The sequence below is a fragment of the Halichoeres trimaculatus genome, unplaced genomic scaffold, assembly GCF_033239565.1.
Source record: "Halichoeres trimaculatus isolate MK-OKI-2021-1 unplaced genomic scaffold, fHalTri1.1 fHalTri1_scaffold_2, whole genome shotgun sequence".
NCBI lineage: Eukaryota > Metazoa > Chordata > Actinopteri > Labriformes > Labridae > Halichoeres > Halichoeres trimaculatus.
The window spans coordinates 17,704,115-17,774,078 of NW_027437180.1; the positions used below are offsets into that span (position 1 = coordinate 17,704,115).

At 40.8% G+C, this 69,964-nt stretch overlaps 6 protein-coding genes across 9 annotated transcripts; 3 read left to right on the forward strand and 3 right to left on the reverse strand.

Moving 5' to 3' along the window:
* Positions 1-6,110: 6,110 nt before the first annotated feature.
* Positions 6,111-17,334, forward strand: LOC141808853 (MORC family CW-type zinc finger protein 3-like). Its single transcript, XM_074695603.1, has 16 exons — positions 6,111-6,412; positions 7,285-7,357; positions 8,078-8,210; positions 8,507-8,733; positions 8,841-8,997; positions 9,982-10,129; positions 10,379-10,507; positions 10,661-10,780; positions 10,857-10,957; positions 12,685-12,792; positions 12,888-13,013; positions 14,645-14,719; positions 15,028-15,055; positions 15,533-15,635; positions 15,731-15,803; positions 15,889-17,334. The coding sequence occupies exons 1-16, from the start codon at positions 6,374-6,376 to the stop codon at positions 17,027-17,029; spliced, it is 2,781 nt and encodes a 926-aa protein (XP_074551704.1). The 5' UTR covers positions 6,111-6,373; the 3' UTR covers positions 17,030-17,334.
* A 1,850-nt stretch (positions 17,335-19,184) lies between these two features.
* slx4 (SLX4 structure-specific endonuclease subunit homolog (S. cerevisiae)) lies at positions 19,185-31,640 on the forward strand. Of its 4 annotated transcripts, XM_074688092.1 has the most exons (15): positions 19,185-19,496; positions 19,649-20,191; positions 20,868-21,075; positions 21,201-21,440; positions 21,580-21,818; positions 22,141-22,442; positions 23,024-23,270; positions 23,651-23,678; positions 23,720-23,864; positions 24,025-24,171; positions 25,660-25,829; positions 26,012-28,326; positions 29,903-30,005; positions 30,251-30,571; positions 30,913-31,640. In XM_074688092.1, the coding sequence occupies exons 2-15, from the start codon at positions 19,744-19,746 to the stop codon at positions 31,283-31,285; spliced, it is 5,286 nt and encodes a 1,761-aa protein (XP_074544193.1). In that variant the 5' UTR covers positions 19,185-19,496; positions 19,649-19,743; the 3' UTR covers positions 31,286-31,640. The 4 variants fall into 4 exon arrangements, with proteins under 4 accessions (XP_074544193.1, XP_074544183.1, XP_074544215.1 ...); XM_074688082.1 differs by lacking the exon at positions 23,651-23,678 and having other exon boundaries at positions 23,692-23,864; XM_074688114.1 differs by lacking the exon at positions 23,651-23,678 and having other exon boundaries at positions 23,692-23,864; positions 29,906-30,005.
* Positions 31,641-31,698: 58 nt separating this feature from the next.
* mcrip2 (MAPK regulated corepressor interacting protein 2) lies at positions 31,699-37,064 on the reverse strand. The gene is made up of 5 exons (XM_074688125.1): positions 36,430-37,064; positions 36,187-36,256; positions 34,988-35,121; positions 33,142-33,249; positions 31,699-32,157 (listed from the first exon to the last, which is right to left on the reverse strand). The coding sequence occupies exons 1-5, from the start codon at positions 36,482-36,484 to the stop codon at positions 32,087-32,089; spliced, it is 438 nt and encodes a 145-aa protein (XP_074544226.1). The 5' UTR covers positions 36,485-37,064; the 3' UTR covers positions 31,699-32,086.
* A 1,139-nt stretch (positions 37,065-38,203) lies between these two features.
* On the reverse strand, positions 38,204-43,353 carry gde1 (glycerophosphodiester phosphodiesterase 1). The gene is made up of 6 exons (XM_074698692.1): positions 43,084-43,353; positions 42,263-42,438; positions 41,565-41,670; positions 40,755-40,847; positions 40,289-40,500; positions 38,204-40,149 (listed from the first exon to the last, which is right to left on the reverse strand). Exons 1-6 carry the CDS (start codon positions 43,351-43,353, stop codon positions 40,002-40,004), a joined length of 1,005 nt encoding a protein of 334 aa, XP_074554793.1. The 3' UTR covers positions 38,204-40,001.
* Positions 43,354-43,757: 404 nt separating this feature from the next.
* On the forward strand, positions 43,758-45,953 carry tmem186 (transmembrane protein 186). Its single transcript, XM_074698702.1, has 2 exons — positions 43,758-43,904; positions 44,913-45,953. Exons 1-2 carry the CDS (start codon positions 43,902-43,904, stop codon positions 45,570-45,572), a joined length of 663 nt encoding a protein of 220 aa, XP_074554803.1. The 5' UTR covers positions 43,758-43,901; the 3' UTR covers positions 45,573-45,953.
* A 1,832-nt stretch (positions 45,954-47,785) lies between these two features.
* On the reverse strand, positions 47,786-50,422 carry hmox2a (heme oxygenase 2a). Its single transcript, XM_074693902.1, has 7 exons — positions 50,339-50,422; positions 49,688-49,806; positions 49,448-49,565; positions 49,090-49,257; positions 48,676-48,999; positions 48,425-48,557; positions 47,786-48,221 (listed from the first exon to the last, which is right to left on the reverse strand). The coding sequence occupies exons 2-7, from the start codon at positions 49,777-49,779 to the stop codon at positions 48,094-48,096; spliced, it is 963 nt and encodes a 320-aa protein (XP_074550003.1). The 5' UTR covers positions 49,780-49,806; positions 50,339-50,422; the 3' UTR covers positions 47,786-48,093.
* Between the last annotated feature and the right edge of the window lie 19,542 nt (positions 50,423-69,964).

Genomic DNA, 69,964 nt, shown 5'->3' on the forward strand with positions numbered 1-69,964 from the left:
GATGTAAAATCTCTAACTCCAACCTGACAATGACTCTAAAGTTGGAGTTAATTTTAGACCAGTCACTTAAAACAGAAATTAAATTCTTTAGATCTTCAGTGACACCAATACAGTATAAGACAACTGTCATTTTCTTTAGTGTGCGTGATAAGTTGAGACAAATAGCTATAATATACACCTTGTGGTGCAACCGCGACATATCGTTAGTGATGTTCCTGGGTTATTGGGTGTTTCGGGTCTTACATCAGACACCCTCACCCAGGCAACCCAGCCAGGAGTGATCAGGCCTCGGCTTGTGTCCAGGTAGCGCATTACGCCACATGTCCCCCTTCCTCAACCAGAGCCACCGTGAAGCCTTCTCTGCTGCTTCCAAGATGTTTTTGGTGGCTCTTCGTCTGTGCAGTCCACCAATGCCTAGGAGTCCCAGGGCCCAGTGCAAGGACTTGCCCACAAAGGCCCTGCAGCCCACCTTGATAGGCTTGCAGCCTTCCACCCATTCCTCCAACACTCAGCAACAAGGTCTGTGTACTTTGTCCTCTTCCTCTCCTGTGCTTCCTCCATCTGGTCCTCCCTGGGGACGGTTAGCTCAAGGAGCACCACCTGCTTACTGGCCATGGACATCAGGACCATGTCTGGCCGGAGTGTAGTGGCAATGATGTCCGGGAACCTCGACTGTCTCCCTAGGTCAACCAAGAGCTGCCAGTCTCTTGATGTTGTGAGAAGCCCCCCTTGGGTCTTCTTACAGGGTTGCAGCTTTTCTCCTGCTCGGACAAGGGCAATCAAGCTCTTGGTTGGTTGCTGCAGCTTTCTGTTTTTAGTGCCAGTGCAGATGGTGTCTGCTATTGCCCGCAAGACCTGGTCATGGCGCCAGCGCAGCGATATCTGCCATCTACTAGGACAACTAGGACCATAGCTGAGGATATGTTCCAATGATCCTCTCTTCTGGCACAGCTGGCACACAGGTGAGTCTGTCAGGTCCCAGGTAAACAGGTTGCGAGGGCTCGGGAGGACATCGTACACAGACTGTACCAGGACCTTAAAATGTTGTGACTCCGCCTTCCAGGGTTCAGTCCAGGTGATTTTCCAGCTGGCTATGTGCTCTCACTTGGTCCAGGCCCCCTGCTTGCTCATGCCAATCACTTTACTGAAGCGGGCCTCCTCCACCTCAGCACGGACCTCCTCCTGGATAAGCTTACACCTTTCCTTCCCTCTGGCTTTGCTGATGTATGGTACATTTCAGTCTCAACCAGGGCCTCTTTCTCTCTATGGGACATGTATCAGTCCTACGTTTCCACCTGTCTTGACTCTTTGGTCAGAATAATGGACTGGACCCATGATGTGTCTAAGGGGCATGAACAAAATGCAACATTGAAAAATGCTGTGTGTGTGTGTGTGTGTGTGTGTGTGTGTGTGTGTGTGTGTGTGTGTGTGCGTGTGCGTGTGCGTGTGTGCGTGTGCGTGTGCGTGTGTGTGTGTGTGTGTTAGTGCTGCACGATTTGGGGAAAAGTTGCGATTCGCTATTAGGTGGTCAATATTGCGATTGTGCTTGCAAATTAATATAAAAAGTTGTGTCATGAGTCTACAGACTTGCTTGGTTATCATGGAGAAAAAAGCAGAGATGGATTACTGAGTATTTTATTTGTGTAATAATTCTCAAAATATCCAAACTTACTGTATACAAACAACAATGTACAGCAAACCAGTACTGTTTTGTTTGTATTCAAAATAGCACATTTATGCCACTTTTGCTTTGCATGTTATGAAAATTACATCTTTTTGCTGTGTCATTCAACCGGTAACCAAAATAACACCAAATAACAGAGGTAGAGTTTCTTTTTGCCTTGAGCGCCTCACTTACTTCTTCATGCTCCATCTTGTCTGATTAAACTGCCGTATCAGGGGGGCAGGTAGTCACATGACCAGTTGAAACCGTGACTGATTAGTCATCTCACGCTCACTCTCTTACTCAGTCTCACACACACACACACACAGACACACACACATCACTCACACAAACACGCTCATTTTTTTACACTTTTTTAAAATAATTGCATAATCGCACCTCTTTTGCTATTACGTGATTGCATGTGCTGACATTGCGATTGCGATAATCGTGCAGCACTAGTGTGTGTGTGTGTGTGTGTGTGTGTGTGTGTGTGTGTGTGTGTGTGTGTGTGTGTGTGTGTGTAGGCAGGCAGACTCCTTTTTCTCTTTCTCTGTAGTAAATCTATCCTTGCCCCCTGAAAGACTTTTTAGAAACCACATAAAGTTAAGATTATAACTCACATCATAGTCTGGTGTGATAGAAATGGGAAGGGCAAAGTGCTGACTGCTTATCATATTTTTCTCATGATGAAAGTAGTTACAAACTGATTTTTTAACTGGTGTACCTCAGTGCCATTCTCTCACAAATTTAGCTATGTCTGTTTCAGAGCATTACTTCTTCACATGTTCACTAAAGGACCAAAATGTGCATACTCAGAATGACTGTCCTCTGTCCATCTTATTTTTTAAAATCTATTCCTTTTAAAACTTTTATCAATTTTTCTTGTTCTAACTTTTGTTGAAAAGCTTTTAAACCACTTTTTGTACGGCGTCCTTGGATGTCTTTAAAGGTGCCTTGGAATAAAATGTTCAGCCATCAATGATAAAATAAATTCAAGTAAATCAGGCAATTACTGACTTGTTCCTGATTGGAGCAATTGCATGTGCTACTACTGACCAGTGCCACAACTGTCCCTGTTCTCCCCTACTGTGCACTTTGTTTTAAACAGTATTAAATTATCAACGCATAAATGTTTTCCCAGTCTATCATTGGTCTAATTTTTGTTTTCCTTTGTTGAATGTTAATTTTTTGTACCCTTCTGCGTGACCAATATTCTCTAGGTATGGAGATAGATAATACTGTTTCTGTTCTGCAGAACAGAAACAGTGATGTATGGCAGTAAGAGCCCATTGAGAAAGTTTTGCTCTTCTTTCATTTCACCAAACTGGCAGATAAACCACAAGCCACGCCGGGCCCTTCAGTGCCATTGCTGAGCTCATAGGTGAGTCATCATTGCATACCAGTAAATAGCTCCTCAGAGTTCAGTTTCTGTTTTAGTGAAAGGTCTTGTGGTGAAAATACAGGGTGCCATTTTCAAATACCTTCACCATGGAGGTCATGACATTGTCCCCACTCAATCTCATGCATTAAACCTATCAACACTATTACTTTACAAAACTTTTTTTTATCATAGTTGTATTTAATTTTCATTTGACTTCATGTTATCTAATTTAACTTTTGTGTTATATTTTAATTGGTTTTACTTTAACTCAATGAAATCATAATTATTAAACGATTCATTTTAATTATTTTATAAAATATTTTTAAAATTTCTTAATTCATTTTAATATTCAATTTATTTGAAATCATTTAATTCATTTTAATCTATTTCCTTTTTCTTATTTACTTTTTATTTAAACTCATTTTAAGTAGTTACCAACTGATTTCTGAACTGGAAATTTTACATCATCATCATCATCTCAATCCCACTTAAATTGTGGATGTGTAATTAAACTAGGTGGGCCGGTTCTAGACAGGCATATGAGAGGGCAGTCAGAATTGTGAAGGGGGCATGATGTGTATACATCATGTTCCAGCACTTTTTTTCTCTCTGCTGATAATAACAATGTTATTATTATTATTATTATTATATTGAAAAGGGTCTATGTGTTAAACCCCAGCCTGGAGAAGTGGATTGCACTTTGTCAGGCCTCTACTTTCAGACCTGTCCAGCTTGGGTGTCTCACCTGAAGACTAAGCTCCTGCTGGTAAAGCTATTCTAAAGATAGAATGAAGTAGAACAAAATACTCACCCAGAAGGCTTTCCTGATCCAAGCAGTGCTTCAGGAGATATTTAGATCCAAAATTGTGCAGCGGACGTCCGTATAATGGGATCCATCGGGGCATAGACAGCGTCGCTCCTAAAACTCCATTAATCGTCCAAAAACTCATGTTTTTCACCAGTATTCCATCATGGTCTGCTCCAGGTTAGTCCTCTGTTGCAGTCTGTGGCTGTTTCCCAAAGCCCAGGTACCTTGCCTTGCCTTGGAAGGCAGTGCCTCCGAAGCCACTTCCTTCCAATCCAAGGCAAGTGTCCTGCCTCTGCTCAAAAGGAGATGCTAATGGAACAGCCTACAAAGGCATATTTTGGGAGGAGCTCAGACGGCTTCAAATATTGTCATAACTTGCCACTTTTCTACACTTTCTGCTTTTTTATTGTCACATCATTGACACTCTGCAGGTGCAGCTTCTCAGTAATTATAGTTACGTGAGTGACACACAAAAGAGTTAAGTGGTGGACATGGTATTGTAGATTCACGCGTTGCATGTTGGGTATTTATAGCCATGGCAAGGCAGCGAAGGATACACCTGTGTATCCTTGGTCAATTAGTCACATGCTAACCAAACGGAGGACATATGCCTCCAGAGGACATGAGCATTGGAACAGCACTTGGGCAGCGACTGATGATGTGGATACCTGCCCACGCCCACCCCACGCCCACATCAGACCAAGGCAAGGCAAGGTACCTTGGCTTTGGGAAACAGCCTGTGTCACTTCAGACAGCGCTGTGTGGGTGTACTGACCCCTGAACTGACGAAGACTTTGTTTACGTTTGTGCCTCAAAGAAAGGAGTCAGCGCTCCAGAAAGTACTGCGCATGTGCGCAGTACTCTCTGGAGAGCCGACTCCTTTCTTTGAGGCACAAACGTCTTCGTCAGTTCAGAGGTCATTGCAGCCACACAGCGCTGTCGGAAGTCACACCGACTGCAGAAGATCACCGATGGCTGTTTGCCAAAGCCAAGGTACCTTGCCTTGCCTTGGTCTGATGTGGGTGTGGGCATGCATCCACATCATCAGTCGCTGCCCAAGTGCTGTTCCAATTTTCATGTCCTCCGGAGGCATATGTCCTCCGTTTGGTTAGCATGTGGCTAATTGACCAAGGATACACAGGTGTATCCTTCGCTGCCTTGCCATGGCTATAAATACCCAACATGCAACGCGTGAATCTACAAAAAAGGAAAAAAATGGAAGGAAAAGACGCACCAGCAGAGGCGCGTGGTAAATTCCAATTTAAATGTAAGTAAGAAAATACACCTCTGAAAATAACAACTTATACCATGTCCACCACTTAACTCTTTTGTGTGTCACTCACGTAACTATAATTACTGAGAAGCTGCACCTGCAGAGTGTCAATGATGTGACAATAAAAAAGCAGAAAGTGTAGAAAAGTGGCAAGTTATGACAATATTTGAAGCTGTCTGAGCTCCTCCCAAAATGTGCCTTTGTAGGCTGTTCCATTAGCATCTCCTTTTGAGCAGAGGCAGGACACTTGCCTTGGATTGGAAGGAAGTGGCTTCGGAGGCACTGCCTTCCAAGGCAAGGCAATTGGCAAGGTACCTGGGCTTTGGGAAACAGCCGATATCTAACCCCGAGCAGACTATGATGGAATATTGGTGAAAAACACGAGTTTTGGACGATTAATGCAGTTTTAGGAGCGGCGCTGTCTAAGCTCCGACAGGTCCCATTATAAACAGTGTAAAAACTGTATAAACTGAACTAATCCTTAAACTGGATGGCCTAATCCTCAAATAAGTTTTGATATAAAGCAGGACTTCACACACTGTAGTCAATATTTACAAAACTGAAAGCTAGTCCTATGAATGATAATTTAAAAAATCTTCTTAAACTAATTCATAAACCACATCAGATATTTAGCAGGATATTTTTTAATTTTCATTTTGTAATTTTTAATTTTATTTTTATTTCTGTTTTTTTGGTTTTTTTTGTTTTTTCATTTTTTGGCAACTCAACAGCTAAGTTTGGTTTGTAAAAAAAAACACGCAAGAAAAACGCTGTGATTTTGTCAAAATAATAATAATACAAAAAAAAACTGTACACAATTACAGTCTGGGACGGGTCTGTCAGACACAGATCAGCCTCAGGCTGAGGCGTCGTCTTGGCTCATTTGCACACTGCGGTGTGATTGGGTGCTTAACGAGGGCTGAGAGGTGTGTGCGTACGTGTTTGTGTGTGTGTGTCTGTGCAGAGTGAATACACGCACAGCGGAGGGGCTCAGACGAGAAGGAAGTATTGTGTGTCATTTATTCGGCGGATTTTTCCGCTCCCGCAGATAATTTTAAAGCCGGCCTCGTAGGCTTTTGTCAAGTAAAACTAACAACGTTTATGTGATGGCTTGGATAAATGAGAGACATTGTTGAACCGCATCAGCAACACCCTCGCCTGCAGGCACTTTACATAGGTTAAGAAAATCTGTCCCCTGGGACGTGTTGGATCGACAGCTTATAGTGTCAAGTTCCTCAACGAGAAATGACGGCGCGACCAGAAATCGGTGTCCCGCAATGCAGGGTGAGTAAAATCGCACTGAGTGGACAATTCATGTAAAATTAAGAGACAACTTTTTGTTGTTTTTGTATTTTGAGCTTTATGAAAAAACATTTACCAAATAAATAAATAGAAAAAAAATAATGTTACATTTCGGGCTCAGCACTTTCGTAACATAATAGACCGGTTGATACATTTTGGGTCATTGTTACATCTCGGGCTCTAACACGCTCAGACGCTCAACGATGAATGGACAAAAAGCAAACTTTCATCATCTGCCCTCATGCTCCGCAGCAGCTTACAACTGTATTCAGGGGAAGTGCGCACAGTTGTACTTCAGTGCTGTTCTCTCAAAAATTTAGCTGTGTCTGTTTCAGAGCACTGCTTCTTCACATGTTCACTAAAGGACCAAAATGTGCATACTCAGAGTGACTGTCCTCTGTCCATCTTATTTTTTAAACATATTTCTTTTTAAACATTAATCCATTTTTCTTGTTCTAACTTTTGTTGAAAAGCTTTTAAACCATTTTTTGTACGGCGTCCTTGGATGTCTTTAAAGGTGCCTTGAAATAAAATGTATTATGATTATTCAAGTAAATCAGGCAATACTGACTTGTTCCTGATTGGAGCAATTGCATGTGCTACTACTGACCAGTGCCACAACTGTCCCTGTTCTCCCCTACTGTGCACTTTGTTTTAAACAGTATTAAATTATCAACGCATAAATGTTTTCCCAGTCTATCATTGGTCTAATTTTTGTTTTCCTATGTTGAATGTTAATTTTCTGTACCCTTCTGCGTGACCAATATTCTCTAGGTATGGAGATAGATAATATGTATGGCAGTAAGAGCCCATTGAGAAAGTTTTGCTCTTCTTTCATTTCACCAAACTGGCAGATAAACCCCAAGTTTCTACATTCAAATTCCACAAGCCACGCCGGGCCCTTCAGTGCCATTGCTGAGCTCATAGGTGAGTCATCATCGCATACCAGTAAACAGCTCCTCAGAGTTCAGTTTCTGTTTTAGTGAAAGGTCTTGTGGTGAAAATACAGGGTGCCATTTTCAAATACCATCACGATGGAGGTCATGACATTGTCCCCACTCAATCTCATGCATTAAACCTATCAACACTATTACTTTTCAAAAAAATTTTTTTATCATAGTTGTATTTAATTTTCATTTGACTTCATGTTATCTAATTTAACTTTTGTGTTATATTTTAATTCTTTAACTCAATGAAATCATAATTATTAAACGAATCATTTTAATTATTTTATAAAATATTTTTTAAATTTCTTAATTCATTTTAATTCTCCAATTTATTTGAAATCATTTTAATTCATTTTAATGTATTTCCTTTATCTTATTTACTTTTTATTTAAACTCATTTTATTCTTTTATTTTGCTGATGTTATGGTATTCATTAGACCTTATATAAATTTTTTAACATTGATTTCTTTTTTACTTTTTAGTATGAGACTCTTCTCACATATTGCTGTTGTCAACCTTCTGAACTTCTGTAAAACGTTTTTGGCTTCATGTGTAGATGTATGAGAGCTGCTATAAATACACATGAGTTTAAGTCAGAGTTTGAGTAAATCTGAGCCTTTTAAAACTTTTGCATAAACAAAGCATGAAAACTTAAGGAGATTCCAATTGATTTGACTGTAATTTCCATTAATCCCAACAGACAATGCCTATGATCCAGACGTCAGAGCCAAAGCCATCTGGATAGATGTCCTTATGCTCAGAGGACAACAAGTCCTGAGCTTTATGGATAATGGAAATGGACTGACATATGAAACTATGCATAAGATGCTCAGGTACAGACATCCCTGCTCGTGGAGAGATTTTGTAGAGAAACAATTAATTGAATTTGAAAATTGTCAATCTGCATTTTTTTTATTAACCCACAGTTAACTGATGCAATCATTTCTGTGACAGTGTTGTAGTACATTAAATCCAAAACTGCTTCAAATTTTGGTGGCACAAATGAAAATTCAGTCTGTGAGAAATGAACATGCAAGAGACATTCTGATTCTTTCATCATCAGTTTTGATCATTAGAACAGTACTGTGATGCATTATGGGTAATGGTTCTATGCATTTTACCCCTCCAGCTTTGGCTACAGTGACAAGGTTTCTGTGAAAGGTATCAAGCCAATCGGTATGTATGGCAATGGGTTCAAGTCTGGAGCCATGCGTCTTGGCAGAGACGCCATCGTCCTCTCCAAGTCAGAGAGCACTTCCTGTGTTGGTATGCTCTCTCAGACGTACCTGGAAGACATCAAAGCTGACAATGTAGTTGTACCTGTCATCTCCTTTGAACAGAGTGAATCAAACCAGTATATCCTTTATCTACTATCTGAGGGAACACTGTATCACTTAAGCAAAGATCTTAAGCCAGATGTGTCCTAAATTCCAATCAAAGGTTGACCTTAACTTCAGCTTCACTTAGTGTCAGAGAAGATCAACAAGCCAGTCTGGAAGCAATCCTGCAGTACTCCCCTTACAGGACACAGGACGAGCTGCTCCAAGAGATCAGTGTCATCACTTCCCTTCAATCCACCACCAAAACTGGCACACGGATCATCATATGGAATCTCCGCAGGTCTGTTTGTTGCTCATTCTCTCTCACAGACACAGACAGAATCACACACACACACACACACACACACACACACACACACACACACACACACACACACACACACACACACACACACACACACACACACACACACACACAGAATACAAGTTCCCCTCAGTCCAGTGTTAAGTTTCTGCTGGTGTTGGTCCACTGTGTTTTCTGAAGACCAGAGTCAAGCCAGCTATTTACCAGGAATTTTTAGAGTGCTTCATGCTTCCTTCTGTTCACAAGCTTTGTGGAAATGCTGATTTTATTTTCCAACAGGTCCTGGGTCCTGCCAACACTGCCAAAAGTATTAAAGCTGTTTAAATTACCATGATAATACTTTGCTTATTGACCGTCAAACCTGAACCCCAAAGATTGTCAAGAAGACGAGATTCCAGACCCAGTGACACAGACGAGCTGAATGTCACCATCAAAATAACCTGGGCTTACATAACACCTCAGCAGGGCTGCAGACTAATCACCTCCATGCCACACCACAATAATGCTTTAATTAATGTAAAAGATGCCCCAAGCAGTATTTAAGGGTTCATGAACTGTGTGCTATAATCATCACCTTAAAATTAACTAATGCTTGAAATATTTCACTCTGTTTACTAAACTTTTAGAATATATGAGATTCATTTTTTACGTTGAACTACTGAAATAAATTACCTTTACCACCATATTCTAATTTACTGAGTTGCACCTCTTTGTATAGTGTGTAATCCTGCTTAAGTACAGCATTGATTTCCATGTCACAACTTCTTTTTGGGCTTTTGCAGCAGCTTGTGTTGATCATTAACAACAAAGAAATCATAACCCTAACTCAACCATAACCCTGTCTTATTGAGAACAGATCCCAACACCTCAACATAATGTCTGCTCTGAGTTAGATGAAGTGATGCCTGAAAACTCAATAATTTATAGTATTTGTTGTCCACTCCCCCTCCTTTGAAACAGAACATCAAATGAAAAAACAGAGCTTGATTTTAAGCAAGATCCTGATGACATCCAGTTTCCCCCTGATGTTTCTGACTCATCTGATGACACTGCTCAACAGCCAGGCGAACTCCCAGCTCACATCCCTGAGAGTTCTTACTCGCTACGGGTAAGAAGAGTACCACTGATGTCTTCGAATGACTCTTACTGGTTCTGTTTTGTTGAAGGCATGGTTACTTGCTCACTCACTCTCAACATGATAACATGAGGTTTGACCTCATTGTGCAGTACATTGTGACCTTTTAGAATCTGTAGTTGTTGGTGCTTAAAAGGGTTAAGGAGAAAAACTCTTGATGCTCACTTGTGTGTAATTTGGTATTCAAATAAAGTCATTCTCTGTTTTGATTTGCTGGTGTAGGCATATTGCAGTATTCTGTACCTGAAGCCTCGGATGAAGATCATTTTACGTGGAATAAAGGTGAAAACTCAGCTCATCGCAAAGAGTCTTGCCGTCACTGTAACAGACTACTACAAGCCAGCTTTCCTGGTATCCTTTCATTGCAGCTATTCTCCTGAGTTTTGTGGCTTTTTTACTATTGTTTCTTTGAATCAAACTTTCAAGCGTCTTATTTGGGACATCTTTCCCTGTGTGTGATGTGTTTGTCCATTGCTGACATGTTCCTTAAAGATTCTATTGTAGAGCAGAAAAATTCCCATCACTTTTGGTTACAACACCAAAAGTAAACACCAGTATGGTGTGATGATGTACCATAAAAATCGTCTCATTAGAGCCTATGAGCGTGTAGGCTGCCAGCTGAGGGTGAGTTTTTCAAGAAGTTTCAAAAATGACCCAATTTTATGAATTTGTCAGTTTCTAATACAGTTTCTTTCTACAGGCCAACTATGAAGGTGTTGGGGTCATTGGGGTCATAGAGTGTGGGGACTTTCTGGAACCGACTCACAACAAACAGAGCTTCAATGAGACGGATAAGTACAGGTAAAACAACAATTCATTCAGTTTTATTTTCAGGTAGGTTTATTAAAAAGTGAAATGTCAGATTGTATTACTCCTTGGCCTGTATTAGTTGTTTAAATACATTTTGTTTGGTAAATACTAATCAATCAATCTTTTGTATGGTTAGAATACACAACAGATGTTATGACACAGAGAAGACCTAGACAGTACTCTTTAATGTATTATTTCAAGTGATCCAGCATTGTGTCAACATGAGCAAAGCACTTTGCAATATTAAGTAACAGTGGTAAGAAAAGTTTGGCCTTTTTATCAGGCAGAAACCTTGAGCAGAACCAAACTTTTGTTAAACAGCCAAGTACTGAGAGTGTGTCAGGCTGAAAAACAAGTAGAGCAGAGGGCAAAGCAGAAAGAGAGAGGCCAGTGGCAGAAAATCAAAACAACAAAAACAACAACAGCAACAAAAACACAACAATAGTATAGGTGAACGGCTTGTGCCAATAATGATGGTATGTAAGTTTGTGTACTCAATGCAGGAATAGCAAGGTAATGACGGTAGACTGATCAATCATATCTATAATCTTTAAGAGAAATTAAATCGGTCTGACAGTAAAATGTGCCATTATGATATGGATAATAACTGAGGCAGTAATGATGATATCAATCATTACAGTTAAAGCTCAGCAGTTTTAAGTTCACCAATAGAAAATGATCAGTGATATTGGGGTGATATAGATGAAGAGATGTAGAAGCTGAGGTATGGCAGATCTAAAGCAGGAATAGTCTTGAAAAGCCTGTAAGACCCAAGAACCCTCAGAAAGACTCATAGTTAGGTACATCTGTGACACTGAAAGATTTGGTTAGTAATGAGGACAAGGAGCACCTGTGGTGTCTTATATGTAGCCTATCAGCCCACTGCCTCATGACACATTCCAGTGCTTTGATGTGCTGAAGCACCTGAAGGCTTCTGGATGACAGCTGTTGGAAAACTCGGTGCTTTTCCCTCACCTTGTTTCCTGGTGTTCGTTTATGATGATAAGGGATGACGAAGATTGACTCAGTTCAGTTTGACATGTCATAGCCTAGTCTGAGACGTTGTCCTCTGGCATGCATCACACCACCGCCTCCACGCTCGTCCACACCGTTGCTCTCCCATAGGACACAGCGACATCGATAGGCCACCTAAAAAAGAATCATCTCTATACACACACAGACACCTGCAGACACACACACTCACGGCCCCTGCAAAGACAGACCTCCAAGTTCCTCCCTTCTATGTCTGCCCTCCCCATAACCACCATAACCACAGCTTCACCCACGCAGCTGAACATCCTCTTATTTATCTGCACCTGCAGATAAATAACTCACTCGTGCCAAAACTGAAAGCACATCATTTATCTGAAAAACGCCCACACACACAAGATTTCCCCTTTGGCACAGCTCCAAGCCAAATTCCTCACATTAAGACTTTTATTTCTTTTTAGTTCTGGGTGATCTGTAGTCTCTCAGGAGCTTAAAACCATCTGTAAAGAAACTTGTTAATTTATAACCGCATATTAGCACATTTTGATAATATTTTAGCAAAGCACATATAAACAAGCTAGGTATTCTAACACAGCAGTGCAACTTTTTAGTAAACAAAAGGTGAGGTTCTGTGAGGTTCTCTACTAATTTGCTTTTAAAAATGAAGTGGTCATTGGATGTTACATTGGAGACATGCTAAAGTCAAATAATTTTCTTTCTTAAAACAGGAAAACCATGTCTAATTTGGGGGGAAAATTGAACGATTACTGGAAGGAAATTCGCCACAGAAGAAAGGAAAAAGATCCAAAAAACAGCACACCAGTTGAGGACATTGTGTCAGTACATTTTATTGTGACTGTATCCTACACATATTTGTTTTAGCGTGGTGACCTCCTCTCTGCTATCAAACTTCTCTCTTAAATGTCCTCAGGGAGAGACCTGATCAAAACTGGGTACAGTGTGAAGACTGTTTGCGCTGGCGCAAAGTACCTGATGGCTTTGAAATAAGCCCATCAGAAAAATGGACCTGCAGTATGAATACTGATCCTAACTTCAGGTAAAGGGAGATAAATTTTATATAAACTTGTATTTAATCTAGTTTGTTGACTCAAGCAAAGTGAAGGATTTTTAAAAAATTTCTTTCACCGAACAGGAAAACTTTCATGGGTATGAAATATTAAAAACCACTTTGAATAAATATGCAACATTTAAACAATCCCATATATGAACAATCATTGTTCTTGGCACATTAGAATAAATATCTTCATCAGCCGTGGGTAATGAAATGACACATATGAAATAGAATAGAATAGAATAGCCTTTATTGTCATTGCACTGTGAAGTTACAACAAAACTGGCCCTAATGTCGTGTGTCCAGGGATGGTCAGCGGAGATGTGGGTGCCAAGAAACTTGAAGGTGGAGACTGTTTCCACCCATTCTCCATTTATGAGGAGGGGTGTGTGGTCCTGTCTGCTCCTTCTGAAGTCCATCATGAGTTCTTTTGTCTTCAAGGTCAGGTTGTTGTCTGAGCACCAGAGCGACGGTTCCTCCACCTCGGCCGTGTACGCTGTCTTGTCCTCATCATGGATGAGTCCAACCACGGTGGTGTCGTTGGCATATTTTGTTATATGGTTGGTTAGGTGGCTTGGAGAACAGTTGTGGGTATACAGGGCGTACAGCAGAGAGCTCAGAATGCAGCCTTGAAGGGAGCCAGTGCCGAGTGTGAGAGTGGAAGAGCAGTGGGGACCAAGTCTCACAGACTGTGGGCGACATGTCAGAAAGCTTTTAGTCCAGGTGCAGGTGGGGAAGGAGATCTGTAGCTGAAGCAGTTTGTTGAAAAAAATGTCCAGGATGATTGTATTAAACGCTGAGCTGTAGTCCATAAAGAGCATCCTCATAAAGCTCTTCTTCTCCAGGTGACTCAGCGCTGTGTGAAGTGTGAGGGCAATGGCGTCCTCTGTGGACTGGTTTGCCTTCTAAGCAAACTAGTGTGGGTCAAAGGAAGGAAGGCGGTCTCTGATGTGCTGGGAGACTGACCGCTCTAGGCACTTCATGATTATAGACGTCAGGGTGATAGGTCTGTAATTGTTCAGGCTGTCTATAGCAGGTTTTTTGGGGGATGGGGATGAGGGTGGCATGTGTCAGGGAGAGGTTGAAGAGCTTGGTGTTGGTCTTTATCTCTCTATTTCTCTCTGGTCTTAAACTCTAAATTGAAGTTAATGCTCTTATCCTAGCTTTTACGAGTGTGTTTGACTGTCTTTCAAAACACATCATTTGGGCTTGAATATCTTTCAACCAGAGGTTGTGCCAAGAGTAACAGAGCCAATTAAATAGTGGTGTTGGAGCTCTGAATGGTCTTAGGTAATACTGATTAGGTAATGGCATTCACATGAAGCTTCCTGTGTCGTGATGAATCCGTCTATGTAGCTATTGTTCTTCATATAGCTATGTAAGAGTAAAGCACAAATAGTCATGAACCAGTGAGCCAGACTTTTTGAATTGGGGTGGCTATACTTTGGTAGATTTGAAGATAACGTGAAGGGCTTACTGCAGGTTTACCCAGCAGGTTTACCTCCACTAATCACACACACTTTAACGTATAATATAAAAGAATCAAAAACACTTTTATGTATGAGGATATGAACATTTTCTTTTTACTTTTTAAAGTAACTCATTTACTCTGCCAGGAGCTGTGAGGTGGAGGAAGAACCTGAGGACTGTGATGATGGTCAAGCTGGATACGCAAAGACTCACAAACAGCTGTGAGTCTTCAGAAAAAAACTTTAGAAACTTTTCCCCTAGAAATTTCCAGGATACTGTGTGAATATATTACTGTAATATGAATCTTGAATAAGGAAAAAGTTTCTTCTTTTAAATGCAGTGTGATTTCTTTCAATGATTATATCGTTTCACTTTCAGAACTGGCAGCTTCAGATTGTTACTCATGTTTAAATTTTCTTCAGCTCCACACTGCATAGATATCATCTCCATGTGACATAATCATAAAGAATTATAATGAATAGCAAAGGATTTTCACAATTTCTTTTGCCCTCTCCCACACACACACCAGAAAAAAGCTTGGCCAAAAGAAACAAAAGGTAAGAAAATGTTGGTTGTTGAGAAAAAAGTTTTGTTTCTTTTGTTTTTTTTCTTCAATGAGTCTTCCTCAAGTTGCACCAGTCACACCTATGAAAACTTCAGGAAATGTTTATTATTATTATTATTATTATTATTATTATTATTATTGCTATTGTTATTATTATTATTATTATTATTATTATTATTATTATTATTATTATTATTATTATTATTATTATTATTATTGTTGTTGTTGTTGTTGTTGTTGTTGTTGTTGTTGTTGTTGTTTGTGGGAGGTTGTGGGGGTGGGGTGGGGTGTAAATGATTTTACTGATCTCCAGTGTGTTTACTTGTGATGTGGAGACCCTTTTTTAATTTGTTTTTTAAAACTTTTAATTTTAAGGAAAGAGACATTTGGCTGATGAGAAGGCTCTTGATAAATAAGCTTTATCTAAGAAATAACTAACATCATTTTTCTTTTCTACTGATGTCATTAGGCTCCTTCCAATACTCAATCTAGCTACACTAATGTTGCTGGACCTGAGTCACCCCAGGGATTTGAGTCTTATAAACTGAGGTCCTTCAGTCCCCAGCAAGATGGTAGAAAAAAAAACACTCCAGTGCAAATATGTGAGAGAGACTGATGTTGACAGAGTTTTGAAATGAAAATGGGATGATGTTCTTTCTCTTTCTAGATTGCAGTCCCCCAGGAAGCAGTGGTCCTCCAGCCAATGCTGATGTTAGCTCACCATCAACTACCCCCCAGAGGTTTGGTCTTTTGGTGGCTTTGTGATCTTAAATTCACATTACTTTAAATATGAAGCTCATTGTCTGTGCTTACTGTTTATTACAGGGCTAAAAGAACACAGTCTGATCCTCAACCAACGACAGCCAAAAGACAGAAAGTCCAAGGCCAAAGTCTGAGTGCCACTAATACGTCCACAATGATGGATGTTCCAAAGAATCCTGATGAAGCCAGCACAACTCAGACAGAAACCCTGGGAGTGAAGGAGGAAGAGGCCCAAAATCAAACTGAAGATGGAAACATGGCCGAGCAGAGCTCACTGAATATAAAGGTCGAGCAGAGCTCAATGAATATAAAGGTCGAGCAGAGCTCAATGAATATAAAGGTTGAAGATCAAAGTCAAGATGAGTACTCAGAGACACATCTTCAGGATGATGAGGAAAAACCTAGACCTTCTAATGTATGGCCCTGTGATACAGATATTCCACCAGGCCAGATCACAGAAGCCATACAGTCTAGCCTAGACCCCAAAGATCATCTGCCAGACCACATCCCAGAAATCACACAGTCTAGCCCAGACCCCAAAGATCAGATACCAAACCATATCAGAGAGATCACACAGTCTAGCCCAGACCCCAAAGATCAGCTACCAAACCATATCAAAGAGATCACACAGTCTAGCCCAGACCCCAAAGATCAGATACCAAACCATATCAGAGAGATCACACAGTCTAGCCCAGACCCCAAAGATCAGCTACCAAACCATATCAGAGAGATCACACAGTCTAGCCCAGACCCCAAAGATCAGCTGCCAGACCAGATCACAGAAACCATACAGTCTAGCCCAGACCCTAAAGATCAGCTGCCAGACCAGATCACAGAAAACATGCAGTCTAGCCCAGACCCCAAAGATCAGCTGCCAGACCAGGTCACAGAAACCATACAGTCTAGCCCAGACCCCAAAGATCAGCTGCCAGACCAGATCACAGAGATCATACTGTCTAGCCCAGACCCTTTCGAAGCTCAGGTTGTAAAACTTACCAACCAACTCCAAGACATGCAGCACAGACTCCAGCAGCTAGAGGAAACACAAGATGGCTGCTTCAACAGTCTGTTTGAAAAAGCCAAACAGAAATTTGATGAATTGATTGATTTACTGAAAGATATTAAGACCCAGCGCAGTACTGCCCTAACTGAAGTATGGGATATGTATGATAACAGCATGGACCACAGTCATCAGTTAGCATAATCCCCATATTTCTTACCTATTCCTCTTTTAAATGTTAATGAAACAAGTGCTTATGGCTAAAACTATTTTCTGGGCAGGCTTTCTGGCTTTTTAAAGGAACTTTTTAACTAAGTTTATGTAGCATTATCTTTACTCATAGCACCTCTGCTCTAATAACAAAGCACATTTATACCAGCCCAGTTGCAGAATGCCTTATTATGCTGTTTGTATCTTTTATCTTTCCACTTTGATGATGATCCAGGGCGTACAGAGTTGTAATCAATGTTCTGCATGGTTAAAACAATCTATGCTCAACAGACTTTGTTAAAGGATGTAAAATAAATCTAAAGTTAGAGCATGGCCCAAGTTAAGGTTGACATGTATTTTGGGTTATATTTTTTATCAATAAATATGAATTTTGTATGGTGTATGATAAATGAGTCAACTCATGCCTTTTTCACAACTGATGCTTTGTATTGTACAAATTAAATAAATAAATAAATAAATCTTCATATACCAGTTTCTTTAGCTTCTTTATGGACTCAGTCCTTCTTGTAGTTTGATCCTAAAACTAACCCTAATCAGATCTGAAATTTGAGTTTTGCACCACACAACATATACTCAGTGTTACATTCAAAAGCTCACAGAAACACACAGAAACACACTGAAAAGTTGACGAACTCATGTGATGCTTCTGTGTTAAAGCAGATTAAAGATCTGCCCTGCTACTGAAAATGGTTCTGGTAAACATCAGGGTCCAGTTATTCAAAAGGTTTCATGTAATTACCCAGAAACTTTAATCCATGCTCCCACTTCAATAATGTTGGATAAATTCAATATAAATCACAGTCTTCAAAGATAAAGAGACACCTACCAGTAAATGATGATAAAAACAAATCAGCTCATACAAAATCTTCAATGTTTGATTTCTTTCAGACAGTCCTCTCAAATGACAAGAAAGAAACAACTCATGTTACTTATCAATTACTGTCTGACTAAATCAAGCATTGCTCTGTGTTATGTGAAAAACAGTTGAATACCGCGGTAGATACAAGTGAAAAAGCATGTGAGCTTTTGTGAGTGAAAAGTCATGATGTTTGCATTACACCACAAGTTATACACGGTTTGGTGTTAAACTACAGCTCCTTACTTTCTTCACCATATGTTTATTTGTTTTTGCTGTTTGGCTGTTGTTGATTGATATTGTTTTGACTTGATGTGGCTATTTAAATAAAATTTAGAAATATGTATACTATGTAAGCTTTCTCCTACATTTAACAACACATTACACGTAACAAGCTTTTCAACACAGGTTGCTCATCTTAGTTAAAAGCCCACTCACCACGACAAGGTGCAGGCCATGAGTGGGGACACAGGACAATTGTCTTAAGACTTAAGACATATCTTAAGACATACATGGCAAACTCTGACAGGACAGACAAATACAATACAAATAAAGTGGATAGAAATGACAAACATACAAATACAAATAGACATACAAATAGGGAAATGGAACTTCTCTAGAATGAATAGGACGCGTATAAAACATGGATTGCTAGGAATTAACACACTTAAAACATTTTACTGAAAGTGAATAAACTTTGAACATAAGAACCAAGTTAAGCATGTCAACAGTTTTGTTTTTAGAATAGTATTTCATTAAATTAACTTTTTGTTTGTTTTTAACGCTATGATATTTTTATACAAGGATGTGTTTTTTTAATTAATTTATTTTTTTATTACTTCTGCAGCTCAGGTATAAAACAGTACCCTCTGATTAATCTTCCAGTACATGGAAACAACCAACCATCATCAAACCATCATATTTGTTTTGCAGAACTAAACTTAAATTCATTATTGATTGCAGAACCGTTACAGTTTATCTGAAACATGTGATAAAAGACACGACTTCATCATGTTTACTGTGTTGCATAGTAAGGGGCGGGTCTGATTTTAAATGGCAAAGACGTACACTAAAAAACACGACATGAATACATTAAACGATCAGTCACTGGGCTAATGCAAACGAGTACACAGATTCTGAGAGATACTTTCATTTTTTATTTTTCAGTTTAGCATTGTTTTACTTTAGTAAACATTTGCCAAAGTGGATTACTGGTCAATTCTTAATTTATTTGCCAGAAGCGTGGTGGGAAATAATTATCACGTGATCTGCATGGCGCCCTTTGACGCTCAGGACGTCACATGACCGGAAGCCTAATTTGAAGCGGTTCACTCTGTAGTTTCAAAGTGGAATCAAACTGAGCGATGTAGTTTCTTTTTACTGTTACCTACAGTATTGACTAAAGGTCCGTGACAGTTATTTTGAACACACTAGATAAGTTGTTGCGACAAGCTGCCCAAAAAGAAGGACGGAGAGAAAAACTGGGGCACAAATGGTCAAACCTGAAGGCTGGGAGTGTTAGCATGTCGAGCCAACTGGCTTCCTCTCTCTGGGTAACTGCTGTTTCCAACATCATATGTCCAGGTATGACACCCTATGAAATGTTTATTAGTTGATGAGGGTTTGTGTCAATAGGGTTCGTGTCTGTTTTCTGTTTACTGTGTTGCATACTGACAAACTAGAGCATCACAATGAGGTTTCAGACTCTCCTGTTCCTCTGTTGTTTCTCCAAACAGTTGCTCTGTGCCTGAGCATGTCCCCTAGGAGGATGATCGACGGAACTTGGGACATGCTGACATGGGTTATTTAACGAGTCAAAGTGTCCCTGATCATGGATGACTCAGACCAGGACTTTGTAGATCTCTGTTCCAAACTGTTAAAACGAGTCCGCAAGAAACCCATTGAATCCAGGCAGACGCGGAAAGCAGAGACCCGGCACCCCAGTCAGACAAGCGATGGGGACAAGTGCAGGAAGACCACTAAAAGAAACGGAGATTTGGGGTCTAAATGTGCAGGGACCCAGCCTGTGTGTAATGGAACAGAAGCAGATCCGCCTGTGGTTGGTGCAGGACAGGACTCAGGGGATGCTGGGGTGACTGTTGTACCTGAGCCTGCAGCAGCTCAAACAAGAGATGAGAGAAGCTTGACGCCAAAGGACAAAGTCCTGCTCAGGATGCAACGGTTCAAGAGAGTGGATCCACAGAAGATTGTGCACAAGGGCCAAACAACAAAGCAGGAAGACATCTCTGGTCCGCCTGTGCTCCCTGCACAAAGCCAAGGTAAGAGCTCCAGATGCTCTGAGTAGGGATTTGAACTAAAACAGGATTATGCTGATCCACTTAAAATCTTTCATCAGGATCCATAACGAAGTCTCAGCTACCTTTAGCCACTTCCATGTTATCATTTGCCTGTTTTGAATACACCTGGATTTAAAATGCAGAATATGGGACAGCTGAGTCTTGGTGCAACCTTGTTGTTTTCAGCAAACACAGCAGGCACTTCATCCTGTAGGATGAACCTTCAATCCCGACAAAAGTGAAAATATTTTTTAGATATGGCGACGGGTGTTTGTCTTCTTCTGAAGCAAAACCATCATATGGTAGTGCGGCTGTATCTCTGTTCTCACCAGCGGACAAAATTGCTTCCGTCATTCTGTTGACACTGAGGAATATTCCCAGGCTGTGTGTCGTGGTGCGGTCTCGCTCATATGTGTCCAGAGTATTTGATATTAAGTGAAATTTTACTGTTATTGGTTTCAAAATTTTATTGCTGAAAAGAATTAACAAACTTTAAAATGACTTTGAGGCATATTTAAGTCAGTGGTCTGATGGATGTGTAATCCCATGGTACTATATGTTGTGTTTCCATATTGTGGTGTTCTAATCTCAAGAACAAACTCAGGTTTATCTTTAACCAGTACTTTATCTGTACATACCCCCTCTTCTCTTTACCCAGATACTCCAGAAACCTTAAGCTCTGGCCTCGACCCTGTGTCTCAGGAGAGTGACGAGGCCCTGGCCCTGCGTTTGCAGCAGGAGCTGGATAATGAGGCAGCGGGAGCTCAGACGGTAGATCTGGAAGAAGGAGGCCTTTTCTTCTGTCAGATCTGCCACAGAGACCTGTCACATATGAGCCCAGAGGGTCGCACGCAGCACCTCAACAGGTCTGGATATTAAGTTCTTATTTTTGGCATTTTTTGGTCGATATAACCAGTTGATGAACAACATTAAAGTTAACTTCTACTTCCCGAATATGATATCTGAATATGAGAATGACCTGTCCTTGCAGGTGTTTAGATGAGAGTGAACAGAGTGCCCAAGCTCTTCCACCCCCTCCTCCACTTCCTCCTCCTCCTCCTCCTGGTGTTCCTGATTGTCCCATCTGTGGGAAGAAGTTCAAGTCCCAGAAGAGCCGCTCGGCCCACCTAAAACGCTGCTCCACAGACTTGGGCGTCCCCCCGGCTTTGCTGATGCAAGCTGTGCAGAGACAGGCTGAGGAGACTCAGAACGCCCCCAGTGCTAACACAAGGTGAGTGAGCCTGTGGCACAAGAGAGTAACACGTTATACCTTTGAGCAAATAACAGTTGCGATGACTGATGCGCTCTTTCTGTGACATTTATAAAAATATTAATGCCTTGGTATTTCTCTGGATTGTTTTTCTCTGCAGTTCACAGACTGGTGGCACCAAAAGAAAAGGTCCATCCAAACCCAGTGTGCCAGCAAAGAAGAAGCCGAGGAAGAATGCTCAACCCCTGGATGAAGACACCATGATGGCCATGGCTTTGTCATCCTCCTTGCTGGAACAGGAAAAGGAGCAGCAGAGGGAGAGGGAGTCAGAGAGACAGCTGCTAACAGAAACTGCTCCCTCACATACCTCTGTAGCTTTAAAGTGGAAGCTAGATGCAGGTACATTGACCCCACTGTCCTTGTTTGTTGGTCTATGTAGTATGACAGTGCAGCACTGTACCAGTTTACTTATTGTATAATATATGTAGTTCTGATGAAACTCTTTTATCACTATAAGCAGTTTTATTCTCCGTCATTCTTTAAGGAACATTTTAAGACTGTGTGTACACCTCACTAGGTGACACAAATTCATTTTAAAACTGCAGAAAGAATCACTCAAAGGTGGTGAAGTTTTATTTTTACTAGTTAACATTATTGAGCAGACAAATTAAAAGTCAAACCTTAACACTGAACCTTTTCTCTCTGTCTTTCCCATGTTCAGGTGGAGGTAAGGGACGTGGGAAGAAGAAAAAGGGTGTCACCTCCCACTCTCCTCCACTCCTCCTCATACAGGATGCTAACACAGTACTGACAAAGCTGCAGGAGCGTGTTTCTGCTCTTCTGCTGCGCGCCAGGCCCCCATCTCCACCCACCCCAGCCCGCTGCCCTAGCACCTTGCCTGGCTGGAGTGGTGCTGCCCCCCTCTGGCAGAAGAGTGCACTTCTGGATGAAGGCTCCTCCTGTCTGTCTGATTTCTACACCCCAGAGCTCAAACAGTTCATCACACCCTGGGAGCCAGTGGCGGTAAGAGAGGCCGAGTGTTGTTTCTGTTTTACTGTAACTTTATGTATAGTTGACAGTGGAGCACATGTTATTTCTTCAGTGAAATAACTTTGATACTCAGATACCACATGGTGTGAAGTTTTGAGATAGCTAAAGAAAATTCAGGATGGAAAAAACTTGTGTTTTCTTCTCTAAAACTTAGAGTTTGTTGTTAGTTCTTTCTGAGTAAACTATCACTTCATGTGAGTAAGTAGTGGCTCTAGTTTCTCATTACATCCAGAATATGCTACAGAAATGAATCAGAAGTGCTATACTATGCTTGATTTGGGCTTTTTCATCTAAAAATTAGCCTGTTAGCAGCAAACATACATGTAAGAAATGCAAGGAAATAAACAAAACAACCTTAAAATAGACACATTGGAAGTCTGAGTCATTCACAGAAATCTCCAGCTGATATTTGTTGACATTCAGCCGTTTTTTTCCATTCAAGACAAATACTGAACTGTTTATAACTTGTGAGCTTCCTTTGTCTTAGATAGTTAATCAAGCAGCTAAACTTCCAATTACAGTGGAATTAAGGTGAAACTGATGTCCACTTGCAGACTGATGCAGCGTCCTCCAGCTCCTCCAAAAAGCCTGAAGCCTCAGTAAGACATGAAGGAACTCCCCTCTCAGCAAGCAGGGCCTCCATCCTACACTCCCAGAACGCCTCCCCCTCTCCAGCTCCCTCCACACCAGGTACAGGACAGCTCCCTGTGGGCAGCCAGGTGCTCCGAGACCTGATGGAGCTGGCTGAAGAAGGCATGACCCTCACACAGTGCGGCTACACTGCTTCAAGCACAAACAAAGGTAAATGACTAACAAATTGTTAAGCAGCAGGGAGACACACAAGCAACGGTACGAACACATCACACGGCCACTTTCTACAAAAAAACAATAAAGTTGAACTTATTTAGACAATCAAGCAGATCAAATAATTCCTTCACAGCAGTTTTAGACAACTTGCTCTTATACTTTTTAGATTCTAATATCACTTTTTATCTGTTTTTGGTCCCTTGCGTTATTAATCATCCCATTTTGCATGAGAAAAAGCTTTGAATAATAAAGCAGAAAGCATTTTTTTAATTTTCTTTTTCCTTGGGGGACAAAAATTGAGCCTTTACATTGTAATAACTTCTGGAAAATGTATCAGTTTTTCATTTTTATCCTCCATGTTTTGGTTAAATTAGGAGAGACTTTACCCCCCAACCTGACTGTCTTTGTTCCACAGCTCACGGCGCTGGAAACCTTCGTCTGAGCGGTTTCGTCCTGGAGGAGTCAGAGGAGCATGCTGATCTTGGTGTGAGCGGCTTCCTACCAGATGCAACACATGCGCTCTCAAAAGACATTTCCAACCGAGATGGGCGGATGACCGATCAGTCAGGAGGAGACAAAGAGCGATCTGTAAGAACTCGGGTTCTAAAACCAAATTTCATCACTGTTAACTTAGATTCTCCTCTTCTTTGTGTGACAATATCTCATCAGCCCAAACTTTGATGATTAACACAGTGTAGTGTCCCTTGTCGGCTGTTACTTAATGTATTTACTATGTACTCCTCTATAGGTGGCACTGTCCAGACTGGCCTCAGACCTCAGCAGCATGGTGAATAACCCTCAGCTCAGTGATGTGCAGCTACAGGTGGACAGTGGAGAGGTCTTCTTTGCTCATTCCTTCATGGTGTATGCTCGCTGCCCCCTGCTGGCAGAGATGGTAATACATTTATCTATCTGTGTGTGTGTGTGTGTGTGTGTGTGTGTGTGTGTGTGTGTGTGTGTGTGTGTGTGTGTGTGTACATATACGTTTTATTCCACAGGTCTGCAGTTAGAAAAAAAACAAGTGCCTCACTTTAAATAACTTTTATAGCTTACAAAAATGAAGACTAAATCAGGTGTTTCTTATCAATGACCACACAAACTTACTGATTGAGGCAGTGATTAATCAAAAGTAGTGTTTCTCTCCCAGAAATGATGAGATTTTTTGGTGGACTTTGGTTTTATGGTTTTATCTCCACAGTCAAAGCTTATGTCCATAGGGATCCTCTCTGGTCCGTTTTCAGTCATCAGAATACAGTCTAAGCCTTTACATGTCCAAATCATTGCTTAGCGGACTTACTTTAATTGAACCTATCTGCTGCAGGCATTTCCTCGCAGTCATTAAAGTTTGTCTCAAAGATGCTTGCATTGGTAACCAACAGGAGCTACGCCAACCTTTTATTGTGTCTATAATAGAGGTGGGCCAATACACTTTTTTACCTTCCGATCCGATCTATTAAAATTTAATTGTGCCGATACCCGATCCATACCAATACAGTAAGCCTGAGTGCCATACGTAATGACATGGTATGTAGGGATGCACCCATCCAACTTTCTGGTTCTGATACCAATGCCTGGGCTTTGGGTATCAGTCCATACTGATACTGATCTGATACCAGTGTGAAATAATAACCTGCATGCCCTACTGTGGGATAAGACTGGTAATGTTTTGGGTAAAAGGCAAAAAACTAGTAGATGGAAAAACTGAAGTAAATACTTTTTTAAACCATAGAATGTTCAAATGTTTATCACTATTTTGGTAAAAACAATGCGTCAGAAGGTACAGAAATTCTATCCAAATGTAAACTTTTATACCCTGTAGACTGGCAATGAAGCAAAAAAGTGCATCAAAGGAAACATTTTAAATCAAGTAGCCAAGAGCGCCAGTGAAAAAAGGCATGGAGCTGCTTGCCTGGATCCGCACCATGAATCGGCCCCTTTCCCACCGATACCGATCCAGCTTTGAGGGGCACCGATCCAGCGATACCTGATACCAGGATGGGTATCGGTGCATCCCTAGTCTATAACTTTATTTAAATCATAAAATGTGGAGTAATAAGACACTAGTTCAAAAATACCAGGATTCCCCTTTTAATACAATTTTCAAGAATTATACTTAACCCTTCAGCTACCTCTCCTTTAAACCCTTTAACTTTCACTTTTTAAATGCAAAGGATGTGAAGTAAGTCTGTTTAATTTTATCCTTCAATGTTTCATCCAAAAAGGAAAGAAAGCAAAAAGGTTTTTTTCTTTTTAAATGTTGTTGGAACACGAGAAACCTCAAAATTCAGAATTTTATTTTACAAGTTGTAGAGACAACCCAATCAGATTTACTTAGTTGTCTCTTCATAAAACATTTTCCTCTACTCCTCTGCCTCCCTCACAGGTACATGAAAGCGGGTTTGGGGTGCAGGAGGAAGGCATGCCTGCAGCTCAGAGGGTGCTGATAAATGATGTCCCAGGACAAGCAGTGATTGCTTTGCTGCGTTACCTCTACACTGCCCACTGCTCCATCCCAGCATCTGTGCAACCTCATGTGATGGAGCTGGCATCCAGGTTGGTATTAAGTGTCAGACGTCCTTCACATGATGACAAGCAGTGAGTGTTTGAAACCACATCTGGTGGAGCAACAGTTAAATGATGGTGGCGTGTTTTTGTTCTGATGTGTCGTAAGTTAATTTGCTCTATGTAATGATAATTAAAAAAATAATTAATCTCTGTCTTTTTCGTTTGTGCAGGTTTGACTTGAAAGAGCTGCAGCAGCTCTGTGAGCTCCTCAGAGACGATGCAGAAACTCAGGAAGATGAGGACGATTACATGAACCAGGGAGGCGACATCAATAAACAAACAGATCAGACTCTGGTGGAGCTGCTCCGCTCCATGTGGAACGGAGAGGATGAAGATGATGAAGAGGGTGCAGACACAGACAGAGAAGAGGAGGAAAAGGGAGGATTAGAAGAGGCTCAAACCAGTGACCTCACAGCTGCCGACATAGAGATCCATGAGGAGAAAGTCAACGAGGATGAGCTGGAGGAGATCTATGAGTTTGCTGCTACTCAGAGGAAGAGGGATGAGGAAGACAGTTTAGAGGAGGAGGAGGAGGAGGAGGAAGAGGGAGAGAAGGTAGACGAGGAAGAACTTTCAGAACCCAGACGAAGCTCAGAAGACAACAGCATCAAGAGCCTTCAGCAGAACTCTCAAATCAAACAAGATCTCAGCCTGGATCGGAGCTACAGCCGCCTCTTTTCAGACTCCTGGGGCGTCTACGAGGAAGCTGATCCTTCCCCTCTGCCCTCCACGTCCTGTCCTGCCAAGACACCCACCTCTGGGCTCCAGCAACACCAAACTCCTCATAAGTCAACCCCCAGCATGTCTTGTAGAACGTTGCTTCACTTCTCTCAAGAAAACTGTCTTAGTCCCTCGCCCAGATCAGCCAACTTGCCCGTCCCGGGTCGATCTCCAGGTCTGGTGGGGAGCCTAGTTACAGATAAGGATGAAGTGCTCAAAGGGATTCCTTCTGCAAAGAGAGAAAGCCAAGGCCCAAAAAGTATTTGTGTCTCTCTTTCTCCCCAGTTAAGTCAGAAAAAGAAGGAACCTGAGCTCATTGTTTTGTCTGACTCCAGTGAAGAGCTGGAGGAGCTTCCTGGTCCTCATAATCTGTCACCATGCTCGCCACCTGGAATCCAGAACCCGCAGAGCTCCCTCACCCAGATCAAACTTCAGCCTGTCCTGACAGCTAATGAATCCACCCTGGAGAGAAAAAAGTCCTGTAGTGTGGATCAAAGTCCTCGTGGTTCATCATCAGCACAGTGTTCAGTAGACGGCTCCCCAGAGGTATCCTGGCTGATCCCGACTACGCCCGTGCAGCGTCAACGAAGCACCTCAAGCAGCTCCACTCAGACCAGAAGCAGCATGTGCAGGACGCTGTTCCCGAGACGCAATGCTTCCTCATCTTCAGTTTTCTCTTCTCCAGCTTTACCCACAAATAACAGTCTGAAGTTATCTGACAGTCCGGCTCGAGTGTCTTCCCTTGTTCACCCACTAGAGGGCAGCATTGCTCAGATAAAACAGGAGATGGAGCCCTTTAGCTCCAGCCTGGATCTTGATTTCGGCCCAGAAGGAGCGGGTGGCTGTGATGTGAATACAGACACAGAAGTCTTAGCAGTTCCAAGAAGCCAAACGAAAAGCTCACAACCTTCAGTCTCAACGTCCTCAAAGCAAGATAGATCCCATCAGCCTCACCCACCCTACAGCAGCACCCCCCTGCACACAGAGCTCCTCCACCTGCCTCCTCATTGCTCTTCTAGATCTTTGCTCCACAACAACCAGGATATTCAGGAGTCAGCTCGTCAAAGTGAGAGCTCACCTCCAGAAAGCCTGGAGAAGACAGAGCTAGGAAGCTTTCATCTCTCCCCGCTCTCTGAACCCACAGACCCACCTTCCTCTTCCTCCTGTAGAGATCCTCAGAGCTCACATAATCAAAACGAGTCGTTTCGTCAAAGCCGACGTTCTGTTGAGTCAAGCAGGAAAAGCAGCACAGAGCCTGAGCTGACGTGCAGGGAAATAAGAAATGAGGAAGGAGGAGATACAGATTTCAGGAACAAAGACACGAGTGATGAAGGAGAAAAGAAGGAAACAGAATCAAATGAAGCAGATTTCAGCCTCCAGCAGAGCTTCATGGATGAGCCCCCAATAGCCTTCAACGACTCATGGGGCCTCGATCCCTGCATGGAGCCAGACCCGGGCTGCTTCAGCTTGAGGCTGGAGGACAGCAGAGGGTCTGACCTCAGCCCGGGACGAAGAGGAACAGCCAGGTCACCTTCATCTTTAAACCATCAGCCCTCACCAGCTGGTCTCAGCGTCCAGTCCTCAAAGGGTTGTAGTGCTGTCGGTAAATTTTCTCCTCTCAAACCTTATGTACCAAACTGCTCCCCACCAGAGGCCAACGGCATCCTGGACTCCAAAATGTGGGACAGCTGGAATGAGGAAGAAGAAGAAGAGGCTCTTCCTCTCTCTCAGAGGCTGAAGCCTCCTGCTCTGCACAAAACACCAGGTAAAGCTAACACGGTAAAATGACAGCATAGAGAGTTTTAGATTTGCATCAGATTACATGTTTATAAAGGAGGTAGGAGAGGAATGAGGAGCGTATTGCCCATGACACTATTCAAGAAAACAGAATTGCAAATGGTCGTTCACTGTGAGCTAAAATTGTCAGATTAATACAAGAAACTATTTTTGTGGAGATCTTGACAATGTTTTTGATTCTGAGGAGTCCACTCTCTTCCTGTCCTAACTTGAACCTGTCAGATTAGCGTTGGAGTAAACTTTGATCATTCATCAATTATCATCAATTGAACAACTGTTCAGGTTTTATTTGAAGAAGTATCTCACTCTGAATCTGATAACTTGATTTTCTTGCTTTGTGATAAGTAGGCCTGTCACTTTAACAAGTTTTGCTAGACGATGATTTTCCAAAATACTATTGCCGATAAACGATATTATTGTCAATATTATTTTGATTTTTTTTCCATTTTTTCATTGATGTAATTATGATAAATGGGATAATAAAGTGAGTACACCATATCAAAAGCAAGAAACTTTAATTTCTTAAGAGTATTTAACGGTAATTAAAAGGTCAGGATCTTTTAAATAAAATAAATTAAACAAAAAATATAATAAATTTAACAAACAAGAAAGAGAAAAAAATACAATGAAAATGAAATGGACTCTTTTAGAAAAAAATACATGTCAATGAAAATAATTCATAATCATCAAAAACAATAAAACATAGACCCTGTCTCTAAAGAAAAAACAAAACTCCAAAATAAAAACCCCAAAAATAAAACTATAGCCTAAATAAAAGGGAGTTTATACAGTTCCTGAATTATTTGTAACATGTACTTTTTCCCAGTCAATCCGTACTGTCTGTCAAACATTTTTAACATTTCTGGCTTTCAACCATATTGAAGGGCTGCATTTCTTTGGTAATGTAGCTGTCTTTGAGCGCCCACCATTTGGCGCTTTTATTTCTATTTACTTTGCAGACCAAAGGCCTCATTAAGAGTGGATTGTCAAAGAACAAGGCTCCGCTGCACCTCCCTCTTCTTCTTCGTCGCCACTATTTTCAAACAAATGCGACATATCAGCTCGTTGGTGTTCATGAGCTCACACTTTGTTCATTCTGATAAAAAACAAAATACTCCCACACTGGGACTGTGGCAGGTGGCTTAAGAACCGTATCTTTTGTGCCATCACACATATTAGCGTGTGTTTCCTCCTTACCCCTCAGGACGCTCGCTTCAGCTCTTTCCTTGTGTATGCGCGAGCAGCCCCGTCTTCACCCCAAAGATCGCATTTTTGACAGATGCTCACTCCGCTACAAATGCGCTACAGAACCTGTGCACCCCGATGTTAGGAAAGATAGACGTAGCGAGCTATCTTCTCATTCAGCCTCTTTGGTCGAAAGAGAGGAGGAAAACAAACATGCATGCACGTGTCAGTTTATCGAGGCTGGCAAACTTACTGAGGACGTTTTTATGTATCGTTCGGTTAATTGATTTATTGATTATCGTGACAGGCCTAGTGATAAGACAGTTGTTGTTTACACTGTTCCCCTGTTTGTTTCTCAGCAGCACCATCACACAACAAAAGGCGACGCACTTTGGTACCCATCACACCCATGCCACACTACTCTGACATGGACACGCCTGACCTCAAGAACAAACTGAACAGGTCAGTGGGTTCACCCTCACTTCACCCCGAGCTCAAATAAAGACCAATGAAAAGCCACATGTTTGTTTTCTTTCTAGTCAAGAGACCTGAGAAGCCTATCCACTGACCTCCCCTGATCTCAGAGCCAAATTAGTGTGTTTGGATCTGCTTCCCAGCTGCTGCTGTTGTTGTTGTTGTTGTTGTTGTTGTTGTTGTTGTTGTTGTTCACCTCTGAACCATCTGTTTGTTTTCACTTCCCTCTGCAGGTTTGGTGTTCGGCCTTTACCGAAGCGTCAGATGATCCTCAAACTAAAAGAGATCCACCAGTACACCCATCAGCTGGTCAGCTCCGACTCTGATGGTGAGACCCCAGCTCAGGTGAAGCCCCAAGCTCAGGTGAAGCCCCCACCTTCCAGCTCAGTGTCCACAGGCTGCAAGCAAGCCCCCAAAGCCAAGGCAGTGAAGTTCAAAGCGCCCAGAGCGCTGGCTAACACCTCCCCTCTGAAGCACAACAGAGAGGAGGAGGTGGAGCCGCTGTCTGCCTCCCAGGGCTCCAACACCTCATCTACTGCTGAAGAGTCTGAGAGGTACGGTGTGTGTTTGGTGTGTGTGTCATCTACTCCTTAAATAACATAGTTATTAGAGGTCTAGATGTGTCAAGAAAGTTTAAACATCTAAGCTACTTGCTGCTACCATCTTTTTAAACTCTGTTTTCTCAGTCTGTTGTACATAACTGATCATTTCAGGCCATAGTTCCTGTTTTAAATGTGTTTCTTTGAGGCACTTAATGTTCTATGGACATCAGAAAACAGTCACCAAGACTTTAAATTGGAGAATTCTAGGTGTATGGGGTATTTTTTTTTTATTAAAAAAAAAATACAAAATAAATGTAACATCTAACCTATTCCCTCCCTCTTTCTTTCCACAGGTCCAACCCTGAGCTCTGCGGCTCCTCTGATGGCGACTCTGACAGTGATGGCGGCATCTCTGCTTCCCAGGTGGCCTCCTGCCTTCAGGACCGGCTCCAAGCTGTGCGCTCTTTCATCCTGTCTGACTCCACGTTATACACGCAGATCCTCCAGTACCAGCCTCTGGTGCTGTCTCAGCTCCAGGAGAGACTCAAAGCAGCAGGGATCCGCTTGGGTGCCGCTAAACTGGTGGATTACTTGGACTCTCAGTGCATCACATTCACCACTGCCAAGCCGGGTCACCCAGCACCGAGCCGCAGGCGGGGCAGGAAGACGAAGGCAGCAGGTGACGGTGGAGGGGGAAGGAAAAAAGTGGCCACTGTCCTGCTCTAAAACTAGAAAAAAAAATTGTGGAAATGAAGTGTGGTGGAAGTTCCTTCGACGTTTGCCCAAAATAACTTCAGACGAGAAAAGAAAATGAAATATTTTTTCAAAAAAAGACTCAAAGGTTGGTCGTCAGTTTAAAACTGAAACATTTGACGTGTTTTTTTAATGTACACTGTATTTTAAGTTATGTTATTTTTTTATAAAGCCTTACTGTGGAAATGAAAAATGGTAAATGTTACAGCTGAACAAATGTACTGAACAGTAATAAATCAGATGTATTAAAGATTTTACACAATTATTCATCCCTAGTTTGTAATGATGTATATGATTCTTTCAGACAGGGACAAATATGATGAATAAAGGAGGCTTAGACTAAAGAAATCACTATTTACACAGAACTTTTGAAAAACATTTTACTTTTTTTGCTTTTCCATAGACTCATTAAAAGATCAACCATGATGTACATTCAGCTGAGCACACTTCAGAAAGGAGGCAGGTTCTCAACAAAGAAAAAAAATCTCACAGCTTCAATCTGATTTGTCCTCGGTTAGAGAGACTGGTCCATCTGGTCAGCGCTGTCAGAGTTCAGTTGCATTGCTGTTGGTGCTTCAACAGGCTGTTATTTGTTCACCCAGTTTTCTCTACAGCAGCATGACCCATAGGACATCCAATCAGACCCTAATTTACACTCGAGCCCTCAGTACCACAGATCCTGAAGTCACACATGCCTCCTCTCCGCCCTCGTGACGCATTCACTTATGGAGCATCGACGCTGGGCTTCCTGTCCTGGCTCAGAGCGTCACACAGTCATGACAGGTTGGCAATGTTGGCAAGAAAGCGCTGAGCCCACCACTCCTCCAGGTCGATGGGCACAAAGTCTGCACAGACAACGATTAAAAAAAAGAGAAGGGCAGTTTAAGTAAAATCTGTTTTCTAAGACTGATTAATTTTGTTCATTAATTATTGAGAAGTCACATGCAAACCTAGGTCCATGTACTGAACAGGAGATGAGACTACAACTAGTATGTTACAGGGCACGACAATCACCTGATTCACCAATTTTCTAACAACCTTACTCTTAAAACAAAATACTGTTGAAGCTGAAGGGAATTTCATTCCATTTTATAGTTATTTGGTAATGGTAATAAGAAGTATTGGATATTTGTTAATGATATTGGGCCTGATGATAGCATCATTTTAAAGGTCTGGTGACAATAAAATTTAACCTTCAGCCAAGAAAAAGGACAATAAAAGACATTCAAGACTAAAGAACACCCTCATAGTTTTACACGTGTGATTTCACTCATTGTAATCCAAGGACATCCACTGGTTTTCAAACAATTAAAATGAAAATGTCACTGCTGGGTGAATGAAGGCCTCTTGGCAGTGTTTCATTGTGGATTCCTGAAGCAGACAGGTGTGTGTGTGTGTGAGAACTGGAGACACACTGCAGTAAGCAGTCCAGACTGGTTTATCAAGAACAGCCAGGTTCATGTAGCCCAAAGAAGAGTTAAAGATTACAGAAAACTATTACAACAGATGCCTTCCGGCTGCAGATAAAGCTCAGCCAATCAGCAGCAAGAATGTGATTCCCACAGAGAGCAGCCATTCAGCTTTCTGCTGATATTTAAATAGCCAGGAATAATAAAAACAAGGCACAATGAGAGGCTCAAAGGTCATGGCGTAGCAAACCACAAAGAGGTTTATCTGCTGTGATGCCATAAACCTCTGAGTAGTGAGGTTGACTGAATGAGCTCTGGTTTACTATGTTTATTTTCTCAGACAACTTTAATCATATTTATGAATGGGGATTGTACAAGCTAACCTAAATTCACTGTGTTTGTAGGAGCACAGGTACTTACTCTTCATCGCAGTACTGGGAGTCTTCTCGGTGTACTGAATGGGCCCTGGGCTTTCAGTCGGCCCCACACTGTCCCCATCCCCCAGCTTCTGTTCCACCTCCTGCCACGCTGCAATGAAACAAACACACATCCTGAATGCTAAATGAGCTCAAACACAAACCTTGTCAACAAGGATATGTCTTCTAGATCTGACCTTCTAAAAGAAAATAAAAACTTGTGTCTCTTTATATTTCTTCATTTCGAACTATCCTCAAATTCACAGCACCCTTAAGAGAGGGCTGCACTGGTCGGTGGGGTGTGTTTTATCTGCAGTGGGTGAAAGTTTTCCAGCTTTACCCACTGATAAGCCTCAAGGTTTCAGCTCACTTGAAGTACAAACTTTCAGCTTGTGTTATTTACTCACAGCCTTTAGGACTTTCAAAAGTGAGGAAGTCAAATACGACAAATATGCTCTAGACTGGTTATATGTCTGCAGGAGCATGGAGTTGGGTTGAATCCATCTTAACTTGCTTCATTTTATCTTGCACGACAAACATGTTCTGCAGGATCAGGGCCGGTCAGGTTTTTTATCTAAACAAAACTCACATGCATGTTGTTTCCCCCTCTCAGGTGTGAGCAGTAAAGAAAAGTGCTGCGCTCTTCACCCCGAATGAACTCTATAGTCAAAAAGGTCACCTCACACTGGCCCGGGCTAACAGTCAGCAAAAGGTGGAATGAAATGTTTGAATTCAGGTCTATAGTCAATCAATTCAGACACGACATTAAGAAATAGCTGGCAGTAAAGCATGCTGGGTAAACCTTGAGGTAAGGACATTTGATGCAAAGCTAAGATCAAGAATTTTTCAGTCTGAAAAAAAAAACCTTTATAAATTTCTCTTAAGCTAGCTTCCTTGTAGAAGTGTCTGGAAGTTAAACTTAAATTCATCTCTTTGAGTTAATATGTGGCTGCAGTTTTAAGAACAACATGTTAACTCTTTATCAGACGGTACAGCCAAGGACAACACTGTTCTTTGAAAAGTGAGATACAAGTTTGAGACTAACTAGAAAGTAATGATTAGCTAAGATACGGCCAAGACATGAAATGCAGGGAGTTGGTGCACAATATAGTTTGGTGACACCCGTTTCAAGTAATTAAAAGAACCAAGAAACTGTGGTTAAAAACTTGAAAGTAAAACTGGAGATATTCAGTATTTTTGCATTAATGTATCTCACATGTTGAATAGATTGTTATCTTAGTCAAGATAATGCTAGAGCAATGTGACAGGTCATCTGAAATTGAATATTTGGTCTTACCAAAGTTGGAAACTCTGAATTACTCAGTTTGAATTAGGCCAAGTTTAAATTTGACATTTTAGGCCAAAAACACTGTGAAGTATCATATTCAAATTATGTTCAGCATTTAGTCTGAAATGTGTCCAGATTGGTTTGGTCTTCAGATCAACTTGTCAATCGACCTAATTTGCTGGAGGAAATCGAGAAAACATAAACTCTCTTCTCTTTTAAAAACCCACTCTTTGATAAGTGTCTTTACTTTCTGACCTGCATGATGCCTCATGAGTTCTGTATGGTTTTAGTATTTTCTTTCTTATACATTATTTCTTACTGTATTCTTATCCTTGTTTTTTTAATGTATTTTCATCTATGCCACATACTTGAATGTGTGAAGCACTTGGTGGCTTTGTTTTAAAATTGTTGTACAAATAAAGTTATCATTAGTATCATTTCTCAGTTTTTATTGTTGATGAAATATGTTACTCAGTATAATAATAAATAGACAATGGAGGGAGTGACTACAGCAACACACCTCTGTATCTCAGCTTAAATCCTCATAACCTGTGACCCTCACCTTCAAACACAAATCTGACATTCTCCTCATGTGCAGGAGTGAATCCCTCTGCTGAGCTGGCAAGCTTCTGTGTGGCTGCACTGTGGTAACGCTTCCCGTTCAGACGGTTGAAGACAATCTTTGGGGGCGGAGAGCTGCAGGGATCAGACAGAGTCAACAGAGTTAGTCTGTTCAAGGAATGAGATAGCCTGAATCACAAACAGTTAAATCCTACAGTGACACATTAATGTGTACTCCAGAAACCTTCATGGTTACAGTCTCATGTGACATGTTCAGTTTTAAGAGAGATAGAGAGACATGGAGGTTCATTCCTGACTTTAACCGTATCATCAACAAGGTGGTGACCGAATTTTACTTTGATCATTTGTGTTAGAATACTTTCCTTTCTCATCTCAGATCCCCTTTAAATGAATTCAGGCTATTATACAGTGTAATTATTTAAAGTCACACTAAGAAGTGCAATTTTAAAAAAGAGAAGACTTCAACCTCAGCACATATGCTCTCATTCACATTCTGAGTAATGGCTGTGAGAAATATATTTTTGTATCACTCTGTGAAGCTACATTTTACATGCAAACTTACCTTTTTATTTTAAAAAACGTCTTTAAGTAAACTCTTAAGACTCAACGCCACCAAATGTTTTTTCTAAATAGTAATGCTTTTCTGTAAAATGATTTAATAGAAGTTTATTTGGTCATGGAGGACCTAATCTTCCAGGGTGTTGTTAAAACCTAAAGTATGAAAGGGTGTATTTGTTGTTACAGTTAAACTAATGGTTTTCTCTAGTGGTATCTGGCGCCCCATTAATTCAATCAACCAGTGTAGTTCTGATGTAAGCCTAAAAAGCGCAAACTAAGCACTGTCCTGCCTGATATTGATTTTTCCGAGCAGCGCATGAAGGCAGCACATGCTGTAAGCAGGGCAGGTAAGAAGTCTCAAACGTGCGTTTGTGGCCGTTAACAGTAAACTGTCACCGTAAATAAAATAGCTGTAGGCTATCACAAGGTCACTATGGAGGCTAACGTGTCAGGGAAAACTGTGTCTGATGCCGCGTCGTCACCCAGCGGCACACACCGACGTGTTATGTGATCTCACCCACGGCACACGTGCGGAGTATTTTGGGCCCACGCTGCTCATACATTGCGCATATATATTTCAACAAATAATGCAACAAAATAACACTTTGTGTAGCTACTTACTTTGCAGAGAGCCAAGATGTCGGCTTAAGCTTCAGGTCGCTGAATTTGCTCTCGATTTGTTGTGTGGGACCTTCCAGACAAAAAACTGGGTTGAATAGTTTTCAGTCTGTACAGTTTATGTCTGCATGCAATCAATCACTGAACCATGTGCACCATCATTCAGTAATAAACTTTCCCTTCATAGTACGATAATTAATCTGATGTGATATTGCATCATGCTTTAGATAACACACATTAACCCACCTGTCCTCCGCTGTGTAACAAGTTTGCTGGGACCTCTGGTGATTGTGTACATCATGTGAACCACAGCAACCTCAAGAACTGCTGTTGTGTCTGTTTAAAGAGCTTCGTGTCTATTAAATGACCAGGTGCGAGCATTGACGGTCAACTCTGCAACTTCCACTCCTCAGTCCGCTGCTCCTGACGCAGCCGCGTTGGCAAAACAAAATTTGGCAGACGTCGTGATTTTTGTGCCCGTGTCAGTTGCTCCAAAGTCGGCCTGAAGCCTTCAGACTCACTCTTGACTTGTTGCCCGGTGTTTGTGAAGAGGTGCCCTGCTGCTCCTCCAAACCAGCAGGTGATCAGCTGTAATGAACCGACGCTTGCTGCTCCAGAAAGAGGAGGTGTGTAGGTCATCCAAGGAGAAAGGAGCTCTGCATGCCGGGGACAATTCAGTCAGAGGGGGAGACAAGTCTCCTAACGGCCGGGGACAGTGACACTCCTGGCCGGACACTGTGTCCTCTGTGCTCTGTTTACGGTCCGGTACCGACTGCAACACCTCAACTCTCTGACAGACTACAAGGACACTGCACACTTTGATATTTTCATCAGCACGGAAAGCTACCATGCTGGGCAAGTATCAAGGCAGATAGTTTGGAAAGAAGGTTTTCCGGTCAGAATTTTCAAAATAAGACATTGAAACTGGGCCCTGTTATGGAACATATAAAATGTTATATATTATAGACACTTAAATGGACAAAATGCAGTCAAAATCCCATAAATAGGCCAAGAAATAGTTGTTTTTCTTGTTTGCCGTAAATTTATATTTCATTTTCTTCACAAAAGCAAGTTTAGTTTTCAAAATCGCCTCTTCTTATCGCTAGCTCATATATAACGTTCCTAATTTTAAACGGCCTGGAAAAAAACAACATAAACAGGCGTTTGTATGAAGTCAGACATTGTAATATATTCATTTTGTTATCAGTTTTCTAATTATTGCAGAAGATATGTGAGGTAGCCTTTCAATTCCTTTATTTTGAAGCCAGATGCTCTTAATTTCCGCATTTGTTGTTTGTGTTTACCTCTGACTTTCCGTAGCAGGGCAACCCTTCTCGGTGACGTCACAAAACGCCCCCCAGACGGTGCTCAGAAGGAGGAGCACAAGTGATCACCTTTCACCTATTAAACTACACGCGCAGATAGATTAACATGTTTACAGTACTGAAGGAAAGGGAAGAAAGCAGGGCGCCCTTTCCTGCGTTTTGTAGACCTGTATTGACTCCAGATGGGTTTTTAGGAAGTATGGGCCTGTTTGAAAGCCTTAACATAGTTAAAAAATACCTGGTGTCCCAGCTTGTGACACACCTTTTATTGATCAATTAGACTTATTTAACCTTCATTTGTAGGCCTCTGACTTCATGAATATTTCAGTAGGTCATACATCTGCAAAAGAATTCCCACAGGTTACGAGCATTACCTGGGGAAAATCAGCCGGCCATTTCTCCACAGTATAAACTGACAGCAGGTGTTTGGTAACAGAAGATCAGCCAGGAAAAGGAACAGATCAGACAGGCTTATCCACTGTGATATCCAACACTCTCCCCCCATTCATCTGTACTATCTGGGTCAATCACCTGAGACTCAAAGACACAAACCCTCAACAGTAAACACAAGACAAGCTTGAACAGCAGACAGCCTCTTTCATAACTCTACATCAAATATTTATTCAATTGATAACACAATGATCTTTTACCCCTCTAGAACAAAACATATGAGTGCATCAATCAGTGTGGAATATAATTTTTAGTGCTGATATGTAAACTAATACAAAACTGTTTCTGATTTAAATTGACAGTAGTTTCTTCAACACCTTGTTCTTAAGACACTTTAAAAGGTTAATATACTTTCTTAAGACTTTCAGGTATTTTCTTTCTGGTTGTGTAATGCAGTTTATAAACAAATAAATAGTTATACAAAATGTTGCCATGTGGAGATTTCTGACTTATGTTAAGATTTGCCCAGAAGTCCTTCAAAATGAACACACATAATCTGATCCGGCTGCTCAAGGTTAACTTCTGAGGTGTGTAGAAACATCTTTGACCATTGATATTTTACTTATGGATGTGAAATTGGATGTTTTATGAATGTTTATGAATCCACAGTACACTGGGATTAACCACCTTTAAAAAAAAAACAGACAGAGCAGATCAAATATCCCAAATTTATTTTACCACCTTTTAAGACATACAGTTTGTACTGATCAAATCATTTTCAGGACGTTTTAGTTCATACAGACTTATACCCAGTCCAGAGTTGGTTGATATTTACACTTTGGAGTACATGAACAGAGGTAGCATGGCAGCCTCGACTACTTTTGTTTTTTCAGAATCTGTAAAGCTTTCTTGAGGTGAATGTACCCTGTCAAACAGATAAAATCAACAATAGCAGCCTGAATTCATTGACGCTTTCAGTTTAAAGACCAACATGTCTCAGATCCTGGCTCACTAACACAGCAAACTCTCACACCTTATTCATCCCAGACATCTCAAGTGTTGGTCACAACAGGGCTCTTCCTGGAGTGTGAATGGTCTTTTTACTGTCGGTGGTGGTATGTTTGACACCTTTTTACTGTATATGAGGTGCTGGTGCAGCCTGATGTCTTTGAAGATAGTATTCCCAGTCAGCTGTCAGTCATTCAGATTTAAAGATCTTGCTTTCTCATGCTTTGCGTTTTCACTGATCCCTTACTTCCTAGAAACTACTCATCCCTTACTACGTGATCTCAGCACCACCCCAGGGTGTATCCATTCACAGTACTTTGTTGTTATACACTGAGTGTTTCAAGTTTTTTATCCCGTAGAAAAACAGGAGCAGGAAAGTTTATGGATAATCAGAGCTATCATGTCATCACTGGAGTCACTGATGTCTGCTCTACAGAAACAGTGGGGTATAAATGTGTATGTCAACAGTAATGAACCATGGGATGATTATAATTGCACATTAATGACACTGTGTAATGAATTTGATATATGCTAGCTGTGGAATGTATTTAAACTCACTCAAAATCTGTATGCTGCTCTTAATCTACTCTACATGTCATTTTTTATTTTTCAAAAGTATAAAATATCTAAATATGATGATTCTAGATATCAGATTCATGCGATACTGTAAAAGTCTAACTCTGGGTAGTTAACTTTAGGCGTGTGGCCATTTCTGCATAAAGAGAACAGTGACTGACAATACAGGTCATGAACATAAGTAAGACCCCTTAACCATCTTAAAAATAATAATAATAATAAAAATTAAAAAAAAACAAACTATGGCAGTCCTGAGCTTGTGAATACAGTACAGTTGATAAAGGATTATTATAGCATCTTATTAAGATACTTGTCAATGCTTTAAAATCTGTGAAAAAAAAGATTCACTTTGCATTTTTACCTTGTGTTAAGTGTATCAATCAGTCAAGTTTTTAATTCCCACCCACAAATCTACTCACACTATTCCTCAGTGTGCATGTAGATAAAGGGAAGAATATAGTCCTTCTTTATTCTGTCTTTTGATTACTTTAAACACATTGTGCTGTGTTTATGTGTTCCTCAGTAATGAGGTTCACAGTCTTCAACCAGGCTGTCAGTGATGTAGTTGACCTTCAGCAGCTCCTGGTAATACTCTTTCTCCACCTGAGTGTTGACTGTCCAGGCGACCACCTCCACCCCCCTCTGGGCCCAGTACTGGACGTAGTCCCTACAGGAAAGACAGTACATAGAAACATAATCATGTTTTGTCGTGCACATGGTTTAGACGCCTAAAACATTTGCGGTGCAAAAGTGCACCACGTTGCTGCTACGAGACATATCATCCACCTCTGCAAAAACAGACTCACGGAGAGACAAAGTTCTTCTGTATGAGAAAGGCTGAGATGCCGCAGAGCTTCCACAGAAAGTGATGATGAGCCCAGTCCAGGACGATGTCTGCTAGTGTCATCCAGTGGTGTTTCCACAGTGAAGAGAAGTAGGGAGTACCGTCCCCAGACCGACTCTGGCTCCAGGGTCGATGAGTCAATGCTGTGACCACTTCAGGATCACTTTGTCTCATCTGGGACAAAAAGAAGCAGAGATATATAGCATTGTGACCTGGAGTTAAGGACAATGTTGAGGAATGTATAATGTCAGCATAACTCTGTTGAAATGAAGGGTAAAACTCTGGCCTGAAAAGGTTTCCTCTTTCTGCACCTAAGGCTCCAACATTACGTCATGTTGGACAGCATTTTGGGGCACAGTGTGTCTCACTTCCTCAAGTATATGACATGGCGATTGCTTAGTTCACACACTGAAAAATGTTTCTCTCACCCGGTAGATGACTTTAGGTTCAAAGGAGCACACAATGCTGCTGTTGTAGAGTACGGGATGTTTCTTATACATCTCTTTGAGGGCTGCGGCTGCCTAGGAGGGGAGCAGAATACACAGTCATCATTGTGCAGTCAACAGTTTGGAACTACGTGTGTGTGTGTGTGTGTGTGTGTGTGTGTGTGTGTGTGTGTGTGTGTGTGTGTGTGTGTGTACTGTTTGTGTGGTTGAATAGCAGCTGTGTACATGTAGTACTCAGCAGTAGGTCCTGAATTCAATAATGTCCCTGCCTGAAACAACAAGCAAGTCTGCAGCTCTGCATTCCTCACTCATCAGAAATTGTGCTTAGTGAGTAAAACTCCTCAAACAGTTTAAAGTACACCAGTAAAGATTAAGAATTTGATTTTGTGGGGACCAAGATTACGTAGTACTGGGTAACTAACTCTTCTTGTTGCCTCTGTTTCAGTTTTTTTAACATGTTGAAACACAAATATACAACAAAAGTGTTATGCCATGTTTTCAAAGCAAACATACAAGTGTGGAAATGTCCTGAGTGACTTAAAATGTGTATTTTTTCAGTGAATGTTTTGAGGGTTTGGTCTGTTCCATGGTACAGCACGAGCTAGGACAGGTTCTTTTTATATGCGTTAAACAAATAAGCCCATGCAGACGTAGTGTAATTACTATATACACACTACAATCAGAACCAAATGTTGACTTTATGTAAAATTGACTCGGTGACAGATCAATGAAATTGCAGACTGATTGTGCAATAACAAATGTTGCATCGTTTGTTAGTTTTGTTGGCTGCACCTCATCTGGGTGACCTTTGACATCAAAGTAGATGGTGAGCTGCAGCTTGATGCATTCCTCCACTGCCTCCTCCAGGGTTGGTATCTTCTCTCCAGCAAACTTTTCCCTAATGAGGGTGGCAAATATTCAAGAGTAGCCTGGACTTACATACAGGATTTTCAAAGAGATATAATGTTAACTTGACAAACTTGAGACTGTACTTGGATCACAGGTAAGCTGGCTGTCTATGTAAGAATTTCATTAAAATGCATTTAATACTGTCAGGTGTTCTGTTTATAAAAGCTCTTCACATCAGTTTGAAACTTTATCTAGATAGGACACTTGTTTTCTGGCAGGGTTGGATAGTCTAACTATTGCACCTTCATTCAAAACTTATGTCATCAGTTCTTCTGCCGATGACATAGCACTGATGCCTTTCAGTTTCTATTCAAGATTTAGTTTTGAAATTAATGTTAAAACAGCACACACCTTTTGTTTAATTATCACATTCTTAGCTTATAATAGTTTTGTTTGGTATTTTTTCTGGTAAAACCAGTGTTTCCTTGGTTAGGAAAAACATTGAATGGAAATAATACACGTACCGCCCTAAGATTTTTAACTCTTCTATAATGTTTGTGAGCATTTTTCCCCTTTAAATCATAAATTATAACAATCTGACTGAAAAGAAATGAATACAACCCAACTTTACTCCATCATACCTCAGTCGATGTTTGGCAGCTGCATCCAGTGTACCCAACTCAGACAGTTTCATTTGGCTGAGCAGTCCTGACCCATTGGTGGTCCGGTCCACAGTGGCATCATGCATCAGTATTGGGACGCCATCTGCTGTGAGCTCCAGGTCCAACTCCACGCCTGTTGCCCCATTTTTACTGGCCTGCAGAACATTGGACAAAGTAAACGGGTTAATTTGCTTTTGGGGAAAGGAATTGTTCCTCTTACAGTAAGAATCTGTCAAAACGTGGATGAAAGGTTGATCTTTGTTGTAGCAGAGAGCTGTCCATCTAAGTCTGTCTAAGTAAGTCTGGTTCTGTTTGTGGTTTCTGCACAATATAAACATTTTTTCATTGCTACTTTGACCCAATGTTTTTTCACATAGTTATTAGGCAAGGTCTCTGTAGACTTCTTGCAAACAGTCTACAGTAAATGTTTAGAGCTGTGGTTTAACGTTAGTTGTGATTGGGGGCTAGATAGAGAAAATGCTGGCTTACATATCACTTGATACTATTCTATTACCTATTCCCCAGACTGCTTTAATTCAGGGAAAAAAATCTGACCTCCATAGCGGAATTTTGACTGTTATTGCAGTAAGTTGACCGATACCTAATAGTCTAATAATGGTATGGATCTATAGTGAGTGATTGTCTCCTCCATGGTGTTTTGGTGAAGGGCTATTAGTTCCCCCCTTCGAAGTAGCAGATATAGTATAAGAACAATAAACTTCTACATACCCTAAATTGTGGTGAAACTCTGCTTTCATGGCGATGTGCTCCTAACCACAAATCAGGGAAACAGCTCTCACCTCCCGGATGGCTGCTATCGTGTTCTCCGGTGCGTCGTGCCCTCCTCCCCGGTGTGCGACCACTGACACCTGACCGGAGCCAGCAGTTCGCTTGGCGGGGTGCAGAACCTGCCGGGCCCGGCTGCTCGGTACCTGAGGGAACCGGAACATGGCTACAAACAGGTAGAGGGAGGCGGTGAGGACAGTCGTCCATACCGGACTACGTGTCCCCAGAAGGACCAGTACGAAAACCACCGAATAGAGGGTGACTTCATCTCCGAGCTGCAGCATGGTCGCCCCTGTGTGACTTTCACCGTTTCACCGAAGTGTGCCGTGAAGAAGCACCGTGTCACAAAGCAACAACGCCGCTGACCACCGCAAGTCCCCCTAGACTAAGCGAGCTTCTCCAAAACGCCTACCTGAAATAAGACCATACTTCCCTTCGCTTACATATAACAGATCCTTGAAGCGACGAATATTTCACCGCTCCGGAACCAGCTGTCAGTCGTGTAGACAGTCCTGCAGCCCACAGAAGGAGGACTATCGTCTGGTTTCACTTCTTCAAGGGCAGAGGTGACCACACGACTGAAGGCTACAGCTCTCCAGTTTACATTAGTTTTTAGGTTGTTGTCGAGGTGACCGTCATCAAAACGCCAATTAAATGAATCTGTTATGATAGTGTTTAATATTGCCGCAAGGAGGTGCGCAAACGAAAAAAACTACGACTAATGGTAGCGAAGACTTCCGGGTCATACTGTGAACTTTTATTTAAGAAGCTCCGCTCCGTCTCCAGAAATAAGCTTCATAATTCTATCCGTCTTTTTTGTAGTTAACCAGCCATGGTAAGTTTTCATCTCTCTAAATGTCTAATATTACTTCAGCTTTTCTGTGAGAGGACAGAAATAAATGGCTGTCGTCTGGCTCGGCTAACTGCTGCCAAACCTGCATGACCTGTATGTTTGACTTTATCAGTACAACACTGTCAAGTTTTTGACTGGTTTTTCCTACTTATTAATGAAAAGAAAGGGGTTTGCACAAGTCTTTGAATAATCCTAAGAAACGGCGACATATCCAATTGCTTTGTTATTTCTGTTGAGACTTGACGGCTCGAAAATGACGGAAAAAATAGGTTATAGCTCTGAAAGGAAAAGCTCTGTGCATAAACTTGGCATCAAATAAAGGTATTACTTGTGAAATAAGTGCAACTGTGTTAGTAAATGCGAATGGAAAGGCTTGCATATGAAATATTTCATTGTGTATCAAATATCCCCTTTGAAAATGTGCAACAGAAGCCTGAATACTCAAGCAAACTATATAGGACACTATCAGGACATCATCCAGGACAAGTTCAAGTAAAGAGGGGTAACATGACTGAGGTTTAAGAAAAGAGATGGCTTATTGTCCTTAAATGTGGCAAATTCTGGCATGGGTCTGCCATTTGAGATTTCCTTAGTACAAGTTGCAAAATTCACCTTGTTTTATTCACTATGGGTCTGAAAATATAGAAAACATACAAAATAATAATGTTTGACTACAACAAATCAGAATTATTCTGAGGAAAAATGAACACATAAACTACGGAAGAAATATCAAGAAGAATAAACATGGATAACAACTAGTTTAAGAGCCACTGTTCTCCTTCAAGAACTGGGAGAGGCACATCGAAAGCATTGTTCTTGTTGTGACCAGAGGTAGAGGGCTGCAGTGGCTCATATTCATCATCACTGTTGAAATAAATGTGTCAAAATATTTATATAATGGAAAAATACATTTACGTTTTTTTTTTGTTTACTGATGACTGAACTGTTAATCAAATCTTTATTTTACTTTTTTCTTTCTTTTGCTCACAGATCACAGCATTAGTGCTACGCAGGTTAAAGTTCCCCATCCTGTCCTGCTCCAGAGGATCATGTCTGCTCACAGGTCGGGTACTGTCCAGTGTTCAGCCCCATTCAGCAGCTTCCAGGCCTGTCCAGCAGAACTTACATGGACCCTTAATACCTAAATATACCAGCCTAGTAAGGTATTCAGACTTGTCTGCATTGAAGTTCACTATGATCTACACCCTGCCACACATTAAGTTTCTCAGAGCTGTGTCAAGACTCAAACTGCTCCAAACTGGACTCACGTTGGTCATTTTGCCTCCAGTATACGTCCTCTACTTCCTTGGAGATGTGCCTCTATTTCTTGTCAGCTACACAACAGGGATAGCAGTTTTTGCTGGTGCCATGCTGTATGTAGCCAGTCACTTTTTCAGGAGGGTCGTTGGGATGATGTACCTGGACGAGTCGCAGACTACTCTCAAAGTGTCACACCTTACCTTCTGGGGCAAACGCAATGACATCTTCCTGCCTGTGCCAGACGTCATGACCACTGCAGATACAGGGGATACACGAAATGAGACAATACTGAAACTCAAAACATACAGTAGTCCACAGACGTTTTATTTCTCCACTTATTATGGACGTGTTGTAGACAGAAAAGGTTTTGAGAAAGTGTTTGGAACTTGAAACAGACAGTGCAGATTTGGATAGTAATCATGAAAACTGGATTCCCTGTCTACCATCTTCAAAATTTGGCATTTAAAAAAAAAAAAAAATTGTTATTGTTAATGGCATGCTGTTTATTACATACCTTAATTAACTGACAAATTAATAGTTAACATTTTTTTGAGGTGGTTATGATTGAAAGGGATGGATGTTTGCAGGCATCAGCAGGACTGCAGCACTAGTGATAAATATTTAACTCTGAAAAGAACTCAGATTTCTTATGTTCACTTGTTTCATGTTTGCAGAAAAAGTTCAAGAAAATAAAATGGTCTGTATATAAAATAAGTAGTGTGTTTACAATATGTATTGAATGTTGACTGAAATTGGAGCGGAGAGAGTGGAATAACCAACCAACAATCTACCAGGAGTCCTTAAAACATTACCTTACATTAATTTGTATGAGCAAGTCTACATTATTCTATCAAACTTTATATTGTACACTTTTTAATATGAGTCAGAATGAATTTTTATTATTAGTTATTTGGTGTTTTGAAGAATTCCTTATAGAATAAATGTAATTACTTATTTTGGATCAGTAATTTATAATACTGTTTGGCTTTACAGGGAGAAACTACAGCTCTGTTTTACTTAAAGAACCACTTGCTCTGTAAAAAAACGTTCCAGAAATTTTTTTTTAAAAAATTGAATCTGATAAACTGTTATGTGTCAGTTTAGCCCGAAGTTTATTGACAAAGCAACTTAAAAAGGAATTGAAAAAGTCAGGCATAGTGGAGACAGAGGGGAGTAGGTTTACTTGACAACTGTTGCATATAATCTCTATTTGAAGCAGCTCACAGTCACATCCACCTTCACTATTTTAACATGCTTTAAGGGTGTTCTAATGGCGTTGCATTATAGGATTATACAAGTTGATTTATCACCTCAGCAATTATTTTCTCAGTTTAGATTTTTATTTATAGTTTCAAGTCCTCTTGAATATAGCAGGGTGTCTCCTCTGTGAATTATGGTCTTGTTTGGAGTAAAATCTAGACTTATATAGGGTACACTTCAGGACTTGGCTTCATGTGATTGATGAGTTTTGACCTCACTGACCTCACAAAATAACAAACTCGGAGCTTTAAATTATAGTTTACAAACCACTGACCAGTGATGTTTTCTTATTTGATTTCAACATAGAATATAAACTGCGTTAAAAGGGTGGTTTCTGTAATTGAAAGCTTTGACTAAGATTGAGGGGCACAATGAAAAACACAAGGTGGGTGCTCAATCTTTTTCCTGGGTGCCTGCCTCTTCACTTGTCGTTTCAGCTCTGCATGTATCAAGCTAAAAGTAACCAACTCAAGGACCTCCTGTTTTGCTTGTTTCTGCCCTCTGGTGGCTTGGAGACACACGGCAGCCACAAGCTGGCAGCAAGCAAACCACTCTCACAATGATATGTTTTGCTCTTTATGGTCCCCTGAAGACCACAGCTGTCCTTACAGGTTTTAGCTAATAAGCAAAAATGAAGTTTTTTTTTTTTCAGCAAACAAATCACATTTAGAGTCTCGTAAAAACCATAGAGTCTCATGGTCTCTAACAATGGTAACTTAACAATTTAAGTTTCAAGCCGTTACATTTTAGGTTCAAGACAATATTTACTCAAGCATCAAGCAGATGCGGTCCCGATCCAACATGACAGGATGATTTTTATGTCGAGTGAATCTGTCATCTTGTCCCCTCTGTACTGTCCCTGGTTATCTTTCACAGATCAGCTCTCCTGCTGTTTATCACGTGTTCATTTCATACCTCCACAGTCATGTTTCTGTTCATGCACTCTCACCTCTCGTTTACCATCTCTTGTACACCCTATTCTTTTCACTCCAGTCATTTAACTGATTCAAAATAAGTTACTGATTAAGCTACTCCGGTAGCTTATGTTGTGGTGTAGAATATTTTGTTATATTAAATCAATAAGGTATTAAATTTATTAATGTCAATATTTATATGTTGTTTCATGTGTCTTCACATGAAAAATACAGATGTTTTAGAGATTTCTTGAAGATGCCATTTTGCAGACTCTACTCTAGAGTCAGAGACACCTCAAAAATTGAGAACAAACACATGAACTCAAATCTGTACATCAGTCTGTTATAAATCATATCAGACATGCAACAAGAAAGCATGTGATATTCAGACATTTTATTTCCATATTTGCAAACAAAGCAATTCTTTTGTAAGTCTGACTCATGTCGCACAACATTTATACAATATCTGTCTCACTGCACTGGGCAGTCTGGATGGTATCACGTTTTACATTCAACCGTGCTCAATAGATATGGCTCAGCATAGAAGGAGAGAAATAAATAATGTAACTTAAGTATTAGAAGATAAAAAGTATTCATAGAATGCCTCTACCATTTGCATAAAACAATAACTTTGAAATATTTTTATTTGTTAAAGGTTTTTTCACACAGAAAGAGTGAAGGTGAAAGGTTAAAGTTTGGCACGATGCAACAGAGTCCTCTGCAGCAGGGGTACATCTTTAAAAAAGGTACCAGGCTGTGAAACCAGCAAGAACAGCCACCCAGGCTGCCAGGGCCACCTGACAGGGTGGATGTTTGAGCAGCATCATGGCAAACTGGCATAGGTAGGTGGGATTTCCACCGGCAGCTTGAGAGAGCAGGAGAGCGCAGAAGTGACGAATGAAGAGGAGAGAAAACAGAAAGTCAGATTGATAATTACTGTGTGAAATATATATTTGAATATAAAACATATTTGACGTAACATAACCTCAAGGAGAATCACATATTGTACTTCAAGAAGTGTGCATATGAAAAATTGCTTTATTTTTGTTTCTCCACACTCAGTCTTACCCATTTTCGCTGCATAGTAAGGACACTTGTTGATATCTCCTCCCTCCATGATCTCTGCATGACTGTGTCCAAAACCTGCATCTTGGACTTCTTCTTTGACAGTCTTTCCTATTTCCTCAAGCTCTGTGAAGACCTGTCAGTAAAGTAGTAGCAGATTTTTGTCTGACATTATTTCCCCCACCAATCTTATTCTGAGATGTAACATCTTTATGGAGATCTTTGGAAAAGAGCTGATTGTCCGTCACTCTTACCATCATGTTAAAGCCGAATGCCCGGTTTGACTCGTCCACAATCCTCTGTTTCATCTCAGAGTCCATTTCTAGCTCATTCATCCTGCTTCTATAAAGCTGTTTGAAGCCTTTATGACTGTGGATCCCTTCAAACTGATAGAAGTTCAGACCTTCACCTGTGGAGGGGAGCTTCAGTGCCCTCTGAGCCACTTTCTTGAGGATCTGTCCACCTGAGAGGTCACCCATGTAGCGGGTGTAGGAGTGGGCAACCAACAGAACAGGGTCCTGTGCTCCAACCTCATGTATACGGTCTACGTAGGGCTTGGTGCCTGCAGATAGGCTGATCTATGTAAGACAACACATTTAAACATTTCAGGCACTAGTTTAACAATCCTTTCAGCCTGACATGCAGCAAACTGTTTGTTTAAAGCTAACCTGGCTCTCCCAGTCATCTCCATAAAAATATTCAAGGTCCCGGGCCAGGGCCTCACGCCGGTGCAGCTCTGTGGGGAAATATATCGGTGCGATGAGAGGATGGTCTTGATTTTTCTCAATCTCCTCCTCCATGGCAGAGTAGACAAAGTACAGAGCTGCTGTGCCCCTCTGGAAACAGAAGGGATGATGTAAATGAGACAAACTTTAATGACTCAGACTATAATGTCAGATATAACATTACAGGCTGTTAAGTATAATACACTGTGAAGACACGATGGTTGTATTTGGTTATTTAAAACTTGTCACTTTGTTGGAATAATTTTGTGCAACAAGAGTGCAACACCCCTTTGATAACTACCTTAAACAGCTCCTTCTTGATGCGACCTCTGAGGAAATCTTTGACAAACTGGCAGTTTTCTGCTCTGTCATGGGACTCTTTGGTCCCTTCAGCTAACATCTCGGACAGGTCAGTTGGTCTTTGACGAACAAAGAGTAAGGAAATGGGAGAGAATAGAAAAGAAAAAGACAGATATTGATTGAGCCTACAGTGTTTCAGTAAAAGTGCAAACAGCTGAAAAGATAGGGGTTTTGTCCATACTTGAGAATTTCATCATCATCTTCCAGAACAATCCTTGGCCCCCCGTTTGAGACGCCAGAAGATTTTGACTTCTCACTCTCCTTGGTTTCCATCTCTCTGGTTCTCTCGCAGTGTGTTCACTTAAGGCAAGATTAGACATAAATGTGAAAAAGCACAATTTTGAAATTATAAATCATGAAAGATAAAACCATGCTTTTTATTGCTACAGGCAAAGTGGAGGTTAGTCTTCCATCTGTGGATAAATCCATCCTGCTAAACTTTCTCTGAGTCCCACTGTCCACACAAAACCTATCGAGTAAATCAGTGAGATATTCACGTTTATTGTTATTCCGTGTTAGCATATTTAAAATGGGTAAGCTAGCGACATCAGTTTGCAAGAATTAATGTCCCCCGACAATATCTTGGTTATATGATATACGAAAAAAGTTATTTCATTAATTGAATAAGACAGGAACAAGAGGTGTCGAGGAAATGTCATCCCGGCTGACAGTTACAAAACTGACACCGGACGCCTTTGATGTTATGCAAGTGGTAGCAGGACGTATATTCAGACACTACTTTGTCTTCAGAGTTTCCCTCTCTACCCGAGTCTAAAAAATGCTTCCTTTATATCATTACAGTCAAAATAGTTCATGCATAAACATTGTTTACCTTGATAGGTCAGTGCAGTGCCTCAAAATCACAGAAGAACAGGACAGTGAGGAGGTGCGGTTACACCATCAACGAGCCAATAATAGTTCGTTTTACCGAGCCAAAGCACTCTGATTGGTTCAGTTTACTATTTTTGAACCAATCAATCGTCACACTGCAGAAAAGAGGCGGGCCTTTGTGGACCACGTGTTATGTATGTACAGTCAGGAAAATAGTATACAGTAGGGAAAAATAGCATTTAGTCAGCCACTGAGTTTGTAAGTTCCCCTACTTAAAAAGATGAGAGGGGTCTGTATTTTTCATCAGAGGTACACTTCAACTACTAGTTGTGTGTTTTTCCAGGATTTTTGTTCTTACCATGTCTCTTATAGTATGAGAGACAAGATTAAGATAAAAATCAGCCCCAAAGCGTGATGTTGTAAATCAGCTGATTCTCGCGGCTCCACTCCTCCACTGTCAGAATGGCGTAACGTCAGGATATGCAGTTAAGATTTCAAAACAAAAGTTGCCTTCAAAGTTACGTCAGGTAATGTCTCTTCCTAAGGCATAGAGGACCGGGGGTGAATGGGTGGACATGTCCCACCCCAAAATCGAAGACGTGCGCATTTGTCCCCCCCAAACCCAAAACATTACTCCGCGGAAGAGAAAAATATTCGATTTCGAAATGTTTAACTCACGTGCTTTTATTTTGAAAACATAACGCAGCGTGACGTCACTGGGACGCCCCCTCCCTCTTCGAGTCTGAGAATGTTTGGGAGGCGGGAGACGGCAGCATCCGACAGCAGGTTGTCCTATGACAAAAAGTCTCTGAATAAGGTAAAACGGTCTGTAGGGAACGTTGTCGTGAATATGGCTTGTTTATAACGTCATGTTGTTGGTTCACATCGATATTTAGAAACCATATCTTTTGAGTTAAGTCATCTTAATCCTGGTTGGATGGTTACTTGTCCATAATTTAACTGCTAATTTAGGGTAAGGGTTAACTCAGTGTTCCCAAGTAACGTCAGCGCTAGCCAACATGTTTTGGTAGCTCATTTCACATTTGGTGGCCTTTATGTGAAATGGGCTGAAACAGAAGAAAGTCTAGCTTTCCTTTTTTTTTTTTAAAAGAATAATGTCAGTGTGAGTAACGTCATGACGGTTACACAAAACATGTACAACACCTAAGTATACTCCACCATTCATCAACATGTACAACATTATATTAGATGTAATGTGAAAGTGCAATCATGTCTCATCAGGTGAATGTTAGTACATCGACTTGAGAGGCATTAAACCAACTTAAGGTGGATAGAGTGAGGTACGTGTCTCAGGTGGGGTCTTAAAGTGGTCATTGAAATATGTATTGGCGCATTCATACTTTTTAAACAAAAAGTTTTATCATGAGAAGAACTGCAATACATTTAGGAAGGAGGCAGGCGGAGTTTCAGGGTGTGAGGTAAGTTTCAACATCTTAGTATTGGTTATAGTAGATACAGAGAAGAGAATAGATGAGGACTGATACGTTGTTGTTTTTTTAAAGAGCAATTTTCATTTATTATTTCATTATTTCCTGTTTTTTCCCACACTATAAGGGTTTGGATTAAATTATGATTAGGTTATCAGTTGCACTTGAACACCTCAATGGTGTTTTTCACATACATATATGGTGAAACCCTACTCCATAGTGACCACTCGAGTGGATTTGTCCTGTGTAGTTTTAAAATGGGCCACCTTTGTGCTCAGAAGCTGTACCTTAGACGTGCATCTCTGAATCCAGTTTTTATGTTTAGGTGCAGAAATACAGCAAGAGAGAGACAGGAAAAAGAGAGGTTGGCACAGGACTTGAGGTGAGGTCTTAAAATTGTAAGATCATTTACTGTAAAGGTAAAGTTATGCTGTAAACAGAGTTGACAGTGTGTATGAGAAAAGCCTGAACATATACTTTTTAGCTTTTGTAAGTCAAATTCTGATACTGTAGTACTGATACTCGTAATGCCATGCAGGGACATCAAGGGCTTGAGGCAGGGAGTTAGATTTAGGGAGAGACAGGGGCAGATCAACAGGTAAGAGATTAACATATAACAGTACATGTTTTGCAGGAGTTCACAAAAAGTGGGAAATGGAATGTCTTGCTTGTATCAAATTTCATTACACTGCATTTTGTGAATGTCTTGCAGGGAAGTTAATTTATGACACATTTCTGCTCAAACTACTTACAGGTCTGTCAGGTTTCTAATATGTGTCCCCCCCATGTCCAGCCCATTCCTACGCTTTGGACACATCCAATTTTTCTGCATTTTGATTACCTTGGTTAACCTGATTCCTCCATAGTGTTACGTTAAGGAAAGAAAATGTATGAAATGCATGTCTTCAATAACAAAATGGATTGGTGGGTACCCCTGATTTGTTTCATGGCCCAGCTATCTTAGCAGATGATAACAGGTTCCCCAAGAAAAATCTGGTTCAGGATTTTCTGCTTAAAGTCTTACTGAAGAACTGAACACACAAAGAAATGTACATAACTCTCTCACACCAGATTTATATTCAATACATTCACCATGTGTTTACATTTCCTAATATACCAAAAGCAATATGGAAAAAAAGTGCTAGCTTGATGCTGCCATATATGGGAAATAGCAGTTAGCATACATAGCTTTGGTTTTAAAGCCGTTTTAAATTTAATCACAGAAACATATCACAGTAAGTCTCTGTTATTTAAAACTCTAAATGTCAAAATACAGAGCAATGTTTTCCAAAAGGAAAATAAGATAAACAATAGACGGCACCTTCTAGCTCTGCTAGAAGGTGCCCTCTTCCTTAGGCCTAGGACCCTAATAAAACTTACATGCAGGCTATGACTGAAATTGTTGCTATTACCACTTCCAGACACTAGATGGCCTACTTCAGTCAATAATGTAAAACAAAACAATGAATTGAGTAAGGTGACATGCCATTTTTGAACTTATTTTCATTTAATAATGCACAGAGAAATCCATATTAATTGATCAATTTCAAATTTATTTAATTGTCAGCTCTTTGTTAGCTCAAAAGAATGCCTTTTGGTTGTTGGGGTTTTACTTTTATTTTGTCAAACGACACATTGTTGCGTCACTTTCTGATGACAGTGGAGGGGGTCTCAGAGTAGCGCCTCCAAGAGAGTTGGCTGAGAGTGGAGGTCTGCAGCTGGACCCCCCTCAACTGTTGGAGACTGTGGGCTGGTGTCTTTTATACAGATGACGAGGTCAAACTGCAGTCACACCATCCAGGCTTTGGGTTCTGTTGCGCACTTAGATGAAATCTTATGGGTTCTTGTCTGTGCTGCATTAGGAGGGACTGTGTAAATATGGGTTGTCTTAAGAAATGACTGATGCTACAAATCTGTCAATGGAAATTGAATTATTTCCATCTTCACCATTCCCATGAATTTTTGTTATATGTAAAACTGCAAAATGAATGTAAATGTTAAGTTAGATATAAGACAACTAGAGTGTAGCATGATTGATTTAGAGCACTCCAAAACCAGGCATATGGGTCACTTAAGTTAAATCGGAAATATATTAAAATATGTATAAAAAATAAAGCTAATGCTATGTTATAGAGTCACCAGAATATTATTTGGCACATTCCCATGTACCTCTGTGCTGAGTTTCAGACATTTAAATGTAGCATTATTGATTTAGAGCACTACAAAATCAGGCTATCTGGGACTGGAAGAGATCAAAAAGGCATTGCAAATAATACAGTTATTTCAAGGTATGGGGATTTACCTTAAAACATTCCGTTGGACTGTTTAGATCATAGCTTTTGTTTGATTTTTTCATGAATAATATAATATCTTCCGTTTTGATTAAAGTGCCTCAAAAGGCCTGGTTTTGTAGTGCTCTAAATTAATAATGTTACAGTCAAAATGTCTGAAAATCAGCACAAAAACTTAATTTCAGTGTTAAACATCGAAGTCATGTTTAGGCTCCATAGAACATGACAACAGACAGCATAAAAGCTTAAATTTCCCATGCAATACACTGTGTTGTAGTCCTTTGGTCAGACCACTAGGGGTCACTAGATTCCATAAGATGAACGTCAAAACCCAGTACCCAAATGGTTAGACGGTTAATAGTCAGTAGTCAGTTAATAAGAAGTTATGGAGTGCTTGTAACTCTGTTACCCTAATGGTAGAGCTGTTAGTTGATGTCTCAGATTTTAAAATAAATTGTCATAAGTTTTCGAGCAGCTTCCTGCTGGCATTATTCCTTGACTTATGACGCAACAATATGTGTTTTAATAGTAATTACCACCTATATCTTGCAGTGACTACCAATTTCTACAACCACAAAAACCCATCCGTTTTTTTTCACTTACTTATATTGATGCATGTGTTTTTTTTCATTGGTCCTCTAGTATTATATCATCAATGCCATGAACATGTCATGCTGTTTCCTTGCACAGCATGTCTCCCTTTGGCTTGTGGTTTATATTATAGAACTTGTGCATATACATATCCACTCAACCTACATTTTTAGCCGTCGGGATTAAACCAATGGTTATTGTGTAACGGCAGTCACACCCTGGATAAAACCACCCCCAGTTCACCTTTTCGCTCCCAAAAGAACACTTGAGAACACGAACAAAGGAACAAAGGTCCCAGATTGGATATTTTTCCTTTGCAAAACCTCCGTGTATTGAACAGGATTCTGGCTGCTTTGAGGGCTTGTTTCATGTATTGAAAGGCCCTGGAGAGCCCTGCTTCGCTGTAGGAAAACCCCACTTCTACTTGTTGCTGTCCTGCTACAAAACGTCCAACCACACAGACCCACCTCTGTTTGTTTTTGTCATTGTTAATAACAGAGACAAGCTTCCTATGAACAACAATATTGCATTGACCTCGACTCCATTATTTCCGGAGTGATTTTGCTTTTATATTCAATACAATTTCCTGTGTTTATTAGGATTTTGGCGGCTTTTCACTGAATCATTAGTCTTTAACAATATATAGGAAGGTGTATGTGGCTTTTAAAAACTGATGTGTAATACTCTTAAGTATGCCTGACCACTTGTGTCCAGTGTGATATCATCATGTTTGTATCCCTCTGTGTCAGTACTAAACTCAGGCCATTGCTCCCTGGGGTCTGCATGACGCTGCTATGATCAACCGCCCAGCTATGCCAGGTCCTGGTAATAACACATTTGTCATGCGGGTACTTTGTTCTTTTTTGTTGTTTACAACATTCCAGATTGTTTTTGGCACAATATTTTAGATCTTTATTACACAAAAGGGAAACCTTCCCGTCTGAAAAGGATTTCCTCTTGTTTTTAGTAATCAAAAGGCTCAGGCTAAAATAATCCAGAGCTGGATTCATTTTGGCTTGGTTCATATTTTGGCATGGTAGCGCCACAGTGGCTGCCTGCCTGTGATGTGTGACCTTATTTTTTAGCTCAGTCAGAGGAATTTTTGTGGTGCCCGACCTTTCTTAGAAACATATTATAAAAACTAGGGGATAAAAATTATATTTTACACTTGGTGGTGCTAGCTTTTCTAAAGTTAGCACCACTAGGGAAACAAATTTGACAAAGCTTACCTTGACTTTGTGATCCTATGTTCAGATGTGACAACTCTTCAATTTTAGACCTATATCTGCCATTTTTTGAAATTTTTAAAATGTTTGTTAAATTAGTTTTTTGTATTGGTTGCTTTTAAACAGGTCAAAAAACATGGTAGAAATCATGTCAAATTTATTAAAAACCTTTAAAATCTCTCTTTCATCATGTGGATTTCAGAATGACTAAAACAGAGACACAAATATTTGTGCTGATATCAGTTCCCTGCACCTGGCAACTTTTTAAAGATATGACACCAGTTTAATACTCTGGGTATAAATGCCATTTTTATATTCTTTGAATGCAGAGACAGACAGTGTGTCTCAAATCGCATACTTCCATACTGTGTACTCAAAATTTTCAAATTGAGTGTACTAAGCATACTACATACTCACGAGCTAAGTGCGCAAATTTTGAGTGTGTAGTGCTGTCTCAAATCGCATACTGCCGAGCGCCGTACTTACCAGAAATGACGACATGATGTCGACCTCTTCTTCTACGTCTAATTATGACCGGCACCCAGCGCATTTCCGCTAAATACTGCCACTATTTGCCCACGAATTTTCAAAGCCTTTTCAGTAGTATATTAAACACAGCTAATAACACGATCAAAATATCAAGATCTTACCAGCTTTCATTGTAATTACAATGAATTTCAATCGCGCTTTGCTACGCCGTAATCGGCACCAACAAAATCTCCTCCTCCTACTGGCTGAAGATGTCCCGGTATGTATTGTTTATTTGTATTTTTACCGTGCTGAGCGAATGGCTACAGCTCTCTTCCGCCATTGCTACCAGAGGAAGAAATGAGTGCGTTGAGTGTCCACAGCTGCATACTCAAAATCCGGGCCGATTTGAGTACGTCATCCAGGTACTTTTGCATACTCATTTTTTGCATACAACGCATACCGTTTTTCATTTTGACGCAGTATACTCAAAATTTTGAGTATTTGAGTTTGGAAGTATTGCGATTTGGGACACACTAAGAGTCTTCTGTCCCACAATGCTTCTTTTTTAATCCTAAACTGAGTTAGTCATATCCCCACTTTAACCCCATTAATTCAGCACATATATCCCACAAATTATGATTGCACTGAGGAACATTTCTAGACTCTGTTCACCCTCTGATCGGGATCCCTTTTCCTCTCTCAGGCTATGCGTGACTCTTGTATGACATGAACAGACATGGCATAAAGTAATATTATTCAAGATGGATTACTGGGGATAAAGTACAATATTCAAGAAACACACAGGGATAAATGCAATAAAGAGGTACATTTATCTAATAGAAGTGCAGGTGGTAAATTTGTTTTCTGACCTTCTGCAGGACAAAATGCTCTCAGTTTGCTGTAGAGTGGCAGCTACCTGCAGTACTTCTCTGATTTATAGCTGCAGAAATTGAACAGTTTCGCGTCTGTGGTGGGATTCAGGGTATGGAGCGTGGACCCATGTTCCATAAATCCTGGTGCCTGCAGAGAGAGTGCTTAACCCTGCATCAGGTTTATAATTAGAAACACACATCCCTGCGTTTGGCTGCAGGAAACAGCCCAGGCCTCCATGTGAGCATGAGGCCGTGGGCTAACAAAGAGAGGAAAGTATACACATGAGGCAGGCATGCGATGTGATCACGATCGGGTGTTCGGGCGCTGCGATCACCTCGTTAGTATGTGCAGGTGGATGGTTGGGTGAACCAGGAGACCTCATGAGACAGACAGAGGAACTAACAGTCATATTAGACTGTATGTTCAAATTAGACATCGCTGAAGTATGGGGTTATTTCAGAGACAAAGATCTGCAGGTTGACTCACAGTCATACAGCTGCAGTTCATCTAATACCATCGTTTCAATGTGCAATAAGGCATATTGCATGGTACATCTCTTGAACCTAAACGCGTGTCCTACTTGGTAGTGTTTACTGTGTCAAAGCTGGATGGCAGATCATCATTCTCCACCTTAAAACTCTGAAAACTCAGGTTCTCAACTTGGTCATGTGGTCCAAGAGGCAAAGTGAAGGTGAACACTTAGTTCTCTGTCCTCTTATGTGTAATCTGGATAAGGCTATGGGCTCCAACAACCACATGCTTAGCTTCTGCTTTGCTTTTTGACCTTTTAAGAAACATCACAAAGGTGATAACATTCAGAGTGTGAATCACCACAGGGCTGTGGATGAAACTATCATTTCCTACCTCTCTGTCATGGTTTTAGTTTAAGTTGCCGTAATAGGGCATTATTCACTTGAATAATACATTTAAAAGTCAAAACAACAGAGTTAAATGATAGAATTTCAACATCAGGATTAGCTTTTAACGCTCACCTAATATCGGCGATGGAAAATATTTTAAGGCGCCCTACAAGATGCATTTCAAACATTATGTTATATACACAACTACAAGGCAGAATTTTCAATGCACCATACACTTAAGGTTATGTACTTACAATTCTTTTAAAAATAGCTGTGCCAATAAATGGGCACATTTTTATCATATTTTCACTGAAAATGCCACTTTTGATTGAAGCTAAAAACACAACGGGTCAGTTAGGGGTAAACAACGTGGCAATTCAGGAGCAGTTTTTCTCTCAGCAATTGTAACTTAACAAACAGAAGCATTTTCTCATTAAATCAATTCTGGCAGTGAGAAGGATCCTTGAATGAGCTCTGCAATATAGCGGTTAGAGCCACTAATGACAGAATGCAATATGAGTTCATAATCTGCTTAATTTTGAATATTTTTTATGTTTTTATGTTTAATATTGAAATGTTGTGTTAAAGTAGTTTTTGTGGCTGCATTTCTCTGTTTGAGTGTGTCTTGCTCTTTAAGTTTGGCCACAGTAAAGTGTCGACTAGGGTCGTAAATGGCTAACTGAGCCAGAGGAGGAGTTAAGCTCTAGTTGAAATGTGTTCAAGCAGGACGAGGGGCAACGTTTTTCTGACACTGTTAGGATGTTTAGTGTTGTTCAAGAAAGATAGCAAACATAGTATCATTTCGTAACCTTCAGCTTTACTATCTTTTTTGAGGAATAAAAATGTTCCCCTTTTGGAAACTTTGAACTGGGCTCACTTTCGTCTTTGGATCGTAGAAGAACATTTGAGTCAGAAGTAAGAAGTCCTGCTATGAAGTGGCATGGGAGCTTTTATTTGAATTAAGATGGATAGTACAGTAGCCAATCATGCATTTCACCCCACATCCCATTTTTCCCCCTTTTATCTCTTCTTCACTATGTCTCCATTTAAATCTCAGACACATGGAATCAGGACAAACTCTGAGCCTGATTAGGAGCCTCATGTATTAGGGATGGGGAATCGTGTTTTATTAGTGAAAACAGTTGCATTTGGTTGAAAGCCACAAAAGACAGGAAATCCAACTGATCTCAAACACAAAATACACCAGGCTCATTTTGTCTGACCCTGCACTCTGCTGTGTGTTTGACTAATATTTCCAACCGTTGTACCTTGACGGTAAGGCTGGGAGGAAAAAAATAAACAAAACACGGACATGTATTGCAGGATGAATTCAAGACTCTACTAAATACTTTTAAAAGAGTTACATTTCCAGTTTTTGAATGATTAACTTTTTTACCAAAGGAAACTTTGATCTAGAGAAAAACAGAAGACATTTGCTCTTCTGCATTAAACAGGGTACTAATGTGATTCCTCTATTGCTTTTCTTATTGCACGCCCAGCAGTCTGCAGAGCTACTGAAAAATAATCAAAGTGAGAAAAAGTGAGACAGACATGACGGACTTTGGACTCTGTAAAGCCTGCAAGCTCCGGCAGCCATGATGTTGAATTGGCTTCACTCTATCTTCTGTTTCATCAGTTGTTTGCACAGAGAAGCGAGTCCCACCAGCCTAGCAACGCAGGCCAAGGTCAAACAAAAAACCTCAGTAGTGGGATGTTTTTGAAAACAAAAAGAGTTAGAGATTCACTGGTTCACTCTGTGTTTTTTCCAGTAATAGTGCAAGGGATGTGTTGTGGGGTAACACAGGGTGAAGCTAGGGGAATCTGACAATGGACAATGGATAATCTGCATCACAACATCCATTGTGTTCTCGGGTGTAATGTCTCAAAGTTTGGTTCTTGGAGCCCAAATATTCCCTCCTTTGAACCAGACCCTTTTTTCTCCTCAGCCCAACATTCTTTCACCAGGGAATCCTCAGAAAAAAGCACTCTATTTTTATACATCTGTATATTTAGACTGCACTGCAGGGACATTGAAATTTGAATAATCTAAGTAAAACTACACAGCAACAAGATGATATGATCCCTATTTGGATTATATTTTCCCAAAATCCTGAATGCTGGGTTGGATTTATGCTTCATATGTCCTTATGGGGTAAACTAAGGCCTCCAGATATATATTGGTAGAGGACCTGTAGACGACACATGGTACCGACACCCTCACATAGAGAGCCAGGCAAGGTTCAGAGGTTAATATGTATGACATTTGCACCCATTTGACACTTTGGCCTGTTTCCTCCCAGTGGCACCGAATCTTTGTCAAACAATTTCCCCCTTTCATAAAAACACTGCAGCCAGCATGCAGGTCCGGTTCTCACACCCGGCACATAGAGCAAAGCCTTGTGGGCCATGCTGCACATTTGAATTCTTTGAAAGCGATGCCTCGCCCAGCAGGGGGTTCCTGCTGAAAAGAGGAACGCGCCTCAGCTTCATACTGAACAGAGGGAGGAAGAGAATTGTTAATTTTTCTCTCAGCATTACGTCTGAAGTGTTCCCAGTTTAACATTGCAGGTGAGAAAAGCCTGCTTCCTCATCAGGCAGGTGTCAGATGGACACGGTGGAGGCTGATTGGCTGATTAACGATGTTTACTCTGAGACACTCGTTAGACTGACAGTCTCCACTGCAGGGGATTTCCTCAAGGTCAATCTCATCACCAGTGAACAATGCTTCATTGCTTGGTGAGGTATAGGGAGGTAGCCGGAGGGTGTGAGGGAGGTGTAAGGTGGAGCAGTAAGTGCCCTTTGGGTGCTGACTGATATAATCTGGTCAGTTATTGTGGCGCTGCCCCTTGAGGCTTTGAGTAGTTACCTTGAATACAGCGAGACAGGAAGTCAGCGCGCTGTTGTAAATCAATGTCTGGCAGGTTTATTGCTCAGTGGTTCCATTAGCAGCAGCTCCATTGTGTACACTTTATGAGATGCAGTATACAGTTTGTGTATAATACAGTGAGTATAGACTTTGAGCTCCAGGGCAATCAATTACAGCGAGAATGCAAACAATGCGTGCAAAACCATGGCAGCATACATTGTTAGCATAAGGCCTCAGGTACTTGAAGTGTTCCTGTGTTTTTGTGTTTTAACACGTATCACTCCTGCTGCGTTCAAGCTAATGATACTGTAAAGACAACATTTACTTTGGAGTGTTCATTGGGTGGCATTGTAGCTTAATGCCACCATCATTTTTCAAACCTGCAGTGATTGCAAGGAAGCTTATGACTTTGGCACATGCGCTGTTTCCTGTTAAGACAATATGGGGCAATTTTCAAACATTAGTTGTATGTTTATTGTGTAAATTTTGCAAAACTATGGACAATTTGTTATCCCTTGTCTTTCTTGTCCACCAGTAACACCAGAGGCAGGTTAGATTTTTCAGTTAAGTTCATGCATGTGCATAATGCTGAATATAATGGGTGTTTGTTTAGTCTGATGCACTCCTTTAATGTAACTTGAAATTCACTTTTCAAAATGTAATGCTTCACTGTAAACTAAGTAGTAACTATGAAAGACTATGTAATAGGTCTCACTTGAACTGCCATTCTTCACTTCCACTTTCAATCAGATGTAACATTAGGACCACAGATAGGCGACGTAAATGTCATTGGTTCTCTCTTGACATTGGGTCAGTAGGTGGGCATGTTAGGTAGTGAGTGAAACTTGTTTCCTTTGATGTATTTGTGTAGGAAAAATTTGAAAGTGTAGGGTTGTGTGCATCTTTGATAAGGGCTGAATCGTTATTTGGCTCAAAGACTGGCTCTGGGCATGCTTCCATCACTACAGCTCTTGTGGAGTGTTCCCATTTTGCTGTGATTAGTATCAAAAGTTGGCCAAAGCAGGAAAACTGAAGAGTTTCTTACAGGTTTGGCTAAGGCCCATCACTGAATGCAGGTGCAAAGGCATGTCCATGCAGGCTATTGCAACTCAGATATTAGTTTCAGAGTTGGGAAATTCATCTGACCTACTCGGTCAGAGCAACAACTCTGAAACAATGGCAAGAATTACTCAGTTAATGATTTGATGCCATATTCAACATGTTGGGCAAACAATGTTTCCTTGATGTCAAAAACATTTTAATTAATTAACAAATAGCACAAAAACTTTTTGATTAAGGTTTGATTTAAATCATGGTACCACCATTGGTTGTTGTCTACATAAAGTTACCAAGACTTTTTTAAAGAGACATTTACTAATATTAGTGGTATTTAAAGCTTAAAGGGGACATATCATGCTTGTTTCTCTTTTTCACTATGCCAGACTAGGATGCCTGTAAAGCATTTCTGCCCTCAGTACAAGTCATTTAGTTCCTTCTTTGCCCCACAATAGCGTTCTCAATATCCTCAGTTTAGGCCATTCTGAAGATCTCGTTGAAACGCTCCGTTTGGAGAATGACCTCCATTAACCTCGCAACGTCACAGCCCTTTGTGCTCTGATTGGTCAGTTCTATCAGAGGGCCGGAGAGGGTTGAGCCAGGGGGCGGTTTTTGCAGCATGGTTGTATTTACAAAATCACCACATTGAATGGAGCAGACCGAGCGAGTTTGCTGTTTGCCAAAACTTCACCGTAAGGCATTGATAGCAGTAATAAAATGGCAGAGTGTAGGATACGTCCTTTTGTATTGGACCCCGAGTCAGACCCGGACGGTTCTGCAGCTCAGGAGGAAGAAAATCCACCCGACGCGGATCATCTCAGGACGCTTCAGTGTGGTGAGTCAAACCGGTACTGTAACATGTATAGTTTATTCGTGGAAATGTAGGCAGACTTCACCAATAAACTATTTCTATAACAGGGCTCCATCCTGCTCCTTCACTTTTCTCTGTCTGTTTTATCCATCATGCTGAAAGTGTAGTCTAAAGATCGCCTCTACCGTCAGTTCGCCACTATGTTATTACCGCGGCATTATTGTGGTCCAGGTTCACAGTGCATGTCAGAACAAGCATGCAAATATCACAGTCTCACAAGTATTACGGCGTCTGCTAAAACTACAGTGTTTTTAACTGCTAATTCACCATGTAAAGCCGAGCTGCTCAGCAGAGTAGAGACCCTGCATCCAGCACTCAGTCAAGTTAGCTAGAGCTTGTTGGGAGCTTTATTTATACTCGGCTCTTGGTGGGTGTATCCCTCGGTGGCAGTTGTGTGACTAACTGACATCACAGAGGAGGAGCTGCTTTATCAGATTACTCCAATAAAAAGAAAGGATCCTTGTGTCGTCATGAAGGTCGAAATCTCGCGGCCAAATGGCAATGACCTATTTTCAGAGGCATCAAATCTCGTTCTAGGATATCAGAAAAAATACATTATTTCATTTTTTGAAAATTCAGGGGGTGAAAGGTCTTGTTTTCAAATTTATTATATTTTATGTAAGTATTAAATCAGGGATCAGCATGATATGCCCCCTTTAATAACAGGTGAGATGCAAAATGTAAGCATTAATTTAGCATTTAGTTACACCCCATCTTGATTGAACACTCAGGTACTGTTCAGCCAGACTTTCTTTTTATTAGGAGAAAGTTTTTTTCTGTGCAGTTGTAACTTAACTAAATGCTGCATTGGTCATGGTGAGTTCAAATGAGATAAGACTCCTTAAACGGTGTAATGGAAGAAGGCAAAGTCCCCAGATCTCAATCAAATTCAGCATCTGTAGTGTGGTCCACAACTCACAGGACTTGCAAATTTGGTGGTCTAAGAGAGGCCATGTGAGGTCAAGGTAGTTTTGGTCTTGACTTGGTTTTTAAGTATTTAAGAAAGCGTAAATTTGCAAAACAATCTCATCCTGACATGAAGGTATAGGTTGAGACCAAAACAGAGCTTTAAGGGATTCATTTATTTTGTGGTGAGAACTGTGACTCTGTGGTATAAATTACTCACGACTGATTTAACACATTACTTTATGAAATGTAGACATCTTTCTGCCCATCAAAAAGATAAAAAAGATCAGTGATTGGATTTTTAAGTTAATTTCACAAATGTACCCTAAGCCACACTGTGAGCAAACAGCACAATTGTCATCATCATCATCATCATCATCATCATCATCATCATCATCATGGTAACATGTGAGGTCAATGTTTTTGCTCGGTCCTCTGGAGTTCTTACTATCTTACAGAATTTATTTTTTCAATTGGGAACATTTAAGAAGCTCTTTTTGTTCACGCTGACTTTGCTGTGATGAGGTCAAATTTCAACACAGGCATCATTTTACACTATGCTTGCTAGGAAATATAAATCTTTGCCAGAAAGTAATTCCTCAAAAGCACGTCGGTTTTCCCTGAACCCACCGCTAATGAGACAGCGTGGCTGATTGCTGAAAGGACCAAAATCAAATGCTTCTTGTGTAAATTAATACCTCATTACTTTTCATAACACAGCACATAAACCACAGACACTTTTTAAAAATCCTGTTCCTGTTTTACTGAGTGAAAGATTTTGACAAATGAGTTTAGTGTACATTCATTTTTCAGTTTTATTTCCCCCTGGCCCATGGCCTTGGGGAAGGAGAATATCAAGGTAGCACAGAGTCTCACGGTTAAAAAAGTGTTTTTCTTTAATAAGTCATCATGAAGTGAAAATTGGTTACAGATTATTTAAAATAGATGTGTTTTTGTTTTGGAAAAAAGAGAAAATAACCCAAATGTGAAAGTGTCATTCATCATCCTTTCAATGGTCGAGTTTGTTCTGTTAAAAAAAAAAGGATACTCTTTGAATACAATGAGACATTAAGCATACAAAATTATATTTTGTACAAAAACTTACTACAGTAAAAGGCAGTTACTTTTCTCTATTCAATACTTGTATGTTTTCTGTCTAAGTCTGAAAAGGACTGTGCCAAATTCCACTAACTGATAGACTTTCAAGGAATCAGATACCATCATATATTTCAGTCCAAAACCAAGGCCCATTTGTTCAACCTCAACTACGCCTTCTTTAACAATCAGCTGGAGTCTGCCCTTCATTATTCCTGCTATAAACTGACGGGGTGCTGGCTGGTATTTCCATCTGCACACATACAAACTCTGAATATCGGGTACACACACACACACACACACACACACACACACACACACACACACACACACACACACACACACACACACACACACACACACACACACACACACACACACACACACACATTCTGCCGCTTGTGTTTTGTGTTGTCTGTCCCTTGTTTTCTTTAAGGAATTCTGACAGTCCAGCCTGTTTTTAAGGTTTGAAAACATAACCTTGAAATGAATACTATATTTCTATCCACCAAAAGCTCATCTTTGAAATGTATGTAATGCAAAACACAGTCAGTATCAGAGTTCACACTCTGGAACTTATGGAGTGCTGTGAAGACGGTCAGGGTCACAAAAGAATGGTGAAGACTTTATTTTGGAGCATGTTCTCCTTAATGATGTTAAACAGCAGCTCTTAAAATATTTTAAGTGCCTATATATTTAAGTGAGCCCAATGTCTGAGTTATCTCTCGAGTAGAGGCATGAAAACAACACTTGAAAAAAAAGAAAACATAAGAAAAGTGTCTTGACCTAGCAGAAAGCACAGAAACGGTGACGACGCTGTTGCAACATCATTTTTCCTGACTCTCTGTATCTGTACAGAGTGTGCTCACCTCTGTGTGTGCGCACATGCGTTTGCGTGCTTGTATGTGCATCAGGGTTGAACTTTCCTGTGCGTGATATAGAGAGCAAAGGAGAGTTATGAACACGCTAGCATGCACACAGCTACAGGACCATGGAACAGCTGTGCTCTTTAACCAAATAGGACACTCAGGCTTCCATCTCATGAGGACTGGATGCTCCAAGACCACAACGTGTTGTTTTTTGACGGTGAATTTGTAATTTACTTTTTGCGTTGAAAATCTATTCTTAATGGTCACCTTAGCAAGAATTTTGTAGGTGCTAAAAACATCTCTGTAAATGATTGATCCGTTCTTGACGTGTTTTAATTATTGCATTTTGATTGAACTTTTAATCTTTGCTGCCATAGTGGCCACATTTGTTTTCCTGGCTCAAGAGCTGTCATCTCATTTTGTTTCCTTGTTTAAAGTTCATGCAGTCATCGTCATAAATGCACAAATAGGTTTTGACCTAAATTCATCTGATTCTCAACCCACTTTGATTAATAGACACACACTAGGACTGAATGTTCAAAATAAATACTCAAATGTGTTGTAATTGAAACCCAGACTGGATTTTTTTTGTCATTTATTAATATTAATATTCCTCTCTGTCTTACACTTTGAAAACACCTGCTGTAGACATTTGTTCTTGTCCACCTTTTTAAGAATGAAGCTGCCCATTATTTGAGGACTATCATTGTATCTTAAAATACCTGTCTCTTCCCTACGACTCTGTGGCGCTCACATCCTCTCCTGCGGGACCTCTGGCTATTAACAGCACAATCAGCAGTGTATCACTTTTTCATATTAGGGCATAATGAAATAGGCAGAGCGGTAATGGGGCTAAAGAGAGAGACAGTTCCTCCTCCAGATTCTCAGGGCTCTGCAGGTCTGTCTCAGTGGCAGAGCGGACGGTTCCTGTGTTTGTGCCTGTTCCTGTCTCCCGCTGTCACCCTGAGGCGCGTCGCCATTGTTTCCGCAGCGAGCGCCGGAGGTCAGGGCTACTCCCTCACTCGCCCATTCTCTTTCTCTCTCTTCAGACCGTACTGCCAAGCTGAGCGAGATCAGGAGGCCTGGCTCCAAACTGAGCAGGACACACCTACACCAGTCACAGATACAGACTGCAGGCTGCTGAGCTGAGGTGCATGGACACACACATACACTCACACACAAGCACATGTCCACCTTTTGTTGTAGAGTGGGGGGATTCCTGGTTTTCTCGTAAACACTCTGCAGGTAAACACAGACAGTCAGTCTGGCACATTCAGAGTAGCTGCAGGTGACTTCATTACTCTGCTTTTTGGGCCTGCAGCATTTCAAATTAGTCTCCAGTGGTTTCTGTAACTTTTTTAACAATGACATGCAGTCAGAGAAGCATACATGGAATCATAAATCAAGATAGTTCTACAGTCATTCATAACTTAATCACTTTTAGTCTCTTGATATTAGTTTCCTGGAAGGTTTTCATCAGGATTTAGGACCTGGTTAACCCTCTGCATTAAAAATGATAATGTTAGTATACAGTGGTTTTATTCTTCTTGGGGTATGAAAAAAAGTTTTAATTTTTTTTTTTCAAAATTTGGATTTTTTTCAGATAGAGTATGAACTTTGTGTAGAAAAGAAATGTGATTTTTGGTGATTCCATGATTGCTTTTTTTATGCTTTGCAAAACAAAAAAACCCCATATTTTCATGCATTTCAACTTTGTGCTGGAAATACACTCGGTGTTGCATGGTCATGTCTGGTCATCACCTTGGAGTCAGTGAAAATTTACTTGCAGTTACAATGACTGACCACTAAATGAAGCTCAAAGGAGTGGAGCAGCAGAGAGCACTTTAGAGTAGAGATGGGCCGATATTAGGGGTGTAACGGTACACAAAAATCACGGTTCGGTACCTACCTTGGTTTTTCGGGTCACCGTTCGGTATATTTTCAGTACAGTATGAAACAACGCAAAACCATTTGCTTATTTAGCATGTTTATTAAACCAAAAACTTGCCATTATACAGGGAGGGTTGGTCGTTAGCAGTAGCCATGATGCACAATTCAGACACAAGCTCCTGTGGCTACTGAAGCTCTTTGATATTCATCTTCTGATTGGCTCACTGTGAAACGTCACGTCCACATGATATGCATATGATCACAAAGTACAAATCACAGACCACTTTCCTCATGAATATTAAAATGCCTTCCCTGCTCAGCCAATCATAGACGAGTACTCACATGAATATTAAAGGGTCATGTGCAGCGGCTAACGTACACTTTCTGCACTTGTTCAAATACAGCACTGTACTGAACCGAACTGCCTTATGGAGCGGTTTGGCACGGATACATGTGCCTCTCTCACCAATCAGAGGAAAACGTTTCTCCATGGCTTGAGTTTGGTGCTCTGGAGCGTTTTCTTGCTAAGCTCTTTTTATCTCTTTCAAAAGCAGATCTTGTTTATAATCTTTATGCAGTTAAGAGATTCATGTTCTTCCCCATGTTAATCTATCTCAGATATTCCAGCTGTTCTGGTGACACTTCCTTGGCCACCCATACACGTCAACTATGGCTGTACAGGCAGATTCAAGATACGTAATCTTTTCATCTGCACATATGTTACACAGGACAATTCTTTGGTTTCATAGTCATATAAACATGTGACGAATTGTTTACGTAAAGGGATAAATTCCTGCACCTTTTTTTTTTTGTTAATATGGATTTCACTGAGCTGCTGTGTCTCAGAGGTTCACATTGTTTAAACAGTCGTCTCACCTCACAGAGAGCGTAAATTGAAGCAATTTATATGTCAAATGACCATGATATTTGTTCTGGCGTGTGCACCCATTGCTAGCCACTACTGCAGGGATAAATTCAGGGTGGTAAAATAATGGGTCAAGAGTTATTGTTTTTAGAGACGCACGAACACAAAACTGTTTTAATTGAGTGTTAAGGGCCTATCATCATTGCAGAAAGTATCCCTGTTTTGTATCATCTTGTCAGCAGAAACTTTCCAAGCTGCGGTCATAATGTTTCCCCTCGCACATTTTTCCCATCTAAAAAAGAACAAAAAAAACATGTTTGGTCCTCTTGATCGCCCTGCTTCAGTTTGGACTCCATTCTGGCTGTGAAAAGTGCGCATACGCTCACAGTCGACAAGTGCATGGGTGGCCGTGGAGCAGGAAGTGTCACTGAGCAGCTGGATTTGTAGTAATGACCAGAAGTACTTGTGAGAGAACATTCATCTTTTCACTGCATATTTATCTTTCTCTTGTAAGATTTCCTTCAGAGGTTGTAAAATTTACATTCGGTTTGTCAACAAAAGCTTTCTGAGTGAGTTATGGGCTTTTCAATTAGGCACAACACATTTCACTCAGTATATTATTATTGATCCACTCTCTGTGTGTGAGGTTTCAAATTGAATTGCTCACTTACAAAACATTATCAAAGGTATGTGGACAGTGATTAATAACATTAACAGCAGAAATCTACTGTTCAGTGTCAAAACTTGCATGACAACACTGGAAAAGCTGTAATCAAACACACAGACTTCCAAACTTTTCATGCATGACTGAGTGCAAATCTGAAGAAGCAAGGAGTTGATCGGTTGCATGAATCTCATGTCTCTAGCAGCAGGAATCACTGGAAAAATTCCCCTGAGGGAGTTAATTGTTTGATTATATTTGCATCATTCAACCAGAGTTCTGGTAAGTTTAAGCTGCATTTCCACCAAGCAGTCCGGGTCGGTTCAGTACAGTTTGGGACGGTTTGGGACAGTTAAGTCTGATCCCGTTTGCGTTTTCCACAGCAAACTGTGCCCTCTCGTGGTAGGCGGCGTGTAAGCCGGATGCTGGAAGCCACAGCTTCTAAACAATAGCGCGACGCCGTAGCAGCTTACCCCGCTATTAAATCCAACAAAGAAGAAAAACGCGACACAGTAAACAAAGAGCACGGATGGAAGACATGCAGCATTTCGTCCTCTCTGTGATTTTCATGTAACTCTCTGTTACAAATTGCAGTCAAGCTTCATTTCAGAGAAGTCTGTGTGCCGCAAGGAGAAATGCAGCCGCTGTCGGGGTAAGTGATGATTCTTTTGACCAATCAACGGTCTGCAGTGTGTTGCTCCACCTTCTGAGAGCGGATCGGTTCAGTCTGGCACCCATACGAAAGGGTCCCAAAAAAGTAGGTCGGCTCGTCTCGGTTTTTAGGGATC

Bases quoted from the DNA above. Each gene is read 5' to 3' on its own strand.
- gde1 (XM_074698692.1), bottom strand. From the start codon at position 43,353: ATGCTGCAGCTCGGAGATGAAGTCACCCTCTATTCGGTGGTTTTCGTA. The intron at 41,671-42,262 runs GTATGATGGAGT...CACCCTCATTAG, and splicing joins GCTGCCAAACATCGACTGAG to GGAAAAGTTTGCTGGAGAGA. The intron at 40,848-41,564 runs GTGCAGCCAACA...CTCCCCTCCTAG, and splicing joins TCAAAGGTCACCCAGATGAG to GCAGCCGCAGCCCTCAAAGA.
- hmox2a (XM_074693902.1), bottom strand. From the start codon at position 49,779: ATGGAAACCAAGGAGAGTGAGAAGTCAAAATCTTCTGGCGTCTCAAAC. The intron at 49,566-49,687 runs GTATGGACAAAA...TGTTCGTCAAAG, and splicing joins GATGATGATGAAATTCTCAA to ACCAACTGACCTGTCCGAGA. The intron at 49,258-49,447 runs GTAGTTATCAAA...TTCTGTTTCCAG, and splicing joins TCAAGAAGGAGCTGTTTAAG to AGGGGCACAGCAGCTCTGTA.
- slx4 (XM_074688092.1), top strand. From the start codon at position 19,744: ATGGATGACTCAGACCAGGACTTTGTAGATCTCTGTTCCAAACTGTTA. The intron at 20,192-20,867 runs GTAAGAGCTCCA...CTCTTTACCCAG, and splicing joins GCTCCCTGCACAAAGCCAAG to ATACTCCAGAAACCTTAAGC. The intron at 21,076-21,200 runs GTCTGGATATTA...CTGTCCTTGCAG, and splicing joins CGCACGCAGCACCTCAACAG to GTGTTTAGATGAGAGTGAAC.
- mcrip2 (XM_074688125.1), bottom strand. From the start codon at position 36,484: ATGATGTACACAATCACCAGAGGTCCCAGCAAACTTGTTACACAGCGG. The intron at 35,122-36,186 runs GTAAGTAGCTAC...TGATCCCTGCAG, and splicing joins ACATCTTGGCTCTCTGCAAA to CTCTCCGCCCCCAAAGATTG. The intron at 33,250-34,987 runs GTGAGGGTCACA...GTTTCATTGCAG, and splicing joins TGTCAGATTTGTGTTTGAAG to CGTGGCAGGAGGTGGAACAG.
- LOC141808853 (XM_074695603.1), top strand. From the start codon at position 6,374: ATGACGGCGCGACCAGAAATCGGTGTCCCGCAATGCAGG. The intron at 7,358-8,077 runs GTGAGTCATCAT...TAATCCCAACAG, and splicing joins TGCCATTGCTGAGCTCATAG to ACAATGCCTATGATCCAGAC. The intron at 14,720-15,027 runs GTGAGTCTTCAG...CACACACACCAG, and splicing joins GCAAAGACTCACAAACAGCT to AAAAAAGCTTGGCCAAAAGA.